This window comes from Macrotis lagotis, chromosome 7 (assembly GCF_037893015.1).
Source record: "Macrotis lagotis isolate mMagLag1 chromosome 7, bilby.v1.9.chrom.fasta, whole genome shotgun sequence".
NCBI lineage: Eukaryota > Metazoa > Chordata > Mammalia > Peramelemorphia > Peramelidae > Macrotis > Macrotis lagotis.
This window is the reverse complement of record NC_133664.1, coordinates 160,617,098-160,689,186: the sequence shown is the minus strand read 5'-3', so window position 1 is coordinate 160,689,186 and position 72,089 is coordinate 160,617,098.

Sequence of the window (72,089 nt, the reverse complement as noted above, 5' to 3'; positions counted from 1 at the left end):
CATTTCACATTTTCCTCTAATTTTTGGCTTTTTTGGAAGAGTTTTATTTCTTCCTGATTTCTCACAAAGTCATCAGCTTCCTTTTATTCTGTGCTACATTTGAAGGAGTTTTTTTCTTCAGAGAGCTTTTTTATCTCCTTTTCCAGTTGACCAATTCTGCTTTTTAAGACATTCTTCTCCTCATTTGCCTTTTGGATTGTTTTTTTCCATTTGTCCAAATCTGGTTTTTAACATATTATTTTCTTCAGTATTTTTTTTGTATTTCTTCTTTTTCTGTTTTTTTTTTTTTTTTTTTGCTCCTCAGCCTATGACTGATTTACCACACTTCCAATGCTTTGGGGAGTTTTGGGGACACCCCACAGGAACCTTAATTCCTCCAAGGTCTTATGAGAGGCTCTGACTGTTCTCTTACCTGTGCTCTGGTGTGTGGATGATCACAGGCCCTCCCCTCTGCCCTGGAGCTGTGAGGAGGGTCCCAGCTTAGCTATGGTAGTATGGGGACCAAAACTGCAACCTGGATCTGAGTGTAGGCAAACAGCAGAGTCCTGCCCCAGGGAGAGCAGAGAGACCTCTGCAGCCTCCCTGTATCCCTTCACATCTGTGGGCTGGGAGCTCTGGAACTGCTGGATGGCTTCATTTGCAGAATTCCACTGCAGATTCTTGCTGCAGGGCTGCTCTGAGGCTGGCACTCTGCACCACACTCACTCTGGTGTGGCAGAGTTCTCTCACCACCCCTTCTCTCACCACCCCTTCAAGCTGTCCCTGATGATCCCTGGGCCAAGAGGTCTAGAAACTGTCCCCTCTGCCATGGACCCAGGTATCTCCAGGAACCCAGGTGACTCATGGGCTGTTCTTGGAAGGCTGGAGCTGGTTTGCTCTGGTCCTACTGTGCTGCAGCTCCACATCCCTTTGTAATCCCCAGTCCCAGTGAAACAGGCCTTTCCTGTGGGACTTCTAAGTTGTCTTGGACTGGTAAATTTTATCACTAAGGCTTTCTGTGGGTTCTGCCCCTCTAAATTTTGGCTAAAGTTATAATTTGATGGCTTTTGGAGGTTTTTGGGGAACCAGTTTCCAGTAATTCCTGCCTTCATGCTGCCATCTTGACTCTGTCCCTCCCAAGAAAATAAAATCTTATTAAATTAGAATTGGATGAAAAGAAACTAATGACTCTGAGAGACACTTGAAATTCCATCAAAAGAAAGCAAAAGTCAGAAAAAAAATAGAAGAGAATGTAAAGTATCTCTTGGGAAAAATGAATGTTGCTTAGCTGTATGACCTTGGGCAAGTCATCTGACCTCATTGCATAGGAAAACACACACACACACACACACACACACACACACACACACACACACAAATAACAATGAGCAACCTGGAAAATAGATCCAAAAGAGATAATTTATGAATTATTGGTCCACCTGAAAGTAAGTCTCAATCAAAATAATATCCTGGAAAATATCATTTTTCCTGCCACAATATAGTAGCACAATAAGACAAAATAATTCCTTAAATAATACATTTATTATCTTCAGAAAGAGATCCCAGAATAAGAACTCCAAGAAGTATTGTAGTCAAATTTCAGAATTCTCAATTAAAGGAGAAAATGTTGCAAGCAGCTAAAAAAAGAAGTAATTTAAATACTAAGGAACCATAGTTAGGAGTCTGTAGGACTTACCAGCTTACAACATTAAAAGATCAGAGGGCCTAGAATATGATAGTCCAAGGGGTAAAGGACCTTGAATTGCCACCAAGAATCAACTACCTTGAAAAATTCAACATAATCTTTCAGGGGAAAACATGGGGTTTTAATTGAAATAGAGGAATTTTAAAAAAACCTTTCTGATCAAACAAATGAAACTGAATAAAAAATTTAATCTTCAAATTTTCAAATTCAAAAAGATGGAAGAGCTATGTAACAAAAGGTAAATAGAAAGGGGGAAATGCTAGTTTATATTATTAATCTGGATACATCTCTACAAAGGAAGACAATATTTGTAATTCTTGATAATGGCATTTATCAAGATAGCTAAAAGAAGCACATTTAGACAAAAGGAATAGGCATAGGTTGACAATGAAAATAAAGATGCTTTAGCTGATACTTTACCTCATGAGGGTTAAAAATAGTTGGAGGGAATGTCCTTAGGGTGTGGCTATAAATGGTCTAAGAAGTGACCTTATTTTGCTTGATATTTTAGCTCACAAGTCTGGAAGTACTACAGGACAAAGGGAAGTCATCTTCTTTGAGGGTTTGGACATAAATAGATCATGAAGGATTTTACTTTACTTGATACTTTAGCCATAATTAGAGGGATTGTACTTAGGTGGTGTGGGCATAAATTGATCATGGAGTGATTTTGCTTTACACTATATTTTAGGTCATGGGGATTGAATTTCTATAGAGTATACATAGAAAGAGATGTAGTATAAATTGATTATAATTTTATGTTATTTATGACCCTTGAGAAGTGTATTTTTAATGGGTCAGTTGAGAGGAGTATATAGGGACAGAAGCTGTGGGTACAAAGTGACCATGAAGTAATGCTGTTTATAAATAAACAGTATTCAATGAATCATTTAGTCAACATTTGAGACTTATACTTCTATCAGGATAGATAAAAGGAATTTATCTTGACTGAAGTTGTGAATACAAGGCAGGGTTAAAACAATCAAGTCATGGAAAGAAGGATTATACCAGGTGAAGAGACAAAGACATTGTAGTTAAGGGAAAAAATAGTGGGTGTGAGCACTATGTAAACCTGCTCTCAACAGATTTGATCCAAATAGGGAATAACATACATTTGTCAGATCTATGAAGATGGGATCATGACTAAACAAGAAATAGAAAAACCTTATAAATTGCAAAATAGATGATTTGTATATCTGGGGTGCCAAGCTGGAGTTCTTCTATCTTCCCATCAAGCACATGGCAAACTGTTCCACCAAGGCAATTTTCAAAAACATGTGGCATCATTTTTAGAGTGCAGTTACAAGCTGAACGCATGACAGATCATCAATTAATCCTCTTCCTGATCGACTGACTGACCAGCATTATTCAGCATTGTATATTAACAAGTTTGACAAATGATTATGAAAATTTGGATGCTATGGAGGCAGAGTCAGGAAGACAACTTGGAGGCAAGAATCACAGATGCTCTCTTCCAGAATCCTCTAAATGCCTTAAAATTATGACTCTAACCAAATTCTAGAGTAGTAGAACCAAGTGAAACAATTTTCCTGCCCAAGATAACTTGGGAGATATATGAGAAAGCTCTGTTCCACAGGGATTGGAAGGAGCTACAGTGCAGCCAGGGCCACGCTGTGCTAAAGTAAATAAGCCCTAGTCTTCCAGCAACAGCCTGCAGGGAACCTGGGTCGCTGAGAGTACCTGGGTTTCTGACAGTGGGAGCAGTTTATTGGCCTTCCAATCCAGGGATCTTCAAGGACAATTTGGAGGGTCAGTGGTAAAACTCTGCTAGATTGAACACAGAGCCCAGTACAGTTCAAGTCTCAGCACAGACTTGACCTCAGGAAAAGGAAGCAGGAATTACCCAGCAGGGAGCCACCAGGCTGCTGCTTCCAAAGTGCTTAGCCCAGAGATGGTAAGGGGGTAGGGAGAGATTGTAAAGATCTTTCCACTATCCATGGAGTACTCAGATCCTGGCTGCAGTCTGGGGCCCCCTATCACCATAGTGGAGCAGGGAGCTTCCTCATAGCTTCAGAGTAGAGGGGAATGCTGTGGTCATGCTGCCATCTTGGTTTAGACCAGACCACAGGCCAAGGGAGTGTTCAGAGTCTCTCATACAACCTTGAAGGAATTGAGGGCCTGTGGGACAGGGTCCCCTAATCACTCAAATGTGTGGGAAATATGTTAAAACCAGGGCATAGGCAGGGCAAATGAGGAAACAGAAAAAAAATGAATCTTACCATAGATAATGACTTTGATTCCATGGAAGATGAAAACACACATTCAGAAGATTTCAAAATTAAAACTTCTATATCCAAAACCACCAAGAAAAATAGAAATTGGTCTCAGGCTATGAAAGAGCTCAAAAAATATTTTGAAAACAAGTAAGAGAGGTAGAGGAACAATTGGGAAAAACATCAGAGTGATGCAGGAAAATCATGAAAGCCAAGGGATCATAAGGGCTTAGAATATGCACGTTCTCATTTATTAGAAATAATATAAACAAAGCACAGGAGGGAAATGAATATGAGAGTATAATATAAAGATGGTGTTACTAAGCCCAGTAAGCAAAGTGTCTAGGAATTTCAACACCAAATGTCTGTGAACTGACCCCTCCACCAACACAAGATCCTAGGAAAATGAAAAAAAGGCAAATGGAAAGAGGGGCCCATTGAAAGCCACAGTGAAGACAATGACCTTAACTCAGAGAGAGCTAGAATTTCTGAGGTGAATATAAATTGGTCTCCAGCCCAGAAAGGCATCATAGAAGAGATCAGGAAGGAGTTTAAAAATCAATTGCAAAAATAACCCCCCCCAAAAAATTGACATCTTGCAAGAGAAAATTAACACTCTTCAACAAGAAAATAAATACAATTGGACAAGTGAAAAAGAAAATAATACTCTCAAAAGCACAATTGGCAAATGGAAAACTCATTCAAAAAATAGAAATGACCAATTGGAAAAGGAGTTGCAAAAGGTAAATGGAGAATATTCTCCTCTAAAAAAAAAGAATGGAACATGTGAAAGTTAATGATTTCATGAGACAACAAGAATCTGTTAAACAAAACCAAAAAAATTTAAAAAAAGAAGAAAACATAAAGTATCTCATCGGCAAAACTACTGACCTAGAGAATAGATTCAGAGAGACAATGTAAGAAGCACTGGGTTTCCTGAGCACATATATATATATATGTATATATATATATATATATGTATATATATATATATATATTGAATATATTAATATATTGGATATATTCAAGGAACATTGCCCTCGTATAATAGAACCAGAAGGCAAAAAAATTATTGAAGGAATAATTCAAACCTTTCTTGAGAGAGATCACAAAATAAAAACACCAATGAATATTGTGACCAAATTCCAGAAGTATCAGATAAAACAGAAAATTTTGCAAGTAGCCAGAAAGAAACAATTTAGGTACCAAGGAGTCACAGAAACGATTACACAGGACCTGGCTACAACAACATTAAGGGATTGAAGGGCCTGGAATAGATATTCCAAAGAGCAAGGGAACTTGGAGTGGAGCCAAGAATTCACTCTCCAGCAACACTGAGCCTTCTCTTCCAGGTGAAAAGATGGACATTTAATTAAATAAGAGATTTCCAATTTTTTCTGATAAAAAAGACCAGATCTAAATAGAAAATTTGGACTTCAAACAGGAAACTTAATAGATACAAGAAAAGGTAAAAATGGCAATGAGTGAGCCCTCATTCTCATTGAAAATGACTCAGAGAAGGAGTGGCTAGGTGGTGCAGTGGATAGAGCTCTGGCCCTGGAGTCAGGGAGTACCTGAGTTCAAATCCAGCCTCAGACATTTAATAATTAACTAGCTGTATGGCCTTGGGCAAGCCACTTAATTCCATTGCCTTGCAAAAACATGAAAAAAAAAAAGATAATGACTCAGAGATGAAACAACATATATGCTCAATAGGGTATAGAAATCTTTTACATCCTAGAAGAAAAGGAGAGGAAGGGCAAGGGCAAAAGGGGGTAAGGGGAGGGGAGAAGGTTGTAGGTAATAGAAGCTAATCTAGACTGTGCTGCTCCACTACCACCACCCTGGCCTAGGGAGTGGGCCACACACTGAAGGAGGTAGTTTTCAGAAGTAAAATGCTGGAGAATATGGATAAAGTGAAAAAAGGGGGAAATACAAACAGAGGAAAGATAGCATGGAGGACAAAAAAGAGTTAGCAATTACAACTTTGAATGTGAATGAGAAGAACACTCCCATAAAATATAAACAAATAGCAGAATGGATTAAAAACAAAAATCCTACAACACACTGCTTACAAGAAACTCATTTGAAGCAGATATATATATATATATATATATGTATGTATATATACATATATATGAAAAGAGAGAGAGAGAGAGAGAGAAGGTAAAAGATTGGAGAAGACTATATTTTGCTTTAGCCAAATTGAAAAAGGCAGGAGTCGCAATCCTTATTTCAAACAAAGAAGCTGCAGAAATAGATCTCATTAAAAGAGATAAGGAAGGAAACTATATTCTCTTAAAAGGTACCATAGAAAATGAAGAAATTTCAATATAAAATATATATATATATATATATGTATATATATATATATATATATATATATATATATATATATATATCAAGTGGTATAGCTTTCAGATTCTGAGAGGAGAAGTTCAATGAGTTATAGGAAGACATAGACTGAAAAATTCTACTGGTAAAAGACCTTAACCTCCCTATCTCAGATTTAGAGAAATTTAACCACAAAATAAACAAGAAGGAAATTATAGACCTATCTCCCTGATGAATATAGATGCAAAAATCTTAAATAAAATCTTAGCAAAATGAATACAACAAGTTATCACTAGGATAATACATTATGACCAAGTAGCAGTTATCCCAGGTATGCAGGTTTGGTTCAAGATTAGGAAAATTGTTAGTAAAATTAATTATTTCAATGACAAACTTAGAAGAAACCATGTGATCATATAAATAGATGCTGAAAAAGTTTGACAAAATACAGCACCCATTCCTACTAAAAACACTACAGAGTGTAGGAATAAATGAATTGTTCCTCAGAATAATAAGCAGTATCTACCTGAAACCATCAACAAGCATTATATGCAATGGGAATAGGCTAGAGGAATTCCTAATAAGATCAGTGGTAAAACAAGGATGCCCATTATCACCACTGCTATTCAATATTGTATTAGAAATGTTAGCTTCAGCCATGAGATAAAAAAAAGAAATTGAAGGAATTAGAATTGGGAAGGAAGAAACAAAACTCTCACTCTTTGCAGATGACATGATAGTATACCCAGATAATCCTAAAAAATTATCTAAAAGAACTGCTAGAAACAATTAACAACTGTAGCAAAGTAGCTGAATATAAACCCTCATAAATCATATATATGTGTGTGTGTGTGTGTGTGTGTGTGTGTGTGTGTGTGTGTGTGTGTGTGTATGACTAGCAAGTTAAAGCAGGAAGAGCTAGAAAGAGAAATCCCATTCAAAGAAACCTCAGACACTATAAAATACCTGGGAGTCTACCGGCCAAGGTAGACTCAAAAACTTTTTGAAAACAATAAAACAATTACACAACATTTCTCACACAAATAAGATCAGATTTAAATAACTGGGCAACCATCAACTGCTCATGGATAGGTCGAGTTAATATAATAAAAATGACAATTCTACCAAAACTAAACTACTTGTTTAGTGCTCTACCAATCAAAATTCCAATAAATTACTTTAATGAGTTTAAAAGAGTTGTAAGTAAATTTATATGGAGAAATAAAGTCAAGAATTTCCAGGGATTCAATGGAAAAGAAAGTACAAAAGAAGGTGACTTAGCCTTACCAGATCTAAAATTAGATAATAAAGTATCAGTCATCAAAACTGTCTGGTATTGGCTAAGAAACAGAGTAGTGGATCAGTGGAATAGACTAGGTGCAATAGCAGGGAATGATTATAGTAATCAGCTGTTTGATAGACACAAGAAGTCCAGCCATTGGGATAAAAAGTCCCTCTTTGATAAAAACTGCTGGGATAATTGGAAGTTAGTATGGAAGAAACTTAGATTAGAACAACACCTCACACCCCATACCAAGACAAGATCAAAATGGATACAATATTTAGACATAAAAAAAACAATATTATAAGCAAGCTAGAAGATCAAGGAGGAGTTTACCTGTCAGATCTATGGAAAGGGAAGCAGTTTATTATCAAGGAAGAGATGGAGAACATCATTCAAAACAAGCTAGATGATTTTGATTACATTAAATTAAAAACCGTTTGCACATACAGAAAAAAAAAACACTGCAACCAAGATTAAAAGACATGTAGTAAATTGGGAAACAATTTTTACAGCTAGTATTTCTGACAAACTACTCATTTCTAAAATATACAGAGAAATGAGTCAAATTTTCAAAAAAAAGCCTTTTCCCAATTGACAAATGGTCAAAATATGCAAAGACAATTTACAGATGAAGAAATCAAAGTAATCCATAGTCATATAATGCTCTAAATCATTACTTGTTAGAGAAATGCAAATTAAAGCATCTCTGAGATATCATCTCATACCTCTCAGACTGGTCAATATGACCCAAAAGGGCAAAAATCAATGTAGGAAGGGAATATAGGAAATCTGGGACACTAATATATTGTTGGTGGAGCTGTAAACTCATCCAACCTTTCTAGAGAGCATTTTGGAGCTATGCACAAAGGGCAACAAAAATGTGCATACCCTTTGATCCAGCAATACCACTATTGGGTCTATAACCTGAAGAGATGATGAAACAGGGTTAAAACATCACCTGTACAAAAAATATTCGTAGCAGCCCTGTTTTGGGGGCAAAGAAATGGATATTAAGTGAATGTCCTTCAGTTGGGGATGGCTTAACAAACTGTGGTATATATATATGTCATGGAACACTATTGTTCTCTTAGAAATCAGGAGGATGGGAATTCAGGGAAGCCTGGAGGGATTTGCATGAACTGATGCTGAGTGAGATGAGCAGAACCAGAAAAACACTGTACACCCTAACAGCAACATGGTGGTGATGACCAATTTGATGGACTTGCTCATTCCATCGGTACAACAACCAGGGACAATTCTGGTCTATCTGCAATGTAGAATACCATCTGCATAGAGAGAAAGAATTGTGGACTTTGAACAAAGACCAAAGACTATTATCTTCAGTTTAGGAAAAAACACCAGTCATCTTATTTTGTAATTTTACTATCTCTCTTATATTTTATTTTTCTTCCTTGGGGATATGATTTCTCTCTCATCACATTAAACTGAGATCAATGTATAACTTGGAGTCAATGTAAAAACTAACAGAATGCCTTCTGTGGGGGGGTGGGGGAGGGAAGCAAGAATGGGGGGAAATTCTAAAACTCAAAATAAATAAAATCTTTCTTTAAAAAAGGATATAACATTACATAGGGAATGGAACATTTATAATGATTCCACAAAGGGAACTAATTAGATTTTATATAATAAATAGAGAGAAAATATTAACGAGCATTGTCATGAAAACCCAGAGAGGAAACCAGGAGGAAGGGGTGGTCAACAAGGTCAAAACTGCAGAGAAGTCAAGAAGGATGAGCACTGAATAAAAGGACTGTTTGAGTGTGAAAGAAATCCCAGGTGACATTTGTGTCAGTATAGCCAGTTGAGTGGTAGAAACAGGATTCAGATTTCAAAGGGTTGAGATACCTCTCAAAGAAAACAATATTGGCAACAAGAAAGGATCATGTCTTAGGCATTCTCTGATAAAACTCATAAACTAAGGACTCTAGCTAAATTTTCGAGAGACAGAACCCACAGAGGGACCCAGGGAGGCAGTTCTCCTACTCAAGGTAACCTGGAAAAGAGCAGAAAGGCTCTGCTCCCTGGGGTTGGAGGGGGCAGCCCACCAGAGAGGTAGCCCGCCAGAGCAAAAGAACTTCAGCTTCCCGGAGGCAGCACCAAGGAGCTGGGAGCGTGGCTCACAGCAGCAGGGGAGTCTCCTGAGCTACACCCCAGGGAGTACCAGGCACAAAGTGGAGGAACAGCAGGGGACCTCTTCTAGAGGGAGCAGTGGAGCCCAGCCCTCAGGGCACACAGAGAGCAGCATGGTCTTTCAGCAGCCCAGATTCAGGAAGAGAAGCAGGCAGAGCTGCTAAGCAGGAGCCCCCAGGGCATGAACCCAGTGAACCTAGGGATGCGAGTGGAGAGAAAGAGAGAGAGAGAGAGAGAGAGAAACTGCAGAGCTCTGTCCTCTGCCCCTGGAACAGGATTCTGGGGTTCTGACCACATTCAGATCATGATCACAGTCGAAGCGCCCCCCATAGAACAACAGGGTCCCCCCACTTCAGCCCCGTGGCAGAGGGGGGTGCACATGGTTACTCACAGACCAGGAGGGAGGACAGAGCCTCAAAAACTAAGATCCTTGTGGGAGTGTTCCAAAAGCTCAGGAAGCACCCCCAAAACAGGCTAAGGCTGGGAAAATGAGCAGGCAGAGAAAAAAAAGGAACACCATTGAGAAATATTTTGTATATGCCCAAGAAGGATCAAAATACTCAGTTTGAAGATGAGGAAGCACAAGCTCCTGCATCTAAAGACTCTAAGAAAAACAGAAATTGGGCTCAGGCTATGACAGAGCTCAAAAAAGACTTTGAAAATCAAATGAGGGAGTTAGAAGAAAAACTGGGAAAAGAAATGAGAGAGTTGCATGAAAAACATGAAAATGAAGTCAGCAGGCTAGTCAAGGAAATCCCCCAAAAAATGCTGAAGAAAATAGCATGCTAAAAACCAGCTTAGGTCAAATGGATAAAACAGTTCAAAAAGTTATTGAGGAGAAGAATGCTTTAAAAAGCAAAATTGGCCAGATGGAAAAAGAGATAAGAAAACTCTCTGAGGAGAACAAATCCTTCAGACAAAGAATAGAATTCAGGGAGATTGATGAATTTACCAGAAATCAGGAATCAATACTTCAAAACCAAAAAAAAAAGATGAAAAATTAGAGGAAAATGTGAAATATCTCATTGAAAAAACAACTGATATGGAAAACAGACTCCAGAAAGATAATTTCAAAATTATTGGAATACTTGAAAGTCATGATCAGGAAAAGAGCCTTGACATCATTTTCAAAGAATTACTACAGGAAAATTGCCCTGATATTCTAGAAGCAGAGGGCAAAAATAGAAATGGAGAGAATCCACCGATCCCCCCAAGAAAGAGATCCCAAAAAACCAACCCCTAGGAATATTATAGCCAAGTTCCAGAACTCCCAAGTCAAAGAGAAAATATTACAAGCAGCCAGAAGAACACAATTCAAATACCGTGGAGCTGCAGTCAGGATCACACAGGACTTAGCAGCAACTACATTGGAAGCTTGTAGGGCTTGGAATATAATATACCGAAAGGCAAAATAGCTTAGAATGCAGCCAAGAATCAACTACCCAGCAAGGCTGAATGTCCTCTTCCAGGGAAAAAGATGGACTTTCAATGAACCAGAGGAATTTTAAATGTTCCTGTTGGAATGGCTAGAGCTGAACAGAAGGTTTGATCTTCAGATACAGGACTCAGGTGAAGCATAGAGAGTGGAGGAGAAGGGGAAAATATGAGGGACTTAATGATGATGAACTGCATGTATTCTTGCATATAAAAATGACACTGATAATAATCATATGAACCTTCTCAGTTAATAGAGCAGGTAGAGGGAACTTTTATAGTTAGTTGAAGCACAGGAGAAAGCTGAATTCAAAGATAAAATATGGTGTAAAAATGGAGTCAATAGAAAAAAAGGGAAATTTAATGGGAGAAAGAAAAAGGAGAGGGGGAATAGGCCAAGATATTTCATATAATATTTTTCTTTATTACAATGAGCTATTGCAATGATATGGAAGGGGGGAAGGCAAGGGGGAATGAGGGAAACTTTGCTCTCATCAGAGTTGGTTAGGAGAGGAAACAGCACATATACTCAATGGGGTATAGGTATCTGTAGTAAGAAGGAGAGAGGGAGGACAGGGGCAAGGGGGTGATGTGAGTGATGGAGGAGAGGATGGACCAGGGCGGGGAGAGTGGTCAGATAATAACACATTTTCTTTTTTACTTCTTGCAAGGGGCTGGGATTGGATGGCCTGTCCAGGACCATAGGGCTAGGTGGATGCTGGGCCTAAGGGGGTGGTATGGGGGCTCAGGGCCTTTTGGCCCCAAAGCCGGGGATCTGTCTGCTGTGCCACTTAGCTACCCTGCAGCAGAGTCAGAATGAAAGAAGAGAGAAAATATAGTACATGGTAGTGGAGAAATACAAAAGGAGGGGGTTGCATTCAGCAATGGCAACGGTGGAAAAATATAGAAGTAACTTTTGCCTTGGACTTATCATAAAGAATGTGATCCACCCATGACAGAGGTGTTGGTTTTGGAACAAAGACTCAAGCATATTTATTATTATTATTATTTTGGGGGGGGTGCAGGGCAAATGGGGCTGGGTGGCCGGCCTGGGACCACATAGCAGGGTGATCGTTGGATGTCTGAGGCTGGATTTGGACCCAGGTGCTCCTGCAATTGACATGATGGTATACATAGAGAATCCTAGAAAATCATCTGAAAAACTACTTGAAACAATTAGCAACTTTAACAAAGTCACAGGATATAAAACAAATCCACATAAATCCTCAGCATTTCTCTATATTACTAGCAAGATACAGGAGCAAGATTTATAAAGAAAAATTCCATTTAACAAAACTTCAGACAATTTATAATACTTGAGAGTCTACCTGCCAAGGCATACTCAGAAACTCTATGAAAACAAGTATAAAAAACTTTTCATGCAAATGAAATCAGATTTAAATAACTGGGCAAATATCAACTGCTCATGGATAGGCTGAAATAATATAATATAAATGACAATTCTACCTAGATTACACTACTTATTTAGTGCCATACCAATCAAGCTTCCAAAAAATTACTTTAATGATCTAGGAAAAATGTAACTAAATTCATATTAAGAAACAAAAAGTCAAGAATATCCAGGGCTTTAATGAAAGAAGTGCAAAACTGTCTGGTATTAGCTAAGAAATAGAGTGGTGGACCAATGAAATAGACTAGGTACAAAAGAGACAGCAGGAAATGATTATAGTAATCTGCTGTCTAATAAACCCAAAGTCTACCACTGCTGGGATAAAAATTCTCTCTTTGATACAAACTGTTAGTAAAATTGGAAATTAGTATGGCAGAAACTTGGATTAGACAACATCTCACACCCTATACCAAGATAAGGTCAAAATGGGTACAGGATTTAGACATAAAAGACAATATTATAAGCAAACTAAGAGTTCAAGGAATAGTTTACCTGTCAGATCTATGAAAAGGAAAGCAGTTTATGACCAAGAAAGAGATGGAGAACATCTTTAAAAACAAACTAGATAATTTTGACTAAATTAAATTAAAAAGCTTTTGGACTGCCAAAACCACTGTAACCAAGATCAAAAGAAATATAGTAAATTGGGAAACAATTTTTACAACTAGTATTTCTGACAAAGACTCATTTCTAAAATATACAGAGAACTGATTCAAATTTTGAAAAAAATAAGGCATTTCCCCAACTGACAAATGGTTAAAGGATATGCAAAGGCAATCTGCAGCTAAGGAAATAAAAGTTATCAATAGTCATAAGAAAAATTGTTGTAAATGATTACTGATTAGAGAAATACAAATTAAAACATCTCTGAGGTACCATCTCACACTGCTCAGATTGTCCAATATGACCAGAAAGAACAATGTTCAGTGATGGAAGGGATTCGGGAAATCTGGGACAATAAAACATTGTTGGACCTGTGAACTCATCCAACCTTTCTGTAGTGTAATTTGGAATTATACCCAAAGAGCAATAAAAAATGTGCATACCTTTTGATCCAGTGATACCACTACTGGGTCTATCCCCCGAAGGGATTATGAAAAAGGGTAAAAACATCATATAAATGGCATATCTGTGATTTTTTTCTCTTCACATTAACCTATGACTAGTTACACTAAGTAATCATAATATAAATGTGAATAGGATGAATTCACCTAGCAGAAGGAAAAAGGAATATTGTTTACAATAAATTCTTTTTTAAAAAACATTTATTTTGAGTTTTACAATTTTCCCCCTAATGTTGCTTCCCTCTGCACCCCCCCCCCCAGAAGGCAGTCTGTTAGTCTATGGTATACATTGATTTAAGTTGAATGTGATGATAGAGAAATCATATCTACAAGAAATTCTTTAAGTAGAAAGACATACACAACTAAAATAAGGAACTGAAACAGAATCTATTATGGTTCAACTAACATTTTAAAAATGTCAGGAATATCAGTTATGATATTATATAAAGCAAAAGCTCTATATATACAAAAATACAAAATAAAAAAATAAAAAATATTCATAGCAACCCTATTTGTGGTAGCAAAGAATTGGAAATTGAATGAATGGCCACCAATTGGGGAATGGCTGAACAAATTGTGATATATGAATGTTATGGAACACCATTGTTCTAAGAGAAACCAAGAGGGATGGGATTTCAGAGAAGCCTGGAAAGACTTGCATGAACTGAGGCTGAGTGAGATGAGCAGAACCAGAAGAACATAACAGCATACTAACAGCAACATGGGGGTGATGATCAATCTTAATGCACTTACTCATTCTATCAATGCTATAATCAAGGACAATTTTAAAGTACCTGCAATGGAGAGTAGCATCTATATCCAGAGAAAGATCTGTGTAGTTTAAAAAAAAACAACAAAGTCTATTACCTTCAATTCTTTTTGAAAGTGCCTTATGTACTACATAATTTTGTAGTCTCTAATATTTTATTTTCTCCCCAAAGATATGATTTCTCTCTCAACACATTTGATTTCAATCAATGGAAGCAATGTAAAGATTATCAGACTGCCTTCTGGTGGAGGGGAGGCAAGAGGGGCGAATTGTAAAATTCAAAAACTTACAAAAATGATAGGTAGAAACTACCATTGCATATAATTGGAAAACAAATACAATATTAATAAAAATGGAAAAAGATTTTGTAGTAATGTGTAAATAAATAAATTTAGAAAAAAAAAGAATTTGGATGCTACACCATTTAGTACATAATATGTATAGTATTTATTGTTCTATTAGAAACCAGGAGGGATGGGAATTCAGGGAAGCCTGAAGGGCTTTGCATGAACTGATGCTGAGTGAGATGAACAGAACCAGAAAAACATTGTACACTCTAACAGCAACATGGAGGTGATGTTCAACCTTGATGGACTTGCTCGTTCCTTCAGAGCAACAACCGGAACAATTTTGAGCTGTCTGCAATGGAGAATACCATCTGTATCCAGATAAAGAGCCGTGGACTTTGAATAAAGTTCAAGGACTATTCCCTTTAATTTAGGAAAAAAACCCAGATATCTTATTGTCTGATCTTGTTATCTCTTATACTTTTTGTTTCTTCCTTAAGGGTGTGATTTCTCTCTCATCACACTCAATTTGGATCAATGTACAACATGGAAACAAAATAAAGAATGACAGATTGCTTTCCAGGGGCGGGGGGAAGTAAGATTGGGAGAAAAATTGTAAAACTCAAATAAAATCTTTAATAAAAGATGTATAGTATTGATATTGATTTGTTGTCTATGGTGTTTTTTTTAACAAGATGAGCTTTCCTAGATTATTTCTTTTTATTATTTTTGCTTTTGCTTTGTATAAGATCATAATTGATAACCCTGACTTTTTAAAATTTCAGCTGAAGCATAATAGATTCTGTTCCAGGTCCTTGTTTTAATTCTGTCTGTCTACTTACAAAATTTCTTGTAAACAATATACCTTTTTGTTGTATTCATTTATCTACTTCCTTTTTCTGAGTAAATTCATCCCATTTACATTTATGTTGTTATTGCTTTGTGTATCTAATCATAGGTTAATCTGAAGGGAAAAAATCACAGATGCCATTTAACAACAAAAAATATTAAAAATGATTGCTGCTTTAAAAAAGATAAGAATACAAAAAAGGAAAATAATCAATTAATCAGTATTAGAGAGAATGTGGGAAAATTGGGACACTAATGCACTATTGATGGAGTTGTCAACTGATCCAACCATTCTGGAGAGTCATATGGAATTATGTCCAAAGTACATTAAAACTAATCATACCCTTTGATGCAAAAATGACTTTTACTGGGTCCATGCTCCAAAGAAATAAAAAAAAATGGAAAACATCTCAAATGTTCAAAAATATTTATAGCAGATTTTCTTTATAGTGGCAAAGAATTGGAAATTGAGGGAATGTCTATCAATTGGGGAATGACTGAACAAATTATGATATATGAGTTTTCCGGAGTTCTATTATTCTGTTACAAATAATGAGTGACCAAACTTCAGAGAAATATAGAAAGATGTGCATGAGTTAATGCTGAGTGAAGAAGTGTACCAAAAAAAAAAAAACATTGTACACAATAAAAAACATATTTTGAGATGGTCAACAGTTCTATTCAGCAGTTCAGAAACCAAGGACAATTCTGAGAAACCTACTATAGACTATGCAATCCACTTCAGAGAAAAAATATGCAATCTGAATGCAGAACAAGAATACTATATTCACTTTTTTAAAACTTCTTTTAAATTTTTTCTTTTTTTCACATGTTTTATTTTCCTTTCTCCTTAGTTCTATTTTCTGTTTCATAATATGACTAATATGGAAATATGTAAAACACAATTGTAGTTGTGCAACTATTACCAGATTGTTTACTGCCCTGGGGAGAGGGAAGGTATAGGAAGGGGGAGCATAGAAAAATATGGAACTCCTAAATTTGCCAATGGATGAATGTTGAAAACTTCCTTTACATGTATTTGGAAAAATAAATAAAATTTCAGTTTAAAAAGCATAATATTACATACTTTTACAAGTGTATAACATTCAGGAGCTTTCATGTAATTATTTATGTAGGACTTTTTATATTAAATACTTTTAAGTATCGAATTTTAAATGCTTTTCTTATTTAATCTATCATTCTTTTTTGTATTATTAGATTATTTAATTCATTCTAATATATATTCTATTTATTTTCTTCCCTCTAATCAAAAACTTTTTACAAGTTATTATTTTTCTTCATCTGTAAATATGTTAGCTTTCTTCACTTAATTTAATTTTTTTGTAAGGTGACTCTTCTTGACATTTATTACCTATTTGCCTTTAGTATTTTATTTATGAATTAATTCCTCTCTTTTATTTTTATCTGGTTGTATATTTCTTTTAACTCTTATTTTTTTCTCAGTCAAGCAGATTTTCCTTCTCCCCTTCATTGAGTCCTATTCATTGTTTTTTATTTCATTTTTCTTCTCTTTCCAACCAGTAATTCTCTCCACCTTCTTCTTTATCTGTCTTCTCTTTCTTTTAGATCTAGACTCTTATTCTTTGAGTGATGATCTCCATAATCATCTGGTCTCTCTTTTCTCTGTATTCTTCATACAATGAGTTTCCAACCTCTAGGCCCTTTTTGCTATGGATTTTTAGGGTTTACCCCAGTAGATTCCCTTTTTTTCATTGTGATTCACTCTCAGAAATGTCACTCTAAGACACTGAACTGCCTCTTGTTGACCTTTTTTTGTCTACATTTCTGTAGAAATCTCCTTTCTTTTATGCTCTCCCACTCCTCCAGGTGCTTGTTGCCTGAGGGAGGAACAGCTACTCTACTTCCCAGTACAAACTGACTTTTCAGGCACAAAATCCCCTTGGCCTTTTCAACTGTAAATTTTCTCTTTGGCCATAGAAATATTAATCTTCTGTGTAGGCTTTTCTCTTTCTGAGACCACAGAGGTCATCCTCTCATTGCTGACCCTTGATTTGACCTAAGAAGTCATGTTCTTCAGAGAGATCTATTATGCTTAGGTTGTCTCTTTGCATCCTATCTTCAAAATTTGTATCTTTTGCTTGCATACTGAACATATCTTCTTTAAATTTTCCTTTCTTTCAGTTCTGTTCTTCTAGGTCATCTTTTACTTCTATAGATTTGGATTCCTAACCTATTGATCTCTTTCATTTATTTGGTGAGACATGCCTTTATAGATGTTTTTCTATTCTGCTCATTATTTTGGTGATGCAGGACTTATATTCTACTCTCAAAATAATTTTGTTTGTTGTGGTTTCATGCTCTCCTCAAATCCCCTTGGGTACTCTATCTCATCAAGTGTTAAAACATTTTCCTTCTTATTTCAACATTTATTCATAGATGTCTGAACTCCTTTACTAGCTCTAGAAACCATTTCCTTTTGTTGTTTTTTTCCTATAGGGTTATTTGTTTATATTCATCTTTAAGGTTTTATCTTCCTGAGGTCTTTGGTACTTTCCATCTACACAACCAATTCATTCCTTCCTTAATTTTTCCATCTGAATGTGACTTTCTTGGGGTCTGGACCTGAAAGCACCTTGGCTCCTTTGGAGCATTTCACTATTCACCAAAATAAATCTCTGCTCCAACTGACTTTTGGTGGACTGAACTGACCCTAGCTGGATGCTTTGTTTACAGTGTTCCAGTGTCCTTTCCTGGTGATCTTTTCCACTTCTTCTACTTCTTAGTTCTCTGACTCAAGAGCAGAAACTCAGAACCTTCTTTTCCAGAATGTACACTTCAGGGTTTTGCAGCACTGATGCTTCTGGTGCTGGCTCAACTTTATCTGCCTTTTGCTCCTGAAGTGTTTGTTAATCTCAGCTTAAGACCTAAACAAACTTCTTGGTCTGGAAATGAGATCTCTATGGTACTGGAAAGAAGAAATTATGGAACAGTTTTGGACTTTAATATAAGCCTATATAGTGTCCTTGATTCTACTAGAGTTATATCAGTACTGGTATTGTGGGAGATAGAGTAAGGGATGGTGCTGAATGAGTTAGGGTCAGTAAACATCATTTCTTTTTTTAAAAACCTTCCTTTGAATTCTCAGTGGAAACAGTTGAAGTTGATTTAGCTTTGATTTATAATTTCTATTTTGGAGATGTTTGATAGGTTATGGAGATCAGAGAAAATATTTAGTCTACCATCTTATTATTCATGTCACCTGGAAATCTCTGTATGCTGTTTTCTACTGCAACATACATATTCATGATCACACAGTAATCTGAAAAGATCAGAGGATACAAATCCCACTGTTTTAATGAAATGCCTTTTGCCTGTGAATCTTGGAGTAACAGGTTTTTTAAAAAACAACATTTTGCCCAATACAAAGGGCACTTGAGAGACATATTATGGCTGTAAATGAGCAACAGCATATTGTCAGTGAGGATTTATTTTTGAGTAGTTAGATCTCAGACATCATCATGTATATGTATATCCTTCGAAAAGGCAGGCAAGAAATAAGGAGAAAGAGGAGACAAAGCATTGCATTGGTGCCTCAAGAATGTAAAGATACCTGGAGATGCCTCTCCAGAAGGTTTGATGAACTACCTATGAGAATATGAAAAACAAAACAAACAAAAATATTATGTGGATAACTTTTCATCTTTCCTATTGGAGGGTGTACTTATAGTTGAGGAGATCACAAATCCATTGAAATGGAGAATGCTTTTAGTATTTGATCCCAGAAAATTTATTCTCTGAGGTCAGAAACCCTTTCTTATTTTATCAGCACATTATTTTAGAAGAAATTTGCATTTAGGAATTTTCAGCTTCAATAGAAGATGATTGACTGCTTTAAATTAAATAATAATATCATGAGGAGTTTCTAGATTGAATGGCCAACAAATTCCTTAAAGAAGGGTGATCCTGCCTGGGTGATACTTGACATATACAGGGCCTATCAGTAGTTCCGACATGTACTCCCAGCCTGGGTAGAATAAGGAGACACAATGAGAGAGAGAGAGAGAGAGAGAGAGAGAGAGAGAGAGAGAGAGAGAGACAGAGAGACAGAGAGACAGAGAGACAGAGAGACAAAGAAAGAGGAACAGACAGAAAAAGACAGAGAAAAGTAAAAGGAAGAATGGAATGAAGGAAAGAAGGAAGAAGAAAAATACTTTTATCATGTTTTTAGTAGACTACATCTTTCACCATTATGGAACACAAAGACTAAAATAAAGGTTTTATTTGTTTAAATATGCATTCAAGAAGTTAAAGCATATTTGGATTTTTATATTTTATCAAATAGTCTCACATCCAAGACTAAGCATACTATTTATTAACAGACACCAGTTTAGAGCAATTTTTTTCCTTTCTCAAATATGTGATACAGTGTTAACTGAACCTTGACAGATGGAACAGATGGAAGGACAAAGACAATAAGGAGACACATGATGAAAAGGCTATAAAGCCCTCTAGGCAAGCAAAGTATGTTGAGGATTATCTTTGGTCTTCAGTTTTTCCTTTTTTAAAATCCACTTATCAGATTTGCCCAGTGCACATTTGTCTGATTCTCAGTGGTGCTTGCAATTCTCTAATGTAATATCAATGAACCTAAAGAACTCAACTTTACCTTTTTTAGAGGAGGTCTAATTGTTTTAAATTTGAAGGTAGCGTGTGCTAAAGTACTAAAACTTTAAGGCCAGGGAGCGGCTAGGTGGTATAGTGGATGAAGCACTGGCCTTGGAGTCAGGAGTACTTTGGTTCAAATCCGGTCTCAGACACTTAATAATTACCTAGCTGTGTGGCCTTGGGCAAGCCACTTAACCCCATTTGCCTTGCAAAAAAAAGAAAAAAGAAAAAACTTTAAGGCCAGATTTTAGGAATCTGCATAAAATGGCATGTTCATTATTACTTGATGTATTCTAAAACCTGCCATCTGCTCTGATTTACAAATCTATATGTTCTAAAAAAACATATGGAGTACATTTCTTTTGGCATTGGTTCATCTTAGACATTTTCCCCAAAGGCTAAAAACTAATGTTTTCAAATTGGAGTAAAAGCTAAGTGTGGCTAACCCTTTAATCCTTATGATATTATTAGGCATTGTGGTATAAGAAAATCAATACCAGGTGTAAGAGACACCTGAAAGAAACACACTGGCAATTTACCAAAATCTGCACAATATTCTGGACTGAATCCTGTCCTGTTAATAATACAGGAAGAAAAATTTAAAAATTGTCAACAAATAATTTTGTAAATTCATATAAGCATTTCAAGTGAGGAAATAAAATAATATTTTGTTCTTAAAGTTACAAAGCTTTCAAACACACATATCCTTCTGTATTTCAGAGTCAGAAGAACTGGAAAAATTATAAAAGTAGTTTTATGAAGTAAAGCATTAAATTGACAACAGGAATCTTGGCTATTTTGTTGAGTTTTATGTGCTAAGCAGAACTGTGACAAGGTAGGTTTTTCAAACTTCCCCTTTTGTGTTTCATACAAATTTCCTGTGACTTAATAAAATTCTATCTATAATATATGTTGGGCAATTGAATAATATTAGTGAGAGTGTAGGATATATGTTAGGAGCTATGATGACAGTTTTAAGCTTTATGCTAATTTGCCAGAGAAAGTGAAGTCCTTAAAATGATAGTAGTATTCAGGGACCCAAACACCACTTAGCAATTCAAACCTTATTCGTGGTGTTATTAGCAATCTAAGTGTCCCACTGGATAGTTTGCTTGGCCTATCAAGAGAACAGGAGTTTGAATCTGGTCTCAGATATTTGATTCTAACTACCTGTCTGAGCTTGGGCAAGTCACTTCATCCTGACTGCCTTGCATCCAGGTCCCTCTCCAATCATCCTGATTCCTATCTGGCCACTGGACCCAGATGGCTCTGCGGGGAGAAAGTGAGACTGGTGACTTAGAACAGCACCCCCTCATTCAAATCCAGTTCACATATTTGTCATGACATCACCTTCCTGATGTGGACTTCTTCAAAAAGGCAGAACATTACTATTATTATTATTATTTGCTATATATGAAGCTTGATTTGAGGATTATGGAAATTTCCCCTTGACCAAAAACTATATATGAGTAGGCAGCTAGGTAATAGATCATTTGTGATTTATATATTGGATCATTGACCCTTACTATCACATACCTAAGAGCCAGACTATGAGAATATGGCAGGTACATTATAAAGAAGACAGCCAAAGGTCAGCTCTCTTCATTTAATTGACTATCAGAGTAATGACTGGACAATGAAAGTCTATTGCAAAAGGGCATTAAATACTTGGGTAGATTTTGATGAGATAAAATCAATGTCAGAGCCTAGAGATTCCAACTGTATAAACTTTACTTACGTTTGCTAGTACATACAGCTTTTAAATTGTTTTGTATTTACTTATCAATTTTCTTATTATATTCTCCCCAAAGAGTATACAATTCCTAGGCTAGAGACTGTTTTCTGTAGTGGTTTTCATTGTTTGGCAAAATAGAGTTGAATTGAATTGAAATGCAATACTTAGTATTTTCCCATGGAGCTTGGCCCTAATTCTTAGCACTGCTATAGATTTGATTTAGACTAATTCAGTATCTAATGGTTGTATGAGATTAATTTGAGAGTTCACATTTTTTGTGGTTATAAGCAAACAAATACTGTATTATAATATTGTTACATTCTCAGTTCCCAACAATCAAATAATACTAATTAGGCACCAACATGTAAATAGTTTTGTTCCTTGGGAAGAATGGTTTCATTTCCAGGATGGGAAATCTTCCACCTTCCACTGGAGAAATAATCACTGTATAGACAACAGTTGTTCTTTTGTTTGCTGTACAATGGTCTGTCTCAGGAACCTCACAGATTAAAAGCATTTCATTTGTAGGCATATTTCTCCAAGTACATTTTTCTTTCAGTGGACAATTACAAAAACTACCCTCCTATTTTCTGCAGCTCATTAGGTGTGGCTAATTTGCCATTCTGACTACTTTCATTTTCTAAGAACAAAAATAAATGTTTCCCAATAACGATTTAGAGCACTAGAGAAAAGCTTAGTTGGCAAAGGAACACTTCCCAAATTTTCCCCATATGCATACTTTAGACATTTAAAAATTAAGTTCTGCTGGACTAAATCACAGGAGGATGTTATTAAATACAAAAACAAGATTACAGTAACTGATAGAATGACATTTTAGTGGGGACAAAAATCATGGCATGTATCTGTTTTACTGTTACCACTATTTCAAGATTATTTTTCCCACTTGGGACACTCATTCAATTTTGACATATGTTTCTGATTTAGCCATATAACCACAGTGACCAAATTGATATCCTTTTCTATGATACCTAATTGGAGTACTAAAATCTAAACATTTCTACCCACAATTTAAAAAAAAGAATGAATGAATGAATGAATGAATGACAAAAATTCTATATATTTGTACCCAACTTTTGGGCAGATTTTGTAGATACCAAAATGTGGATCATATAAAACAGAAGTGGCTGTGTGATTTTCATGCTCATGATTAAATCAATTATAGATTAGTAATTTACAAGACTCATAGCTTTTGAATTACTTTCCCAATGCTAGAGATGGTATTCAGATGAGAGGTTTGGAAACATCAATAAAGCAACAGAAGCAAAAGAAGTGATCTTTCTCCAATCTATGATCACATTATAACTAAGACTCACATCTGTGTTTATTCATTTAAACAATAGGGAGGTGTGTGAAAAGTCAATACACTTGGAGTTCTGCAGCCTCTTAATATATCAGGAGATTTGGAAAGGAGGTCTCTATCAAGTAAAACTTACTGTGGATATCCTCCCCCCCCTTTTTCCTTTTCTTTTTCCTCTTCTAATCTTAATTGCATGTGATTTACTTTTACATTTTTTAAACTTTTATATAATTAAAATTATCTTCTTGTAAATACTATTTTCACACAAATAATCATCTTTAAAAGGTTTGGGTTCTTTTCCCCCTCTTGGAGTTTTTTAAATTTTCTTAAATAGAATCTGCATGAAACAAGGCTACATAGTTCCAGAGTGATTGTGAATATTAACTCATGCGGCCCTCAAAATGGACAAGGAAAAAACTTGAGAAAAGGATCAGAGTCAGTTTTTGTAAATGATGCTGTTCCATAGCACATACTTGTGACTTCTTTTTATGTCTTTAAAATGCATCCTCATAAACATTGTGAAGAGAGCCAGAAAAAAATAAAAACAGGAGAATCCCTTTTTTCTTCAATGAAGCTAATTTGGTTCATAATGAGATTCTGAACTCTTCCATTAAATTGTGTAATGATAAGGTCAACAATGGACAGGATCACTCACCTTCTTTTCTAATTTAAATAACAATTACCATGGACATCATCAAAGAAATCTGATAGCATTTTTCATTTCATTACCAGTATATTGTTCCTGGAGAGGATAGTCTCATGAAAAATAAAATATGTGTGGGCTGAGAAGTTCTTGTGCTAGTTTATGAGGATTATATAAGCTATTGTTGAAAAGCCTTTGAATCTATGAAACTACTAAAGAAAAGATGACATGTGTCTATAGTTAGAATAATGGAAAAACAAATACTTAAATTATTACCTGAAGTTCATTCTGCATCCATTTCTAGAAGAACATTGATAAATGGATAGAATTCCTTCAAGTTCATTTCCTTGAATAACCTAGGGCCTAAATGAATTGAGATATCATTCAGTTCAACATTTTCAATTTATAGATATGAAAACTGAGTTGCAAACTGATTGTCTTGCCTCCTCAGCCAGCTAAATGTTTACAGGGTGAGGTCCCTTAAACAAGCCTACTGACTCCTAAAACAATTTCAATTTCAAAATGGCATGATCAATTGTAATTTTTCCCCCACAGGATTTTTTAAAAAAATTAACATGAAGCAACAAAATCTTACAAATGTAAGTATATATTTACATACTATATATATATATGTATATATGCTCATATATATATAGACATATATATATATTTAGAGAGAGAGATTACTTCTCTTTAATGCCCCTTCTCTCTCAGTAAAAAAGGAAAAAATAAAAAATACCATTGTACTTCTGTGGTTATGGAAGGGCAAAGTATATAGTGCTCTGTAAAAGGTTACTGGTTGGATTTGGCATTAGAGGACCTAGGGATGAACTTTTTTTTTGTCAATTAGTCTACATAATCTTGGGCAACAATTTTGTGCCCAACTTAGTTTTCCTGTCTTTGTAATGAAGAGAAGAAAGTTCCCTTCCAGCCCCTACTATGTGATACAATATCTTATGTACATATGTTCCACCTATTTATTATTGGAAAATAACCTTCATTATCAAAGAGATTATATGATGATGTCTTTATCATCCTTTAAAAGATGATAATAAATTTATAAATATGTACTGGTACTTGTTAAGTCACTTGTAGTGGTCCAACTTTTTTTTTTAATGTTTTTGCAAGGCAAATAGGGTTAAATGGCTTGCCCAAGGCCACACAGCTAGGTAATTATTAAGTGTCTGAGGTCAGATCTAAACTCAGATACTCCTGACTCCAGAGCCAGTTCTCTATCCACTGTGTCACCTAGCTGCCTGTAGTGGTCCAACTTTTAGTGGTAGAGGAGCAAAGTGCCTCCAGCAGAACGTTGTGACTCAGGACAAGTCACTGAGCCCTGTTTGTCTCATTTTCCTCATCTGTAGAATGCCAAAATACTCTAATATCTTTGCCAACCCCAAATAGGGTTTAAGAAGAATCAGACACAACTGAACAACAAAAGTTATCCCAGAGGTGAGAATCTATATCCACTGTCTTTGTCAGAGACTCAGGTTCTTTTTAGCAACAAAAATATTTGATCACCACTCCCTTACAAGTCTATTGGCTTCATACCTTTTAAAGTCTTTTATTAGGTTAAACAATCTACTATGTACAAATAGGAATTATCTTGGAATGTACTTAGAATATAAAATTTCATTAATTTGTCTCAAATCAAATCTCATAGGTCTGGAAAAAATATCATTACCCTATGTAATTTATTCATGGTCATAGATCAATATTTAAATAATGTATTGCCCTGAAGAGTACTCCCTTTGCTTTGCAAAAATAGAAGAAAGAAGTAGTATACTATAATTCTCTCCCCAATTGCTTTAGCACTTCTCCAAAATACTGGATCCTCAGCCTAACAACTCAGTTCTTAGAAATGTTCCTCTTATGTATGTAAGGGATTCCATTGGCAGTTTGATGAAGCCTATGAACTCCTTTCCATAATAATGTTTTGGTGTGTAAATTCATACTTGAAAGAAATGCTAAGTTTAGTGTCAATAAAGATATATTTTCCCCCTCCAAGTTTACAGTTCCATTGAACTCTAAACATGAAGCCCTGCCCTAAGGTGTCTCACAGATAATTCCAAATATGATAATTAACTCTTCAAATTGCCCATAAACTTCTTCTTCTATGACATTTAACTGTACATAATTCTCATGGGTCCTTCAATGACAGTTAATTATCCATGTCTCTCAAAGATTCTCTCCAATGGTACTTAATTGTCCAAATATCCATCGGTAAAGATATGTTTGTTCCCTTTGAGTACTTCTCAGAGATTTCTCCTACCATGAGAGTTAAAAGATCATTCAAATATTTTTTCTGACTCATTTTTCTTTGGCAATTAATTACATAAGTTCCTTAGGAATGGAATTCTCTATTCTTCTTTGACTTACAGAAATTCTTTCAAAGATGACAGTAAACTATGGGAGCCAAGATTCTCTTTGTTTTCTTAAGAGAGCAGAAACTGTAACCAGTGTCTCTGTGAGAGGGGCTATTTAAACTGTGGCTAAACATATAAGAACATTTTTTAAAGATGGTTTAAAAGAATGGTTTTCCTCCATAAAATTAGATTATGTAAGTAAAACAATATTAATGACAGCATTTTCCCAATTCTTTAAGTTTCTCTAAGCATTTACTGAAAGTGTAATCTGTTCAAGATACTATGGTAAGTACAAGGGAAGCAAAAATTTTAGATAGCTGGCTAGCTAGCTTTTAAGAATCTAACATTCATAGGATTTGTGTGTTAGCATAATTTATATACACAAATAAATAAATTCAAATTATAAAAGAACTGATATGAAATAATCTAAAGATAAGAGTGCTAATAACAGGGACATTAGAAAGGAAGTTCCATGGTGGGGTGGAACCTAAGGTACACTTTTAAATGAATGCTAGGTATTATATAAATCAAAAGTAGAAAGATGTTATATTAGTTATGAGGGATCACTTGTACAAAAGTTTGGAATGAGAGATGGAGGATTGTGTACAGGGAACAATAATTATATCTAATATCTTATAATGGAGAGCACATCATAGCAAATAACATGAGCCAAGGAAGTTGGGAAATAGTTTGGGAAGGATTTTAATATTAGATTTAGGATTTTTCCCTATCAGAGCATCATTTTTTTAAAAGTAGGGATGTAAAATAATCTGAAACATGACAGTTTTCTATCTTCTTTCTTACCCATCATCTCTCTTATCAGTTGCTAATTCCTACCTATTCCTAAATCTTTCAACTTCCATTGCATCCACATTGTTACATGATCTCCCTGCACATACTGTCTCACTTTTCCTACATATTCTTCACTCTGTTGACTACCTAATCTTTCTGTTTCATAGGTCTTACTCTATCAAACTTCTCCACAAAATCCTGTAGCATTACCCTAACAAAATACTTAATAAAATCCAAGTTTTTTTTAATGTTGCTTATCTCCACAATTTTTTTTTACTTTCTATATTTCAGACACATTAGATTATTCACTGTTTTCTGATTTCATTTTATTCTTCTGAACTTTAGAGACAATTTTTACAAACCATCTCCTCTGTCTAAAAGTGGATTAATCACAGTTTGACATATTGTAGTGCTTCTCTTCCTACAAATTCAGTTCAGGTGTTATTCTCTTCAGTAAAATCGTTCTAGATCTTTCATTTAGAAGTTATCCTTCTTCCTTGTATCTCTTATGTAAATTTTTTCGATTCTTTCAGTGTATTCAATAAATTCGACCTTGTGTTTTTGTCATTGATTCATAAATCATAAAGATTAGGATAGCATGTGTAGATGGGAAAGTACTACTACTAGGCCTTTATTCTATATAAATGTCATCTTTAGATCTGGTTGATGCTGTTTCCCTCTTAGTGAGTGAGTTAATTAATTTTGATATTGTTAGAAAAAGAAGCATTCATAGATCATTCAATAGTTAACAGAAATTTTACTTATTTTTATTGGACAGAATATTTGACAAGGGTACACTCATAGTTTGGATAAACAGCCTTCCTTTTTCATCCCTGCCCCCCCACCTCAACTGGTCTACATAAGGAAATGCTGCTGGTCACTAAGGAGTGTGGTTAGTCTCAAGGTCTTAATGACAACTGTTAAGTCTGAAGGGACGCCAATAGAGTGGACTTTTTATGACTTTCATAACCAGAGGCCTCCAAGGAAGTTGCTGTAGAGACTTAGTGTGTTAGAGAAAGAACTGGAATAGTCTGTGGAAATTCAGAGAAGTTGAAATGGGAGGTGAGGAGGGTGGGGAAACCTGGGAGTGATCCTATCATCAGGAAAAAAAAAAGAAGTGCATTAAGTCCTTGTACCCTTCCCAGTGGCTTTAATATTCTGGCAATGATGACAGAAAATTTGCTCCATATAGGTCATATGTGACCTAAGTTGAGTTTGTGTGAAAAGGAGATTTTTCCAGGGTATATTGGCATATAAAATTATATAAAGCTTAGGGCATGAGAAAATTCAGAGGCTGACTATGAATGTGGATCTCTTGCCCTCAAGAAATTCATAATATGAACATGGGGGAGGAAGAAAAGGAAAAATATAAAGGTTAGGAGGGGGAGGAAGAGATGATCCTTAACCAATTGATTTTTTCTACTTGAAAGTACAATCACAGTTAAAAATGCTCTCTATAATCTAATCATATATTCTCATTACCACCACTTTCTAAGATTTATTCTCTCCACTCACACCCACACTATTGATTTCCACCCCCACAGTAATTCTTGATATTCTCCATCTCAAATACCTAGGGGCCACTTTCCTAATCTAGTCCATATATTTGATTTTCTGTGTTAGGACATAATCATTACTGATTTTTTTTCTTATGTTGGTGTGGTGGAAGGAGTAAATAGAAGAGAGGGAATAATTAACTAGTTGATTCTGACAGGGGTCTGGCCATTTCCCATTCAGTCTCTATTACAGCTAGTCACAGGTAGATTGTTTTTCATCTTTATATTCTTCTGTGCTTAGCATTGTATCTTATTCATAGTACAAAATAAATGATTGTCAAATTAAGTAACTTAAATTTCTAACTGAATCTCTTAAAAATTCAGATGAGGCTCAATATTAGAAGATAACTATTCCTCATTCATTAATTGGGGTTTCACTATAGTACAAATTCTAATGACACTTTTGATCATGGTGTCTAGAGAGAAAACAATATCATCAGTGAAAAAATAATGTGTCTTAGATTTTTAATATTTCTTAATAGACTTTTTTATTTATTTTTACATGATCAACTCTACCATAGAACTTTTAAATACTTGGAATGCTTAAAAGGACAGTTAGCTATTACATAGAATAGATGAAACTGAAATGAAACATATGTTTGAGTTAATTAGTTCTTTTTGTTCATTAAATGTTTTTCTTAACTCCTTTATGAAAGATTTTAGTCATACTCCTCCTTTTCTCCCCTGTAGATACAGCTGAACCAACATATTTTAATGAAATTCCACTTAGATGCAGACCATCATGCCATATTGCAAGGGTGACTTCAAAGATTCCTTCTCATAGAAATGAAAAATGTTTAAAAAACTACATCCATTAAGTTTTTGGGAAATGGAAACAACCAAGACAATTAACACTATTTCAACCTGACTAAAATAAAAGAAAACAAAACAAAACATGTATTTAAAATTTCCTTAGATAGTATCAATGCAAATTTGAATAAGAGAACAGTGTAATTCTAAAAAAATCATTTAGCAAATCAGGGCATGTTTTTCTTTTCAAGTTAGCAAACCCACCATTTGATGAGTTGATTTTTAAGAAATTCAGTAAGTGTTTTGGTGCCACATAGATACACCCTTTTGCTGTTAGAGAATCCCATCATTTAGAATTGTATGTATAACTAATAAAAGATTTGGAAAGTTCTAAGGTTAAAGAGAAGCAAAAAATAACCCATAATGTTCCATGGTGATAATATAAATAGATATGCCTCACTGATAAAAGTCTTAATAATTAATCAGTTAAGTAACAAATTTTTTTAAATGAATAAAGGAATAAACTAAGTGTTAGGCATAAACGATTAAAAAAACATATCTTGTCCTCAAGGAGCTTCCATTCTACTAGAGAATTATAAGTATATATAAATATAAAAGTATTTTTACAAAATAAATACAGAGCCATCTTTATGATGGTAGGAGGGATAAGAATAAAAATGGGGAATAAAAGACAAACTATAACTTTATTACATATTTAAAAGGAGCAGCAAGTTGTACTAATGATTATTTTATTTCTTAAGTTATTTTATTTCTTAAGTTCATAATAAAAGTTCATAATAAAAGAATTTAATTTAAAAATAAAATACAATACAATAAATAGAGTAAATGAAGCAGACAACACTAGTAGTATAGTGTCTAATGCAATATAATAACTGTTTTAGGTGTACTGTCTAGGGACTCTAGGAAATACAAGGATCCAGAGCAGATACATTAGAAATAAAATTGCTTGTTTTGCAGATAAAATATTTGAGAATCAAATAGATTAAGTGACTGAAGCAAAGTCACACAGTTATTGCCATCATCATCATCATCATCATCATCATCATCATCATCATCACATCATCATAAATAGCAGTAATAACACCATTATATGGATAACAATGAAACTGGCAATTCACATTATAAGGTATATTTCAGTTATATAATGTGTTACACATATTGTCTCACTGGATCTTCAAGCACTGAAGTGTAAGTAGTATAATTTATCAACCTCATTTTAGAGATAAAGAAAGAGTATTCAGAAGTGTTAAGTGCCTTACTCTTAATCTGATGTGGCTAAACTAATGAAGGAAATCCTAGAAGTAAAGTCAGGAAAATCTGAGTTTAAAATCTAGTTTCAGACTCTTGCTGGCAGAACATGACTAAGTGATGTAAACTTTTTAAGTCTCAATTTCTTTATCTGTGAGAGTAGTTATAGGTATTATTATTACTAATTATTATTATTACTAATATTTTTGGTATAATATGTAGTATTAATAATGAGACAGGTGGTACAGTAGAGTTAGGAAGACCAGAGTTCAAATATTGACTCAGACACTCGCTTTCTTTCTGATTCTGATTAAATCTGTTTACCTCAGTTTCTATACCTGTTGCATGAGGATCATAGTAACACCTGCCTCCCAGGGTTTTTGAAAGGCTCAAATCAAATGATAATTATATAACTCATAGCTCAGTGGTTGACACATAATAAGCACTATATAAATTTTAGTTATCATCATTATGATTAAGTAAAAGTAGCAATATTTATATTCTAATCAGATAATCTCATTGAGCAGTCTTATGAACAAAGTATTACATATTTCTGAAATTTTCATGAGTCATAAATTCTAGAAATGAGAGGCTTGGAAAGTCATTTTTTACAACCACTTCTTTTTGCAAATAAGGATACATAGACCTTTAAAAAAGCTGAAATGTGTTACATAAATGCACAGGTAATAAGTAACCAAGTAAGTATTGAGTTTTCTTGTGTATGATTGCACAGCCAATTTTCTTTCTCCCTGATTTATTGAATAATTTGCAATTAGTTTTGTTTTATTTTTCATTACTAGTTACAACTTCATTCCATGGCTAATAAAGGCAGCTAGGTGGTTCAGGGGGTAGATTCCTGGACTTGGAGTCAGGAAGACCTGAGTTTGTATCTTGCCTTAGATGCTTATGAGCTGAATTTCACTGGGCAAATCACTTAAACCCTTTAGTAGGTTTATTTTAGATAAAAAATATTCAGGATTGTGAGAATCAAACAAGTTAACACCAAAAAGTTCTTTGGAAACTAGGAAAAAACATGTAAGTGAGCTATTTATTATGATTATTATCACCATCAGACTTGATTTCTAATCTTTCACCTTTATTGCATTGATTTGTAACACAAAACTGTATATTAAGATATGAATTAATCTAATCTACCAGAACATCTCGTCATTTAACATATTCTCAGGTTGCCCAGATCTACATAAAAAAAGAACAAAATGATTGGTTTTGAATATTGATTGTTGAGAAATTTTTGAATATGTGAGAAAAGGATTAAAACATTAGCTGCTAATCTCAGTTGAAGCATTCACTGATTAATCAGGTGGCTTGGAACCAGTTACTTCAAGTCATTTGATTTCAGTTTATCCACATCTAAAAGCGACAAAATAGTCATTTTAGGTACCAGTAGATCTTGTGTTTACATTTTTATACGTGTATGTTGGTGTATAAATATATATATATATGTTTGAATGGATATTTATCTCTATATTTATAATTTAATATGTATATATCAATATATACACCCATATATAATATATACATTTATGTGTATATAAATACATTTGTGAATTAATTGAGAGGTGAGACAGGAATAGAATTAGTTGATATTTCTGATGGTAATTTTCTTTAAGAAACTTGCTAAATTGATTTTACACTGTTTTGCTGTTTATTATTTCGTTAATGAATTTGGGAATACTAGTTAGGAGTTTGACTACTACTACCTCAAGCTTCTAGAATGGGTCTAGTGATAAACTGTTTCTTTTAATTTGCAAGTGGCTTTCTTTCTGCTTAGTAGAGATAGTATCCATCTAGTCAAAAGTCAGGGTGCTTGAAGAATGTAAACCTTAGACTAAGTCCTCATGAATGCAACTTTGAAGTAATAGAAGGATGCATATTTATTTCTTGTTATCATTTTAATGTTAGGTTTTTTAAAATGGAGGGCACAGACAACACACACACTCACATATATATGATGTATGTATGTGAACGTGTATGAAATTCACTGAAATATTCCATTATACTATGGAGCCTACCCTATGGAATAACATTTTTACCAATATTTTCACTTTAAAATATTTCACACAAAAGAAATTGCAGTTGATTGCAAATAGAAAAGTCTGTTTTATTATTGAAGGAATTGACTCTTTCCTAGTTTATGAAGTCTAATGAAAGAATACTGTACAGAATTATAGAAACATAGAACAGAAGACCTCTAGAGATAATCAAATCCACTCATTTTAAAGCTGTGTTGCAAGGAACCCTTCTCTTAAGCTTTCTTTAATATTTAGAATCATAGCTTTATTTTTATTGTTACTTTTTGTGTTTTATTTGTTTTTGATCCCTAATCTCCAGAATACCAGGATGCCAAAAAAGCTGTTAAACTGTGAAAAAACTAATAACAACAGCTATTATTGGATAGTTATATATAAATATTGAACTATAATAAGTCAAAGTACACACAGTATTAATTGCTTGAGAATTAGTGTTGAGGTCAAAAAGAAGGAGTACACATCCCAATCTTGGCACATATTAACTTTGTGACTCTGGTTAAGTCACAATCACTCTGGATTCAAGGCATCATTCCAGAAATCTAAGTTGTAGAGAAGGTGACTTCCTGCATTAAAAACAGTTCCAATGAGATAAAAGATCTACTCCCTATTGCTAAAATTTTTACTTTTTACCTAATGTTTTTAGTTTGTGGAGTACTTTGCATACATTCACAGCAACCCAAAGATAGAATGTTAGCGTTTGAAGGGTAAGGAAACCTATATATTTAAGTGCTTTGCCCAGAGTCACATTGTCAATGTCTGAGGCAAGATTCAAACCCAGGTTTTCTTAACTCAAAATCCAGTATTCTATGTCTCCTAACTTAGAAAGAAAAAAAAATTCCAATAATTGATAAATAGGATATACCAAAAGTCTCAGTGCTGGTTTAAGCTTAAATTACTTAAAACTGGGTATGTGAAAGTATATTTAAAAGGATAGACACCTTCATTCTTTCTCTTCTTCCTCTCTTCTGAATGTGTGGCATAGGACTCCCCAGCTTTTCCTTAGAATTCCTGTGGGAAAGTAGAGGAATTTATTCTACCATATATATAATAGCATCTTAAGTTGCAACTCATAAATGACTATAAGACTGTGTGTTTACTTGGGTGTGTCCAAACCTGGATCTCAATGTCCTAACAGACTTTTCTGTCTTTTATGCATTTTCTTAGTATAAGTTCCTAAGTAGTAATCACAAAAGGTAGCCTTTTCAAGCCTAGTGGTGGAGTTTTTATTCATTATGACCTTGTTGCCCTGTCAAAGGTTCTTCCCATTGCTATTCTACAATTTCTTGGATGATATGACAACTGTCAATTAGAAAATAAGCCACTGGATGAACAATAGATGAACTCTGAGTGAGATGACCCTAGTTTCAAAGCACAATTTCAGAAGAGAGGAAGAAAATAAGAGCAAGATCTATCCCTCCTTTGAAGGTCTACTGAGTGAGCAGATCTTACTGTTTATTAAATATTACCTTTAATTCTATCCCTCATCATGGGGAGGAGTGATATGAAGATATAAGGGGACCAGAAACCTTGGATCACGTACATGTGTTTATTCAGTGACCAAAGCATTTATCTCTTTCAGTTTCCAGGGCAACAAGCTCAACACTATGAACATTCTGTAACAGTATCCACAAATTAATCCCCTGTTCCATGATGTCGATGACAATCCAAAATGTTGCCAAAGATTGCTGATTTCAATTTTGCACATCTCTCAAATATTCTCCCCTTCTCTCCTCTGATATTGTCCTCACTCTGGGGTAAACCTTCATCACTTTTCACATGTACTATTGCAATAATCTGCTGATGGATCTTCCTGCTACAAGTCTCTCCTAATTCCAGTTCATTTTATATTTAGCAATTTTTTTACAGACTGATCTAACTAAAGTTAACTAAAGCATATGTCACTCCCATATTCCATAAACTTCAGTGGTTCCCTATCTCCCATTGAATGAAATACAAAATTAAAAGCCCTTCAAAATGTGTTTCCTCCTCCACACACATCATTTTAGTCTTCTTAAATTATATACACTCCATATATTCTTTAATCCATTGACATTGGCTTCTTTGCAGTTTTATGAATAAGCTGTCTTGGTTCCACTAATTTTCTCTTGCTGAATCTCAGACCTGAAATATTTTTCCTTCTCATCTCTGCCTTCTGGTTTTCCTGGCTACCTTCAAGTCTTAGCTAAAATTCCACCCCCGAAAGCACCAGATAAAGCTCAGGAAATCATTTGGTTTGGTTCTTATATGACAACCACAGGCAGGATTCGAAATTCAATAAATCTAGGATCTTTTTAGAAGTGAATTAATTAAATATTGGCCAAATATAGCACACAAATTTTAAGTTGATAATTTTCTATGACTCTTCAATGATATAAATATCCAAATGGCCCTACCTCTGTTCTAAATGAAGCTTTCCCCAGTCCTTCTTAATTTTTCTGTCATCCCTCTGTTAATTATTTTTATTCTATATATAGCTTGTTTTACTTATTAGTTTACTTATTTTCTATTGTATTAAATTGTTAGATTCTTGAGAATAGGAATTGTTTTTTGCCTGCTTTAGCACATTTTCTAGCACATACTTATTGACTAAGCAGTCAGTCCACACTGAAGTCGTATGCATTTCTCTATTAGTTAATCGGATAAAATTAGAATTATTCCAGGGGAATAATATGATGATGAGAGTTAAGATATATAAAGTATTTATGTTTGCAGAGTGCTTCACATATCTTGTCTCCTTTGATGCAGATAGACTAAGTAAGATGATATTCAGGCTGAAATTTAGTCACTTAATGTTTAAGGCCACTGAAAAGATAATGAAAAGGGCTTGGTAGGAAAAAAAAAGGTTACAACATATTAACTATTGAGAATAGTATGAGAGAACCAACATAAAAATGTCATCAATAACTGATAAGAAAAGAAAGTGGGCTGTTAATGAAACAGGAAGGACAGATAACCAATACATAGCCTTCATTCCCAATCGGTATCTATGCAATGTCAAGAGACAAGGAAGGCCTCAGAATACTGAATGAACCACTAATGGAGGATTTGTAGGAAGATGGGAATAAGAAACACACAGAGTGGGTAGGCATGAGCGGGTTAGGAATCCATGAGTAGGAAGAGAACATCATCAGCCAGATTGTATATCCATCAAATTTGATGCCCTGTCTAAGACCACTTATTTGTTATCACCTAACGCCTGAGGATTATTAGTGTATAGAGTGCTAGGCCTGGAGTCAGGAAGTCTCAAATACTTAATAGCTATGTGATGCTGGACAAGTCATTTCCTCATTTGTAAAATGATCTAGAAAAATAAATGGTAAATATCTCTAGTATCTCTGCTAAGAAAATCCCAAATGGAGTCATGAAGAGTAGGGCATGTCTGAAAATGAGTGAAGAACAACTACTACTGAAGTAATGAGTAATAAATTGCTAATTATAAGTGTTATTAATCATATATAGCTCTCAACTTGACCTTTATCAGCATTTATTAAGACCGGAACTCAAAGTGCAGGCTTTAGAAAAATATCATTTACTTGGTTGTAAGTATTATTAGTTGAATAAATTAGCTCTTATGTAACATGAGAATTGCCTTTTATAGATGAATTTCTAGAGTACTGGATTAGATTTCTTTCAAATATATTAGAAAGGAAATTTATTTATTCACAAATTTGAAAGAATATTATGTTTATGTCACTTATTCTGAATAACACCTATTATATCAGATTTCCCAAACAAATGGAATCAGTTTTTCACCATGGAAACCCTACTGATTAGAGAAGTACAGATAATATTAGCAGACTGTCAGACACCTATTAGATATTTAATCGCATTACTGGATGATGCTTTATTGTTTTCTTATATATATATATAATTTATGAAGAACTTCCTTATCACATTCTACATTAATTTTTTACTTGACAAGTTATCAATTCTGCCTAGAATTTTCCTTAAATTGATAATATTTGAGTAGATTGAATTTTATCTTCAGCAAGCAATGCTGATTCCATTGAAGTGAAAAAAAGGTACTTAAAGTAATATTTTTTATTCATACAAACAGTGGGAGAGAAATTGATTTATAAAATTGATCCTTGACTCTCCCCTATCCATCCCATGGTTGAAAAGAGATAAGAATTGCCTTTTTCAAAAAAAAAGCAACTCTATTATTACAAGCTGGTAGATATCTCCATATGAGGGCAAAGGAAGTGAAATATACTTCCCCAACTTCTTAGTATGTTTTCCATTTTTTTCTGTGATAGTTTTATTAGGGATTTGTTGCAATCTTTTATAATTCAAAAGAAGCTCATTTGCTAACATAAAACCTTAAGTTGTATTAGAAATATTACAAGGAAATGCTGTTTTCCCCATATAACAAATAAGCTCTAATTGAATAGTAACCATTTGTACTTTATAAGGATACATGAAATATGCTTTGTCTTCTAATCATCCTTTAAAATCAAATTGTTTAGAAGTTATATCTGAATTCCATAAATCCAAAGATCATATCTTCAATTCCTTGTTCACATTATAGCACATTCATCTCTGTTTTATATTAGTTATTAGTTTGTGAGCATCATAATTATTGTGCCTCGTCTTGTGTGTAGAACAATACAAATAGAGCTAATAGACAAGGGATGGACAATCTTTCATTTTAGGATAACCTTAAAATAAGATTCTTTAGTTTGAGAGGTGAAGGACAAGAAGAAAGGAAGTGGTTACATTTATAAAATGATTAAGGATAAGTAACAAAGGACAAAATGTTGTTTATAAAATCCTAAAATATATGTCTTTTTAAAAATTTATTAATTAATTTTAAATTTTATTTTCCAATTACAAGCAAAGGTAGTTTTCAAAATTCATCCTTTCACATGCTTGTGAATTCCACATTTTTCAGCCACCCTCCCTCTCTCTCTCTCCCCTCCCTATGGCGGCAAATGATTTTTTTATAGGTTGCACATTTACAATCACTTGTTACATATTTCCATACCAGACTTGTGGTGAAAAAAAGAATTAGAAGGGGTGGAAAAAAATCCAGATAAGGAAAGAAATATCATGAAAGAAGTTTTAAATAGTGGACATAGTATGTTTTGCTCTGCATTTCAGAATAGTTTCTTCTTTGGATGTGGATGGCATTTTCCTTAACATATTTCTCAGAATTGTCCTTGATCACTGAACTGCTGAGAGAAATTGCTTCCATCGTAGTTGATCATCTCACAATTTGCTGTTAATGTGTTCAATGGTCTCCTGATTTTGCTGACTTCACTAAACATACCACATGCAAGTCTTTCTGTGCTTTTCTGTAGTCAGGCCATTCATGATTTCATACAAAATAATAGTACTCTGTAACATTCATATACCATAGCTTCTTCAGTCATTCCCCAATTGATGGGCATTATAAGGAATTTTTGCTAAATTTCACAAATACATCTATTAGTTAGCCTAAGCTTTGCAATGTCTTTCTACTTCCTTATCCCTTTAATGAAATCTTTTATTTTTGCTTTCTCTCAGATCAGAATTGCTACCCCCTGTTTTTGTTTTAACTTCAACTGAAGCATGATATATTCTGCTCCAGTTTTTTACTTTTATCCTACATTTATCTCTCTGCTTCAAAAGTGTTTCTTACAAACAAAATATTCTAGGATTATGTTTTTTATTTCACTCTTCCATCTTGTTTTTTTGGGGAAAATTCATCTTATTCACATTCACAGTTAAGACACCTAACTCTTGATTTCCCTCTATCTCATCTTCACTCCTAATGTACTCCTCTCTCTCTCTCTTTTCTCCTTATCTCTCCTCACCAATGCCTTGCTTTTAACTGCTGAATCTCTCAATCTGCATTCCCTTCTATCAGTACCAACAGAAGTCAATCTATTTCTGCCTTTCCTCTTTTACTTTCTTTTTTTTTACTTTAACTTTAATTTTAATTTTACTTTTACTTAGCCTTTCCCTTCTATCAACCTCACCTTCTCCTTTCTTTCTGCCCCCCCCCCATTCCCTGTAGGGTAGAATGAATTTTTTTTTGCAAGACAATGGGTTTAAGTGGCTTGCCTAAGGCCACACATCTAGGTAATTATTAAGTATCTGAGGCAGGATTTGAACTAAGATACTCTTGACTCCAGAGCCAGTGCTCTATCCACTGTGCCACCTAGCCACCCCCATAGAATGAATTTCTAAACCTATTTGGGAATGTATGTTATTCCTTCTTTGAGCCAAATATGTTGAAAATAGTATTTACTCAGTGCTCACACACTTTCCCTTTTTTCCCTCTGCTATAATAGGTCCTTTGTCCATCATCATGTGGGATTGTTTATTCTCTAATGCCTTCTTCTCCCAATATAATCCGCTTTTTCATATCTTGTTTTATTACCTACCTTGCACCCACACCATCTGTCAAAGTATACACAGTTCAAATCAATTTAATCTTAACACCCTCTTTTCAAAAAGAATCACTACAACTGTCCCAATATAAATACAACTCTAAAGAGCTAAGAGTTTGGTCACTCAGTCAATACCCCCTTTTCAAATACTCTCACTTCCACTAACTAAATAAGACTAAAACCCTCAAATCTAAAGGTTTAATCACATCATAGTCAATTTACATCCTCTATCTAAGCATCCTCCTTTCAAGTGTCCTAAGAGAAATTCTCTCAAGTTAATGGAATTTCTGGTGTTTCCAGTTTGCTCCCTATGCTAGCATAGCCCAACACCACACCAGTTTCCCAGAGCTCAAAACTTTGCTTTCCAAGTTGGGGTTGAGACCCTCATTGCTGGTAGAGCTGCTCCAGAACCGTAGCTGGATTGAGGCTAAAAGTCTCTTGCTGGCTGCCCAGCTTTTATCTATAGTATTCTTTTATGCTTGACAGATCTTTCTTCTGAAATTCCTCCAAGATATATTGTTGAAAAGTTATTTCACTATTTTGTTTTGTTTTTGTTTTGGTGAGTTCTGTCATTTTAGGATCTGTTAGGCTTCATTCAAATTTATTTTGGGAAAAGCTCTAAGAGGTTCCTAGTTGAGATATCATCTTTGCTCCACCCTAGGAGTGTCCCTGTTTGAGTGTGTGTGTGTATGTGTGTTTGTATGTATGTATGTTTACATTAAAAGAGGTAATTATAGTAAGTGTTATCTTATTGTAATGAAAAAAAGTGGAATTAATTTTCCAAGAATAAATAAAAACTGAATACATCAATGAATTCAATAAGGCTTTGCATGCAGTCAACATGAATCCATGAAGATTGTTAGGATCCAACCTTTGGAGAACATAGGATCAGTTCTAGATTTCAAAGGTTACTTGTGTCTTTGGAATCACCATCCATCTACTTTTTAAATTTTTGTTTTATTTATTTAAGGCAATGGGGTTAAATGACTTGCCCCAGATCACACAACTAGGCAATTATTAAGTGTCTAAGGTTATATTTGAACTCAGATCCTCTGACTCCAAGTCCTGTGCTCTATCCACTATGCTGCTGTCCCCATCCATCTACTTTTGTACTTGATGTCATTTCCTCATAGCTCTTCTAGAAATTTGTCCCTTAACTATCTCTAATCATTCGATATTTTTTCAAACTCCTTGTTCTTTAGCTCTTTCCCCATTGCTTACAAATTTGCCTATATGTCCCCTATATTTATGTACACATACTTTTTTATTTGATCCTTCCCTTTTTCAAACTCTCATATTGTCTCACCCTTTTGGTCCTTGTTTTGTTTTTTAACTAAATCTTAAAGCCCCCTTGAGGAAAGTATGTTAAGGAGGCAAGGAGGTTTGGGGATAAAATATTGTTTATTTATATCGGTCTGATCAGCCACAATTGGCACAGTTTAACATTATAATATAGTAAAACCATTTTGGTCCCCTTCATGAATGAACACCAACAAACTCTACCTAAAACCATGTTAACTACTAGCAGAAAATTATTAACATCATATATATATGTATATATGTTATATACATATATATATTAAAATCCCCCTGCAAAGGGATTAGAGATTATTATAAAAACACTGCATGTGTAAGTAATCCTAATATATTTTATACTTTACTAAGACTGGGAGTCAAGATTTTTCAACTTAAAGAAAGATCTACCTATAACATACTTTAGAGTCCACTCTAAATAATTAAATAGATAAATAAGTAATAATTAAATGGAGGGAACTCCCCTCCCCTGTGTTTTAGAACCTGTTTCAGTCTTTAGTCCTTTATAGATAGTGTTTCATTGTTCTGGGTTTATTTAATTTTTGTATTGGAATTTATTTATTTTATGAAACTTGCTTAAGATTTGAGTTCCCCTTGATTTTATTATTTATTTATTTAGGGTTTTTTTTTTTTTTTTGCAAGGCAATGGGGTTAAGTGGCTTGCCCAAGGCCACACAGCTAGGTAATAATAAAGTGTCTGAGGCCAGATTTGAACTCAGGTACTCCTAGACTGCAGGGCCAGTGCTCTATCCACTGTGACACCTAGCCACCCCTCCCATTGATTTTGAATCTAATGCAAATCCTTCAATCTATTGGTAAACCTAGCATTATATTTCTTTATGTTAAGTGAGCATATTTATTATATGAAATTGTAGGACTGAGAAAGGACAAAGATCTTTAAAACTGTCTAGGTTGGGACCTCCATAATTTTACAATTCAAGAAATTAAATTTGAAAGCGGTTAGGTGACCTCTTCAACGTCACACTGGAAGTAAACAGAAGAACTGAGATTTAAAGTTGGGTCCTCTGAAATAAAAAATCAAACACCTTTCTGTTTTACCCTCATTATCATATATCTTCATTAATCAACTGGTTTTATGTTTTACTGTTTAAAAATATATTTTTGAACAGTGAAATGATTCAGATTTAGAAAATTATTGCTTTTTTCTGATTATGACTATCTGTAAAAGGAATTTTTTGTCTTGACATATATAATCATTGTGTTTTATTTAATCATTCTATAGTAGATTGAGAAAAGAAACATTTGGCAGATTATTATTTCTGGGTAAAATTTATGATTTTTTAATTACCTATTTTCTTTCTATGTCTTTAATTTAGTTGCCAGAAATTTTAAAAGACAGAAAACAATTCTGGGGTATATTATTTTTAAAAAGTAACTTTAAAAATGTTTGCTTAGTCTTCCTATGGACAGTTGAAAGCTATACATAGATTAATCATGAGATATATGTGTATACACATATTTTAACATGTCTATATACTTTCATATTTAAACTCTGGATTATATTAAAACTTTTCAGCATGCTATTTCTTTCTCCACCTTGTCCCTCATTTAAACATTTATTAAGTGATCATAATGTGCAAAGTACTGTCCTAAGTTTCAGCAATAGAGAGACAAAACTCTAGCACTTGACCTCAAGGAGTTTCCTATGGGGAAAGAGATAGTGATATGAAAATGGAACATATTTATATATGTGTGTGTATAGTTATATAGTTATATATAATTTGAGGAGAGATAGAGTCCTAATATAAGAAGACCATGGAACATATTTCAACTTCCCCTTCTTGGTGTATTCTTTGATTGTTTCTGGTCTATCACATAGAAGTTTGTGCAGAACCTTGCACTGTGTTATGATAAAGAGTTCCTTAATTAACTTCTGGGTCAGAAAACTGAAGACTAAAGGTTTTGCAGTGTGAGATGAGGAAGAGTTCCCTAGTTGAGTAGTGAGTCAGAAGCCAGTAGATATAAAATAAAGGTGACTCAGACCATCATCTCTTTCTCTTTGTTTTTTTAAAGGTTATTATGAGCTCCATCAAGATAGTGTTGTGAAAGAATGGTGGCTTTCCCACTACCCACTAGCCCCACATTACTGAGCACATGTATAGCCTAGTAAGCCTAAGCTTTTGTTTTTGTTATTTCTTATATGTTTCCTTCTATAAGCAGAGCACACAGTCTCTAGCAATCACAACACCAGCATGCTATTAATCAAGGTTTGGAAAATCCTGGCGTCTAGGAAGTGTAGAAAGTATTCAAGATTATGCTATCCCTGCCAGAAGAGGTGTCTTTGGAAAGTCAGTGGTTGTTAACATAGAAAGCATCTTTATTGGGGGCAGAAAAAACATACCAAAGACTGATGGAAAAAATTGTGCAACAAGCTTTAAACAATATAATCCCCTTATATCTGACAGGAAGGACAACTAAGGACAACTATGGAGCTAGTAGTTCTAGAAAGAACTTTCAGTAAACATCTATGTGTATAATTTGTACTTAGTGCTTGTAATTCTTTACTGCTGATTGACACATGTTTTTCTTTCTATAATTTGTTACTAGCATGCCAATCTGCTGGCAAAACACTACTTCAAGGGATACATCCCCCTGCTTCTCAGTATATATCTTACATATCATGCTATGGGAAATCATTCTACATTCTCTATATTTGTTATAAGCAAGTAACAAACCCATAGGTGGAAAAAAAAACACTCTATGATCAAACAGATTTACATATTGGAACTTTTATAGAACACTTTGCTAAACTTACATGGAAATCCCAAGTTCAGTTGCCCATATTTGTGAATACGATTGTGAGCTGGGAAAGCAGCCTAAGAGCCTTTGCTACACCAGCAACTAGAGAGTCAGGAAAAAGTTCCTGAACTTAATGGTACTTAAATTGACCTTCGAAAGAATCTAAAAACATTGTTCAGAGATGAAAATGAGACTGTTGTAATAGCTATGGGCCCCTTTTATTCAACTTCTTTATATATCCTTATTTAGTCTGATATTCTTAAAGCTCAAGTCTGACCACAAGATTGCCTTAATTCAAAACATCTCTGTTTTATGTATTACCTTTAGGGTAAAATATAAACTCATATGTTTGACAATTGAAATTTTTCAGTTTGGCCAAAGTCTATTTTTCTAGACTTATTATTTATTGTTCCCCCCCAAAAACATTCTTTAAGCCAGTCAAATTGCCTTAACATGGCATCCCCAAAATATGACATCATGTTCCATTTCTATACCTTTGAACATGAAACTAGGGGCATGCCTAATGGGTACAAGACATATGCATAGTGATGCTGCTAGAGGTGAACTACCCACACCTTGCTCATTTTCCTGTTTTTTCCCCTTTCCTTTTTTTAATGCTCTTGAAGAAGCACAACAGGCTGTCATATATTTAATTAACCAGCTGGGGGCATAAAGTATATAGAGTGTACAACAGATGGTATTATAACTATATGCAATTAACTTTGTATTTCAACTCACTTTCTCTTTGTTTGAAGCCCAAAGTGTGTACAACTGGCCCAAGATACCATAAAAATAGTTTTGATCTAGCATATACCCAAGAGAACAAATTAGAAAATCTCTCATCTCTCCTCTTTAACATGTTTAAACTTTTCTCTTCAAGATCTTCCATCCATATAATCTGACATCTCATCATTTATAGCCATGTACTTTATTGAAATATTGTAAGGCACAGGGGAAAAAAAAACCACTTAGTAGCAAGTTAAAGATTTTGCTCCAGTGATAAAGCTCTAGCTCAAATACCAGCACTACCAATTTAAAGAATATCACCTATCAACAATATTATTATTTAATTAGTTGCTTCCTTTCATTTTATATAGACCAGAAAACCAATATTCAGGTCCCTAATTTTCAGAAATTAAGTTTTAAACTAGTTGTATAAAACAATTCATTTTTGTTGGTTCAGTGAATAAAATTCTTGAGTCTAGAAGGTCTCATTTGCCACTAGTTATTCTGCTTGTTTTCAATTCAATTCCAAAATCCTCATCCTTTCCTTTCTCCTCCCTTCAGATAAACTCAACACTAGAATGCTCATCAGTCTAGAGATTGTTTCAGATTTGTTTCTCACAACTCTTCAGTACCCTAAGTTCCTTCTACTTTTCTGATTGGAGGGCTTGTGAATGGAGCACAACACACTTCTGATAGCCTCCTTATAGAGAACATATAATTCCAACTACCTCTTAATTTGTCACTAGTTGTTCTACTTGCTTTTAATTTTCACCATCATTATAATGCCCCATTGCCCATTCCTATCTGGTATTCCTGACCTCCAACCTTGTCAACTTTCAACTTTTGCATATTATCTTTCCTCATTAGACTGTAAAATCCATGAAGGTAGGGACTATTCCTTTTTTCCTTTTTCCTAGTATTTAACACAATGCCTGTGTCTAATAGGCAGGTTTTAAACATTTATTGGATTCTATCATATCCTAAGACTTGAATACAAATGTAGTTTCAGTTACTAAGGCCTAAGGAAGATCACTTTAACCTATGTTTGCCTCAGTTTACTAAATTGTAAAATTTAGATAATAACAGTAATTATCTCACAGGGTTGTTGTGAAAATCAAATGAGATAATGTTTGTAAAGTCTGGCACATAGCAAGAATTAAACATTTTTTTTTATTGCTCTTCCCTTAGTCAGGGAGTTCATTGTCTGTGTGACACTTATTTGCCTCTCTTTAGTCTTTGGGATATTTTATTGCCTGCTAATAATTTACTAAAAAAAAAAAATTAGAAGGGAAAGAACAATCAACATGTTTACCATTACTCTGAAGATGTAATGCATATACATAAACTCTCATAGAAAGATCCCTGAATTTATCTCTATAAGTCTCTACTTTTTCCACTGCTTCTTTTCAATGGTCTAACAAAGAGTTACAGAAAGAAAACATGACTTTCAGTTTGTTGTCACCCGACATTAGAATGTTCTCCACTTGAGAATTCATAGATGTATAGGGCAAACTCCTGAACCTTAAGGGGCTTTAGAACTTAACAAGAAAGAGAAGTCTTGTGCACCCATGATTTTAAATGCAGAATGGAATATATTAAGTGGTATAAAATACTATGAGAATTTTGAGAAAGAAATATTAGTTTTTCATTCCCATGCATAACCTCTAAATAGCAACAAAAGCACCCCATCACATAAAAGAACAAATAAACAAAAAAGAAAAGAGAAGACCAGGAAGAATTGGAATAAAAGAGAAAGCAAAAAGATAAGGTGGGGCAAAATGCAGGATTCGTTTCGTTAATTTTTTCTTAATGATTTTTCTTTATTATAGGAAAGTTCAAAAAATGATTATTGTGGTTATAGAAATGCCTATGGCATAAAAATAATTTTTCTATTGACATGTTTTAAAATTAACTAAAATTTAAATATTCTAAATGATCTAATAACAGCTAGATTTCTAGTGGGAAAATGGTGGTTGGTGTAAAACTCCCCCCTAGTATGAAGGAAAACTAAGCAAAAGAATTGAAAGAAGAAATAATGAGGAACATTAGATTCCACAAAAAAATTTTTTGAAAAAAAATATAGCCAAATAAAAAGAAAACAAACTTGGAAGGACATGTTAGGTTTCTGCAAGCTAAAATAATGGAGGTAGAATACTGATCCTTATTAGCAATAAGAATTGAAAGTTGGAACATGATAAACCAAAAAGGCAAAGAAAAATGGTTTGCAGTCAAGGATAACAATACTTCAAAACTGAGTGCAATCTTATAGAGTGAAACTGATTTTTAACAGAACAGAGAAAACTTCTCAGCATGCCTTTTCAAGCATCCAACAATTGATTTTAAAAGCTTTTTAAAATTCAAATGAATTATGTTAAAGAAACCTAAGTTAATTCAGTATACAAAAGAAACTTCAGAAAATTAAATAAACATAGATAAAAGCTTATATACAAATAAAGAGTCAAAACTATCTTTCTTCTTGGAATTCCACATTTTGAAAGGTCATTTAAAGAGAAAATTGATGCTCAAAAAGTACTTTAGGATCTTTAGATGGAGGATGCTGAGAGCTGAAGTCTAAGCCTGGCCCAGGCTTTAGTCCTCATTGAACTAACTCAGAGAGTGGAATGATTTAGCAACCCAGGCCAATTTTCTGTGTATCCCATACTCCTCTGTCTCTAGTCACCGTTTCATCAAAGCTGCTAATTCAGATGTTGACAGTGTTTTTATAAATGTTAGAGTCTAATAGCCAAGAAATAATTGTGGAATTGTAAGAGGGGGGGAGGCACTTGTCTTTCCACAGAGAAGGTGGGGGTGTTGCTCTTGTATTTGGACTCTAAAATCTATGGGCTAAGACCAGAGGCCCAGGCTGCCCCAGGAGCATTAATGACCTCAACACTTTTAATTCCATTCTTTCTTGACTATATCCAAACATTTACAACTGATCTGATCTTAGGACAGCAACATCCTTACCACCATCTTTATGGAATCCGTTCCCAAGCTTCCTCCTGGAATCTTGTGTGCCTCCCCTTCCTATTTCTTATGTAAGGGAAGAATATGTATATTGCCACATTGGAAATAACCATTCTTAGAGTATTGTTACTTTTAACACTCGCAAACTAGAGTGCTGATGCTCCCCTAATATTTCATCCAAGCCATTTTATTCAGCATCTATTATCTCTCTTCCTCTGGGTTCACAGTGTGGACCTGACAGTTTTTACTGGTCTGGTTTGGAATGACTTCTCTGGACCCCATTTTGTTTTCCCAGACATGGGCTTATGGGCTTCACCCCTTGATCAGTTTTGGGGGGCTCATCCATTTCCCATACCCAACAAGATTCATTTTTTTCCTTCCCTTAACCTCAACCCTGGATCTGTGACCCATGAAAAAGCACAAGGTCTCCGCCCCTTGCTGCCGTTACATGATCCTTTTTGTGTTACACGGACTTTGCTCCCTACTCTTCACCCAGCATTGGAAATGCCCACCCAGCACAGCTCTTGGAAAGTCTGGATGATGGAGAGTGCTCAGTAGTGCTCAGCTGTCACAGGACAGGAATTAGAACTTCAATTAGAACTGGCTTCATGATTCCTCCCAGCCATTCCCCCAGACTGGGAGCCAGGCTGGCCCAAGAGGCTGAAGCATCTCTTGGCACCATGCTTCAAGGTGGCTTTCTGTACCATCCAAAACAGATTGGATCACAATCTGGAGCCAGATGTCTGAATGGAAAATGGGAGATTGAATTTTCAATGGACATTGTTTTGTGGGGGAGTTTGGGGTGTGCTTCCTTGGTTTGAGTTTAGCTGAATCTGGCTAATTTTTTTTTAAGGAAAATGATGTATGTTACACCTTTTAAATGTAAATTTTTAAAAATAGGCATTTATGTGTTTCCACAACTGACATCAACGCAGACCTCATTCTCTCCCCTTCCACGACCTTCCTCCTTTTTTCCCTCTTTTCATACTCTTGTATTGGTTCTAATAAATGGTTGCTTTTCAAAAAAAAAAATAAAGAGAAAATTGAGACTGTGTGAACTTAAATATTTAAAAAAATTAAAAAAATAAAACCAGAGAAAGAGAAAAGGAAGAGGCAGAGCCATTTCTCAAAATTAGATAGACATTGAATTAGAATGTCTGAGTTGAAGGTCCAAAGGATTAAAAACAAATGGAAGGCTAGTGGGTGGGTCAAATTATTCACATTCATAGTTAAACTAGAGAAGAGATGTATTAAAAAAAATAAAAGTAGTATAAATTGAACAAGAGGCTAGACTTGGCAGAGATAGGACAAGAAAAAGTAGTCTATGAGTCTAAGGTCCACCTTGGAGGGGAATAGTGTCAAGTATAGTATGGACTATCAAAAACAAACAAAAACTCAACCTAATATAAATAGAAAAATGGAGGATGAACCAATAGTTAATGTCTGAAAAGGGAGAGAAGGGAGAAGAAAAGGGCATTATAGTATAATAGAAATTTGTAAGTTGTGAGTATTCTGTATGGCTGGGAAAATTTCCTTAGGTTTCAGGTTCCTCATATTAAAAGGGGATTATATAATATTTACCTCTAAAGTCCCTTCAAAGCTCTAAAGATGTATTTCTAATATAGCAAGACATAGCATTGTAGCCCTTGGCAACTTGGGTTCAGTTCAGCCTATGAGGAATCATTATTCAAACTCAGGAAAGCATGGATGGAAATGAAACAAAAATTTATGAAAAAGGTTACAAGACATAAGAAGGGCTAGGAAGAGAGGGAGAGAGAGGGGGGGAGAGAGAGAGAGAGAGAGAGAGAGAGAGAGAGAGAGAGAGAGAGAGAGAGAGAGAGAGAGAGAACAGTCAAGCAGTTTGAGGCTATTGTCAGAGAAGACTGAAGTGTCCCTGAACTGGAGTCTAGCTCAGGTTTTTATGTCTTGCTTCTCATCCTGATGGCAAAAGTTGGACTCCCTTTCTCTTAATAGATCCAGAATTTGGTAGAGATCAGGATACAAATTTTACATTAAACAATGAATCATTGATAGAAGTATCAATGGGGAGGGTCTCTATCCAAGATTACAATTGTTTCTGTTACAGTCATAATTCTCTAGGTCAAGTCAGTTTATATCTCAAGAGTCAATTTATATCTCCACACAAATTCTTTCTGTTACATTCACTTATCTTCATCTTCCCCTACAACATTCCTCCCTCAAATTATTTCAGGACCAGATTCTTCTGGGTCTTTCAAAGTCCATTTGGAGATGAATATATTACAGCAAGGACTTCATTGAGGCAGGGTCCAAAAGGGCTGGCACATCTGGTTGTAGAGCCTGGTCTTGGAGCTATACAACTAAGAGAAACAAAACTCAAGGGAAAAAAATTGAGCAAGCAAAAACCAGAGATATTGTAACAGAAAACACTATTTAACAGAGATCTAATAATTTAGGGAAAAAAATTAAAAGGTCTATAAGGGGCAAGATTATACTTTATAATCCTAAACCAGTATCAAAACACCTTTTTATAAGTACATAGGTTCCAATATAAAACAGATTTGTTGATAAGTTGCAAACAAAAGCTCAAATAGTATAAACAAATGTACTGAAAAAGCATTTTAAAACTGCACCCGGAAATTTGCAACCAATATTTGGCCATGTTTAAAATGAACAAAAATTCTAGTTGAAGAATGGATCTCTCCTTTAAAAGCCATCAAATATGCCAATAGGAATTATCCTGATCTACTGGCTTACTCTCAAACTTAATTATTATGCACCTGGAATGATCATGGAGAGGGACACAAGGACATGTTCCCTTACACAGACAATATTTTTCAATGGTCCAGGTGAGGGAACTTTTAAAAGAATCCTACCTGAGGCCACTTACTCCATCTGCAGTATTTAACAAACCCTATAGGGCTCAAGTTTCATTGGCATATTGTCTTTCTATTTTATCATACTCGATGTCAGGCAGATCAATATGTTGTAATATAGCAATTACTTATAACAAGAGCTTCAGGTGGCTTGAGCACTAAGGAGAACTAAGAGTGTGCCAGGCTGTAACTTGGTATAATAGATTCAGGAAGAAAAAAATCATAATTCAATTGCTCATGTACCTAAGGGCAGTGCTGTAAATGAAATGCAAGAAACATATTTTGAAATGTAAAAACAATCCTAATTCATACATATATATATATATTTTTTTTTAATAAAATCAGCTTTTTGCAATGAACCCATTTAGTTATTAACTGTTTAAAATAACTAAACTTCTCCTTCTGGCCAGGAGGTTGTCTATCATCTCCATACTTCTCACATAACAATTGGCTAGAGATTGTCACAGAGAAATCTCAAATCATCATGATTATAGGTGTTTTTCCCTCAAAGCAAATAACCACAGTTCAGTCCCAGTTTACATATGTAGCTAGAAACTTCTATACATAAACCAAACTACTAGCCATCTTCAGAATGCAAATTATTACTTTCAGAATTCTTTAAATCCATTAGAACATCTTAAGTAACTTTAAATTTCTAACATGTGTTATTTCTAACATGTGTTATTGATTCCAATGCAGTTAAACAATAGTAAAAACAGCCAGGTATTCAAATCAATTAACAACATGAGTTATTATGCATGAATCCAGAGATTTATCCTTGAAGGAGGTCATAGTTTATTTCACTTACCATCCCTTCAAAACAATCACATGTTAATTCCAGGCTTTAACATTACAGTATTCAAATAGTTTATATGTTCACAAGAGAACCAAACACTGTTAGTATTTCTTTGAAGTTACAAGAGAATATCACATAATTGATAAATACATATACATATATTTCCCTTCCATAAATATGATAGATGATGAGACTAAGATTACAAACTTTCTTCCTTAAATAAAAGACTTTGTGAGATTGTTGACAGTTATCAATATTGATTTAATATATCAAAACAAAATCAGATTACAAAATTTAATAAAATATCTCTTTCCCAAAAGAAATCAGTAAATATATCATATATGGTTAATTTCTTGATGTACAATTTATCCCAATTATATTTTCCTTCTTAATAACACGTGCAAATTCTCAAGACTTGTTACAAAACTTAGGTGACTAAATTACTCTCAGATAGTTTCTTTTTTCTTTAAACACAAGGTGGTGATCTTTTCCTATCAAAGGCCTACCTGCCCTCTTTTCAAAGCTTCTTGAGGGCAGGGAGTCTGAATTTCCTAAACCATAAGGTCTCCATTACAGCCTTCAGTCAATATTAGCTCACACCTAAAATCATTTCAAACTTTGCCACTTACAAACTTTCAAATGATATAAGCAGATAGGCTCAGATTCTGACTTCATTAATTACTTAATTTTAATTCAATTCTTTTTAAGCAATTAAATTAAAAACCCAAACTAAAAGGAGTAACATTTAACTCGGGTAGCTGTAACTATTTCAGATCTGAATTACACACACACACACACACACACACACACACACAGGTACAAACAACAGAAACAATTTTTTTGTATCAAATTTACCAAAATATAGAAACATTTTCCCACATCTCCAGTCCAGTAGAAAGATGTCAAAACATCCCATTGATGTTTAAATACACGTACACACACATATACACACATGTTTTATATATATTTTTGAATGAACCAATTAAGACCAGTCAAAAAAACACTTTTTTATAATCAATCAATTTCTTGAGTAACCTTTTATATATTAAGATTTTGAAATAGCCAACCAATAGTTAAAATTGAATACATTCTTAAGTAATTTGATAAAGTTCAAACACAATTGCTCTTACAGAAATATTATTTATTAGCACAGGCTTAATTAAAAGATGAAATCTGAATTTCCTAGTCAAAGAAAAAGTTATCTTTCCCTTTTCTTTAACTGAGCATGAGGCTTGTCAACAAAACTACCATTTCCCCTCCCCCTCCCAAGGGTGGAACTTTCTCAGTCCAGGTAAATGGGGTATAGGAAGAAGGTATAGGAGTCCCCTATTTTAAAAAAATGGGGCCAAAACAGGTTTTGGCAGGGGGGAGTTTTACCCTTCCTGCAGTGAAGCATGCATTCCATCTGAGACATAGGTTTGAGTTTCGAAGTTCTAAAAATGAAGATTTCCCTTTTCCCTCGCCCCCACCCTCTGCAGAGGTGGGGGCAGAGAATGAAAGAGAGTATTTCAAAGAGAAAAAGAGAAAGATTACCACCCAAGGATCATTTCCAGGAGCTCAGATGCTTAGCTTTTGAAAATCTAATTCCTTCCAAGGAGCAAGCACACAGCTGAGGGAGTTGTATTGGTGCCAGATTTCCCCCCATATTTTAATTCTCTATCAATTTAAAGGTAGGCAATATGTCAATTGGATAAACAAACACATACCATTACTCTGGTCAATCTGAACAGGGCAGGCTCACACCAGGGCTACTGCCAAACAACACATGGTTCAGCTTAGCTGACAATCCACAATACAACCTTTTTCCATTTTCTGGAAAAAAGGAAACACAGAAGGAGGGACTAGAGGTTCAATAATTTTCCTGCTTTTCTGAAATTCTAGGATTTAAAAAAAAGGAGATGTTGCTTCTCACCTATGGAGTTTGATCCAATTTCCCAGTCTGGGCAGTGTATCCTGGCTGGCTTGCCATAATATGTAGCCACTGGCTACTTTGGCTGAGCCATTGTCAGAGAAGACTGAGTCCAGGGCAGGTTTTTATGTCTTGCTTTTCATCCAGAGGGCAAAAGGTAAACTCCCATTCTCTTACTAGACCCAGAATTATGTAGAGGGTAAAACCAAAGGAGATCTGGATACATATTTTACATTAAGCAATGAATCAATGGTACTTTAAAAATGGGGAGAGTCTCCACCCAGGATTACAATTGTTTCAGTTACTATCATAATTCTCTTCTTCAAGTCAATTTACATCTCCACCCATATTCTTTCTGCTACATTCAATTCTCTTTATTTTACCCTGCATCAGGATTGGATTGTTCCATGAAAAACAATAGGGGTAGATATTTTTGTTTTCAATTTTAAAGAGATAAATTAAGCTTTTATGGACAGAAAAACAAATTTAACAATAATGTTCATTTTTAAATAAGACAGATTCATCAACAAGATAAAAGAAGATGACTGCATGAGATAGAAAACAAACCCAATTGGGGGGGAAGGGTTGCATGCAAGAAACACAGTTAAAACATAAAGCTTCACATTGAAATAAAATGGAGAGCAGTAGTAGGATAAATGCTTAAGTTGAATCTAAATAAATGAAAGTGGCAATTATTTCAGAAAAGGCAGCAATACAAACAATTTGCAGTCAAGGAAAAATATAAAAATCATATATATATATATATATATATATATATATATATACACAAATATATATATGTATACCCAAAAAGCATCATTATATAATTAAATAAATTTCAAAATTAAATGTAGATATAAATTATAATGCCATAACAACTAAATGTATAAAGAAAAAGCTAAATGAATTTCAAATAGTAAGATTCAAGATAATAGCTGTAGATGACATTGATGTATCTTTGACAAATAAAACTAACAGAAAAATAAACAAGAAAAATTATGGGACTCAACAGAATTGGAGAGCATTTAGTAAGACTTTACCATAATGCTAAACACTGCTGTAAATTTTGGAGATTCAAAGGCAAGCAAGTAGGATTGACCCCATAATAAAAGTTCTTCCATGTCAATGTGGGCAGACAGCAGTAAAAGGGAAGTTGTAATGTGAGGGTGGAAAACATATAGAGAGCAGTCAGAGAAGGAGGACTTTGAGTAAATTAGAGAATGAGGTGAAAAGTTGTGAGCAACATTTTTAGTCATTCTATAAGCATTTAACATGCTTGGGGCTTCTTGTGATATGGCAACTTAGAAAAGAATTCACTAATTATTAACCCATGATGACTGTTGAATGAGAAACTCAAAACAAGTATCTGCTTTTTACTTCTCACAGCAATTTTACCAAAAATGATTACTTCCTATGCCTTAGGAGAAAACATGAATGCCACCAGGCATTCAAGTTAAACTTATCCTTTAGAGACTATAGCCTACATTCTCAAAGTTGTATTCAATAAGCAAAATAGCAGAAAATTAAGCTTAGATGTAGACTAAATATTACCTTACATAAAGCAAAAATCAAATAATAAATCATTAAAAGAATAAAATATGTTGAAAATTAGAACAAGGAGATAACATACTAAAATTTAGGAGATATAGTTATAGCAGTGTTAGGAGAATAATTTATATATCTTTGAATACATGTAACAAAAGAAAGAATAGTAAACTGAATATGCAAATAAAAAAATTCGAAAATAATCAGCTTAATAAGCTAAAAGTAAATACAAAAAATACAAATTTACTAATTCAAATAAATCATAAACTGAAAAAGAATATAAAGTTGACATGAAATATAGGTGCTTACAAATCTAATAATGGTATTATAAAGTTTTACCTAACTGTTTTGAGAGATTGTACTTTATATGAAGTACTTTAAAGAGATTTTTTGGGGGAAATGTGGCACAAATCTATGCATTATTTTAAAAAATTGATTGTGTTCTATGCATAGTTATGTAACCTAGAACACTGTTGCTTAATTTTTCAGCACTTTCATTTTTCATATTGAAATTTTTATATTGTTCTTTTTTTAACCTAACTTTTCAAAAAGTTGATTTTGTTGTTTTAATCCAATTATTAGCAATACAGATGTCTAAGGTTATGACTGCTAATTTGTTTTTCATGAAACTTGTCCTGACATATATTTCAGACCACAGCATATCTTAGAAAATCAACACCAGTCATTCTTTTTTTCAGAGTTGGTTTAAAGTAGATTAACTTTTGGTTCACTGTTCAGTTCAGATTTCATGAATATACTGCCATGAAACACAAGCATATATGAATGGGTAGTACTCACTGAAAAAAGTTAGCTATTCCAATTTACAGATGTCTCTACATTTAGCTGAGATTGTATAGCACAGTAGAACTAGAGCTGGAGTTGGGAAGTCCTGTTTTAAAGTCCTGACTGACCCATACTTGCTCTTGAGTCGCAGCCAAGAATCCTAATTTCTCAATGCTCTAAATACCTCTCTCCAAGATTTAGTTCAAGATAATTGTGAATATGCATGCATTGAGAGAATTTATTTACTGGAAAGTTTCCAGCATAAATGAAATCATAGATCCTGATCTTCATTCCCATCCAAGAAAAAGAATTAAAGCAAATAATTTCCTATATGATGCAGATAAGACAAATTGATGCTCTTAGGTGTTCAAGATTAATAAATTCAATTTACTCATGCTTAAAAGAAAGTAAGCTAAAATTAAAAGACTGTAGTATTAATAATAGCAAGACATTAAATCTTGAGTGTCTAATTTTAGATCATTTTTAAATGCATTATCTTACTCATCTTTATAAGATCCCTGGGATAGGTAATTATTAATATCCATTTTAGAGATATAACACCAAGTCATGATAACTTAGATTAAGAAAGATTTGTAGGTGACTTTCCTAAATTTAACATGGTAATGTAAATATAATACGACTAAAACCCAGGTTGTTTGCCTTCTTGCTCAGCATTCTTTTCCCTGTTCTTCATTGAAGTTGTATTCATCATTTTATTATGAAACACAGTCATTCATTATGCTAATCTATCTCTTAATTCCCACATACCATGATGGGAAAATAATGAATTTATTCTGCAACTATTAAAAGTGAACTATATTATACTCTCCCAATATCTGTGATATTTAAATACAATATGGCATTTGTATGTAAACACTGACAGTTCTAGAGGACTACAATGAAGGTTAAAATTTTTAAGTCATATAGCCTATTAATGAGATTTAGCTAAAGTATTATCAGGTCTCTGATTTATGACTTTACAAATTGGTTTTCCTTATTGTAAACACCAGCCTGGGCAAAATAAATATAAGATCAGATAGAAATTTTTGACTAACAGAGAACAAATTGAAATGAAATTTCCCCTCATATTATTAAGTTATCAAAAAAGATAGAACAAGTAGTAATGGATCAAGAAAGCTGTAAGTCATATCCATAGCCTCTGAGAATAGGCATATATGACTAGTATATATAGGTGACTGCTAAATGTTTGTTGAATTTTAAAACTATGCAGAAACAATAATATAACATTGTCTTTTCTGTATCTTCTATCAAAAGTCTGTATCCATATTCATCAATACCTCCCCTTTCTGCTTCAAAGTTTATTTTAGCATATGGTAAATTTTACAGAAAACAACTATTCAGCAAAAGAAACTTTTTTTTTCTACTCATATCTAAACAGGAACTTACATTCACTTAAGAAAGTTCAAAATACTGATTGAATCATTTGAATGCTGTATAGACAATAAATATAATTACTGATTTTTACTTGGAAGAAAAGCTAAAATTCCATGCTTACAGGAGATGACCATCATATCTTTCCTCAATGATATTGTATGTCCCAAAAAAGCATGCCCCTTATCTTCTAATCTGTTTGTTTAATAAAATTATTTCAATCTTTGTTCATTCATAAAAATTGTAGTGAATTTAAAGTGAACATATTTTATATTTAAGATGAATAATATTCCTAAAAGTTTTAAATGAAGATTCATTTTTAAAATTCTCTTGTAAATGAGGAAGGTATAGTATTAATTAACAAGGAAATATAATATAAAAACAGTTTAAGGTTGTTTTTTCTTTAAGCAGAACAGCTCAAAGAATAACAAGTTTTGAAAGGCTGATAATTTATGATTCTTCAAGTTGTATTATTATACTTTTCATTCTTATTATGTATGTCTGGAATAAATATCAACCCTTCCAAAAGGAAACATTTGAAAATTGGAAGCATGTAACCTCGACTGACTAGATCTCTTTTAAGAAGTGTTAAGGAAAATTGCTTCACTGAAATCATTATCTGAAGCTTTCACAAGTCTTATCTCTGGCCAGAATGATTGAGCACCAAGTAACTTTGAAATAATTTGACTCCTTGTCTTCTGTTTTCTTTTCTGTGTTGTTGCTTTCCTTAATGTCATTTAATGGTGACAATGAAGATATGATTATGATGGCAAATGGGAAATCAGGGGAAAAGGAATGCAATTTTTGCTCATATTTCATGTGCCATAGTCAGTAATGGAATAATGAAGCAACTTAGTCACAGCTTATTGTTATTTTTCACAAAATGATTTCCTGAACTGCAACTTTCTTTGGAGCAGATCACCTCAAAGCCTACCCTTTAAACAATTATAAATATCTTAAAACAATAATAATAACAATGAATATCTACGTAATGCTTTACGTACATAACTCATCAGCTCATTTTCATCAATAGTTTTGATTGGTTCATTTTACATCAAATTAATTCAAATCAACCAAAAATATTTTTGAGTAATTTAAAAATTAGTTAAAAATTAACTAATTAATAAACACTATTAAATGCTTTTTCTAGGCAGGGCATTGTGTTAACTCCTGAGGAGAAGAATATAAGATTTACTGCTTCAAAGAGTTAGTGTTCTGATGTGGGAGAATAAGTACACATGAGAATATATACTGAATAAACAATTAACACAAAGTCATTTTGCAAGGTGAAATTTTTCTCTTACTCCTCCTTCAACTCCCCTTGCCCTTCCCCCCCCTTCTGCTTCCATTATCTGTATTCATACTGAAAATTAAGATCCAATGAGCTTTCGCTTTTCTGGTAGTTTTCTGCATTTCCTGAGCTTGTCTAAGGACAACTGTCTTATGGTTGGAAAGCTATGCCACTGGAGTCAAACAACCCAGCTGAAGCTGTGCTCAGACCCAGAGGGACCATGAAAAAAATTCATGAAGGACAGTGTCATTTGATTTCAGTATTAAAGAAAAACCAACATTTCAAAAGGCAGAGATGAAGAGAGAACATGATGCAGTCATGAGTGACAACTAGTGAATAGATATTGAGATATCCTGAATGCATAAAATTCAAAGTTCAAAGGATTAATGTGTAAGAAGACTGGACAAATAGTTGTAAAGGTTAAGTGCCAAATAAAGAAATTTATATTTGATTCTAGTGGGAAAGAGGAGCCCAGGAGGGGAAGCACTCAAAAATGAATTCATAGGACAAATAAGGAAAAAAGACTTATTAAAAGAGAAGGAACAAAATGAATTAGATTATATATCTATCTATATAGATAGATATATACAGAAGATGGAGGATAAATAATAAATTGAATTTTAGAGTCATATCATCCTGGAAAAATGGTATCTGGAATACTAAAGTTCAGAAAGAACTAAGAGTGGTTGAGGAAAACTCATTCTGGTTCAATTGTTTCTCAGTTGTATTCAACTCTTCATGACCCCATTTGTAATTTTCTTATTAAAGAGAATGTTAATTGTAGTTTTCTTAACTTTTGCAAATAATTTGATTCAATATATAATTCTATTCTTGTGATGAAGGCAGAAAGATGAGGGCCAAATGATCTTATAAATGAATGGATTTGGCAGTGCTTGAATGGTCAGACTTAAAATTCATTAATATTGAGTCATAGATATTTGGAAGGAGGTTTCCATTGGAGTACTTGAGAAATTGTGATGGTCTCAGTGCTATTGAACATTTTTATGAGAGACTTTGGGAAAGGCATAGAGTGATTTGCCATTTCACAGATGGGAAAACTGATTTGCACAGTATTACATGGCTAGTGTTTGATGCTAGATATGAAATGAGAGATATTAGTCTTCTCTATTATGCCACCTAACTGCCCTGCTGAGAAAAAATAACATCAATAAAACAAAAACTCTTTTTATTTATGCTTGTTTAAAAGGACAGTATGATCAAAGAGAAGAAATGAACCCTCTTTGGAATATATTGATTTTGATAGAGAGAAGGCAGTATTATTTATAAAACCATAGATTGAGAACTGGAAAGGACCACAGAAGTCATCAAGTTCAATCTTTTCATTTTGCGTAGGAGCAAACTGAAGGAGAGAAAGGTGACTTGCCAGAATCAAATAGTTTGTTTTAGCTAACAATTATGCAGGACTTTAAGGTTTGCAAAGTATCTTACCTGATTTTCCCAACAATAATTTTGGGAATAAAGCTCTTAGGAGTAGAGATGGGAATGAGACTTGTGATTACATTGACTTGATTAACTTTGTTTCTGAGGGAAGATCTTGGTTTGTCTCTACCATCTTCCTTTGATTAACTTGCCACAGGGACCTCCCAGGGAGGAACTCCTAACATTGCAAGTGAGCTCCTTGAAAATTTAAATTCTGTAACTTTAAGAGAGAGTGTTACTTGTTCAAAGTGACATAACCTCTATGTATGAGAAGCCAGACTCCAATCAAGGTCCTCTAGCTCTAAGATTATCCTTTCCTCCACTGTTTCACATTGCCTCTCTAGATACTGTATTATCCATTTTTCTACTTGCTTTTGTTTTTATAACAGTTGAGTAATCTTTTTATAAGAAAATTAAGTTGTTTCTGCTTGCATTGATTATCTGCCTGTGAGAAATCACAATTCAGAGATCCCGGAATGCAGGTATGCAATAGAGATTTATTAAAAGAAGTTACAACAGAAACGAAAGGGATGGGAAAGTTAAGTAGAGATTAAAGAAAAAGGCCATGTGGATTGCTAAATTGAATTTGGCACATCTGCTGTGAACAGGAGTCTTGAAAAGGAGTCTGAAAAGGTAAAAGGGGAGAGAGTCTTTCTCCAGATCTCCTTAAATTCTCCTTCAGAGGCCATGGGAGGGGTGGTGCCCTGGGAGTGACTTAAGTCAGGCATTGGAAATTTTGCCTTTTGGGGAGGGATCTCTTATGGGTGGTTTTAGATGTGTTTCCAGTCCTGTGGTCCAGCTGCCCACACCAAAAGAGAATGCAATCCAGATCAGATTGAAGGTCAGGCCCTCAGGCCTTGGCCCAAATTAGACAATAAAGGAGGAAAGAGGATTCCCTTAACAATGCAAACAAAAGATTTACAAAATTTGACTCCAAATGCCCATAGTTCACTTCATCAAAGTGACTTGTTTATTATTGCAATTAGTTTCTACACCTGCATTTGAACCCAGATCTTCCTAAATCTGAGTCCATTGCCCTATCCACTAAACCAAGCTTCCTTTTGTTTTTTTATTTTGCTTCTATTTTTCTATTCCAAGGAAACTGACCTCTCTCTAGAAATGAAACACTCACACAAAAATGCTTAATGGAGAGTTGATAGCCAAGATTAGTGAGATAAGACAATAGCACCTAATAGGACTGGAATTCAAATCACCTGGTTCAGACACACTATAGGTTTGACAACTGAAAGAACTTGTGGTTGTGATTGATTGCTATGCCACTCAGTGGTATTTGAAAAATTGTGGAAAAAAGCAGAGTTAGCAAGGGACTGGAGAAACACAAATCTTGTTATTATTTTCCAAAAAAGGGGAAAAGATTAGAGTTTGCAATGCATAGATAAGTAAGTTCATTCATTTCTGAGAAAATTCTGTACAGGTTTATTGATGAGATATACATTTTGGCTGCAGTGATTATAAACAAGTCATATCAGATAGAAAAAGAGAATGTAATTTGTAATTTTCTTAAACTTTTGCAGATTATTTGATTAAATATATAATTCTGTTCTTGTGATAAAAGAGGAAAGATGAGGGCCAGATGATATTATAAATGAATGATTTGGCAGTGCTTGAATGATCAGACTTAAAATTTATTGCTATTGAGTCATAGATACTTGGAAAGAAGTTTTCATTGGAGTATTTGAGAAATTTGTGATTGGCTCAGTGCTATTGAACATTTTTATAAGACTTCATTAAAGGCAAAGATGTCAGCTTTAGCAAATTTATATGTGGCACAAAACTGGGAAGGATGGTAAAAATATTGCATTAAAATTTGGATCTAAAAAATATCTTTGCAAGGTAAGAGTTCTGTGTTAAATCTAATGAGATGAAATTCAATAGAAATTTATACTGAGGCCAAAAGAATTTATAAACATAAGGTAGAGGAGAGGAAGAATGTTGAAGTTTAGAAAAAAGTCCCAGGGATTTTGGTATATGGAAACTCATTATGAGTCATCATGTAATATGGCAGCCAAAAGCTGTAATGTTATCTTACATCACATTGATTCCAAGAATAAGTTGGGGACCAGTCACTAGTATTCTGTTTTGTTCAGACTTCATCTCAAATTTTTGCCTTCAGTTTTTGGTGACATATTTTATAAAGAACTTTTTGATATGGGGAATCAAAGAGAAGCATATCTAGCTTACTGAAGGGCCTTGGTGTCCATGTTAAAGGAAGATTAGCTGAAGCAACTGAGTTTGTTCTTGAAAAAGAAATATAGTAATATAGGAAGATCAATATAAAATACATGTTTGAGGGTAATTTTATTGAAGAAGGATTAATATACTTCTTTTTGGTTATAGAGGGGAAAACTTGTAGTGATGAGGGGAAGTTGCAGGTAAGTCAATGTAAGCTTGATTCCAGGAAAAAAACTCCCTAAAACAATCAATTAATAGAATGTGCTACCTCAGGAAGTAGGGGGAGATCTTCTACTTGAGACTGAATGAATACTTGCTAACATATGTAATTGTGGGGATTACATTTTGAGTACAGGTTCGATTAGATAATGTTCAAGTTCACTTCCAATTTTATTTTAAAGTCCCATGATTTGATGGTTACTTGTTTCTGTTTCAGAACCAGACCTATATCTTCTGGTTTGGGGTATGGTTGCTACAAAAAAGAAGAAAGCTAAAACTAACAGGTAGGTGGACCCTAACTAATTGCTTTCTCTCTTTTTTTTTCAGTAGTCAACCAGCTCCTTCTATATTCTATTAACTTAATACCTGTCACTGATCTCTACCTTGGCAGCCATTAAATAAGTTAAATGTTTATTAAGCACTTTCTCTGCACCATATACTCTAAGGATAAAAGGAAAGGCAAAATGAGTCCCTGCCTTCAAAGAGGTTAAGGAATGAGATGTTACATAAACAATTGTAAACAGGATAACTTGGAGATCTCCAAGGACTCCATTTATTCACCAAAACAACAGTGCCTAAATACCTTTCCAGTCTCTAATCCACTCCCACTGCTATGGCACTTAGTAAGATAAGATTCTGGTGTTCTAGGATACCAGAATTCACAATACTCCCACACCCAATGGTTCCCAACATATCCTCCTTCTTGTTTTTGAAACAAAATTATTGCATAATGAATGCCATATAAGTTGTAAACAAAAGTTCAAAAACAGTATACACAAATGTCAATTTAACAAAACCAATATTTCCAAATTCCTTGAAATACATTTTATCCCCATCTTACAAAGATTACAAAGTTTTTCTTTTGCCAACAAAAAAAAAACCTTTCAAAGCAATCAAATTCAAATTTCAAACCAAAAGGAGTAACATTCAACTTTACCCAACTATTTCAGAGTTTAGACACAACACACTCTCAACACAGAAAAAAAAACAAACTTGTATTTCAAACTTATTAAAGTGAGATTGTTGGATTCCCTGTCCAGCACCAAAATCTCAGAATACAGAAAAATTCTCTCACTTCTCTAGGCTAGTGGAGAGATGTAAAATGTCCTGTAGATGTTCAAATACACATATATGCACATAAACAATCAAGACTGGTCAACAGAAATACAAGACATAGGCATAGACTATGGCTTGTATAAGACAAAATCCAAATTTCCGAATCCCAGAAAAAAATCTTCTCCCCCCCCTTTTTTAAACTAATTTAACCACAAAGCTTCCCAATCAATAACTTATTGAAAAATATAGTCATTGCCTAATGCCCACCCCTACCTCCTTCCCAAACCAGGAAGAAGTCATGGGGGTCCCTTGATTTCTAAAATAAATTTTTGTAGCCATGGGCTTGAATTTTGAAATTCCAAAAAGGAAGATTTCCCTTCTCTCTCCCTTCCCTCTGCAGAGGGTGGGAAGGGTAGTGAATGAGAGAGCATTTGCAATCATCTAAGGAGTTAACACCAATACCACCTGGAGTCACAGCACGTTGTGAACAGTAGCCATCACCATCACAAAATGAACAACTGCCTGTGACATCTCTCTCAGCACAGGAAACCATTTAATTCACAACCCTCTGCTGCTGGAGCAAGGATCTCGATCTCGAAGCTTGGGGCTGTAGGCTGAAAAGTAAAACTCGCTGTATTCATCTTCAGTATTAGGGTCTGCATCAGTGAAGAGAGGTTTCTGCAACCGGTTGCAGGTCCAGGGCCCAGGTTGTGCTCAGAGCATACAGTGTGATCACTTAGGCATTCATAGCCAAAAAGAACAGCAAGCAGATCCTCTGCATCCCATTCAAGGTGCTGGTACAGACTCCTGCTGAGCAAGAAGTTTCATCTCCTGGGCCACTGCCTCAGAGACTCTACTTTCTGCAGACTGCGTAATGTTAGCTACTTAATTGTTTTCTCACTTTTACTGGTTCCTTTTTGTTTAAAATCAGCCCCCAAGTAACAAATCAACTTGTTACTTTCCCCAGAGTCCTGGCTCTGGGATGTCGCCTGGTCTTGCTAGTATCTGCTATGTCCTTCTTCTGGACTTTCCTCAGATAATGTGCATTTGAGCCATATGTTTAGTCCCTGTTGGATGCGATATGTAGAGTCCCACTTCTGGACCACTCAATTTTCCCCTAGTCAAGCATTGAAGGAGTAGGAAAGAAGGAGTACAAAGGAGACAATTGCTCCCAGTGCTCCATTTATTCACCAAAACACCAGTGCCTAAATACCTTTCTAGTCTCTAATCCACTATCACTTCCATGACACTTAGTAAGATAAGATTCTGTTCAAGGACACCAGGTGAAGATAATTCACAATACTCCCCCTACACAATGGTTCCCAACAATTAAGATAAGAAGAATACAAATTAAAATAACTGAGATTTCACCTCAATTTCACCTCAAACCCCTTTACCCTAAAAATGCAGGGTAAGGATGCTAAAATATGAAAATAATAGAAATTGAATGACGCTGTGGGAAGTCAGGAATCATAATCAATATATTGTTGCTGAAGCCATTATATGGCTAGTCTAAAGGGGAAAAAAGGAATTATGAAAGAAAAGTTGCCAAACTTTTTAACATTCTTTATAATCTTATCAAGGCCTGTGTCAGACTCTTTGCAAGCCCATTTGGGGTTTTCTTGGCAAAGATACTTGGGGTATATTTCCATTTCATTATTCAGGTTTTTTTTTTTAACAACTGAGGAGACTGAGATAAATATCTTTAATCCCTTGTCCAGGGTCACATAGTTAGTAAGCTTCTGAGACCAGATCTGAACTCTTTAAAAAGTCTTCCTGATTTGGGACCCAGAATTTCATCCATTATGTCACCTCATTAAATGAAAATGGAAGTAAACAAACAAACAAACACACAAACAAGAAAAATAACTTTAAAAAGTTATTGTAAGATGGGAAAAATTCTGCTATCTCTAAAATTAGCAGTCATCCCTTAACTATTTAATCTGATTTTTGATGTTTGTTTTTCAATCCTCATTTAATCTCTGTTGTTTCTAAAGCTTTTCTACAAAGACTATTTCATCCTTGGACTTCTATGACTCTGCTCTCTCTTGGTTATTCTTAAGAGTCATGAAATATAAATATATCTAAATATTTCCCTATGTCTATGTCCTGAGTACCCTTGTCTCTGGATATTTTATTCCTTTGTTATCTCATCAGCAACCAGAGTTTTAATTGCTAACTCTATATTATGAAATCCACAAATCTAAATATACTATTCTAAATTTCCTGCAGAACTTTAGTTCCACATCAGTCTTATAGCCATCTCAAACTTAACAATTCTAAAACAAAACTTTTCTCTTCCCTCTCACACTTACCTTCCTCTCCTCTAAATTAAATCATTCTATTTGGGAACTCTATTGTCTTAATCACTCACATTTGTAAATTCACTCATCACTGACTATTCTATCTATTCAGTCTTTATATCAATTGACAAGTATTGTGGATTTTATCTGGAGAGCAGGCTTTGCATCCCTCCTCTTTGTTTAAATAATTGCTATTCTAATTCTAATCCAACTCAACCTTTCCCAGGTTTTATTTGCTCTGTCTGCTTCTATTCTCCAAATTTCCTTTCAATTGACTGTGTAATCTTCCTAAATTACAGAATTGCACTATGACCCTTCCAGACTCAGAAACTTCAACAACTCCTCCATTTGTCCTTTGGGCTAAAATGCAAAGAGGTAACTTGGTATAGTTTCTTAGTAGGTAACCATTTAAGTGCTTACTAGACCCCAGGAACTGTGCTTAGAAATGGAAAAACAAAGGAAGGCAAAAAACAGTACCTAACTTCAAGGAGTTCAAATTTTATAAAGGCGATAGCATGCAAACATATCCATACAAGTTACATGTAGAATCAATAGACAATAGTTAGTAGAGGGAAGGAATTAGACTTAAGAATTAGGGAAGATCTCCCTTAGAATGTGTGCATGTGAGCTAATTGGGATTTAAAGGAAGTCAGAAAATGAGAGAGAGAGAGACAGAGAGAGAGGCAGAGAGAGAGAGAGACTGGAGGAAGGGAGAGATAGAGGGTTGAAGGTGAGAAGGGGAACAAAATAGTCAATGTATATGCTGGAATGAGAAATTGGGTAGATTCAAAGCTGAGTTCATATGTTCAAATGACTATCAACCTGTGCATACCCTTTGGTCCATCAATAGCACAACTTGATATGTATTCCAAAGGGATCATAAAAGAAGGGAAAAGGACCTACATGTGCAAAAAATATTTATAGCAGCCCTTTTTTGTGGTGACAAAAATAGTGGAAATTAAGGGTATGCCCATCAATGGGGGAAATGGTTGAACAAGCTATGGTATATGATTGCAATGAAATACTATTGTGCAATTAGAAATGAAAAACAGGCAAATTTCAGAAAAACCTGTAAAGATTTGCATGAAATGAAGAAGAGTGAAATGAACAGAACCAGTAAAACACTGTACATAATATCAGAAACATTAAGTGATGATAAACTATGAATGACTCAGCAACACAATGATCTAAGAGACATCTAAAGGACTCACCAAGGAAAATGCCATCCACATTCGAATAAGGAACTGATGGACTTTGAATGAAGATTGAAGCAATTTTTTTCCACTTGCTTTAGTCTTTTTTTCATGCTTTTCTCTTTTATTCTTTCACAACTATGACTTAGAGGGAAATTTATTTAATATGATAGTATATGTATAATTATCATTTTTGGAAGAGGGAAGAGGAGGGAAGGAGATAGAAAAATTTGGAACTCAAAATCTTGTAAAAATGAATACTAAAATTGTGTTGAGATGTAATTTTAAAAAATAAAATACTATTAATATGAATTAAAAAAAAGAAAGCCGGTTCATAGTCAGCAGGATCTAGGTGTAATTCTGCCTTTGACATTTACTGATTAAAAGACATTAAAACTCTCAATAACCCAGTCAAATTCTTAAGATTAAAGGTTGCAGAACAGATTCAGATTATATTCCTGTAGAGAAAGTTCTTACTGGGGAACTCACTTTGGTAATGAAAGAACACATTTGGTATACACACACACACACACATACACACAAACACATAGACATGCAACATTTTAGTTCTAAGCAATCTTTCTAGCCTTATTTCATATTCTTCTTCACATTCTTCTGTATTCATATACTATATATTTTTATGTTACAGTCATCCTGGACTGACAAATAGCTAGTACTATTTCTTTTATTGCCTCTGTGCCTTTGCATAGGATGGAATGAATCCCATTCTATACCTTAATTACTAAAAATGTTTATCTTATTTAAGAATCAGTTCAAGGGGCTGATAAGTGGGGAAGTGGATAAAGCACAGGCCCTGGAGTCAGGAGTACCTGGATTTAAATTCAGTCTCAGACACTTAATAATTACTTAGCTGTGTGGCCTTGGGCAAGCCACTTAACCCCATTTGCCTTGCAAAAATAAAAACCTTAAAAAAATCAGTTCATGGGTCATCTCTTTTCTTGTTCCTGTCCTTGTATTTCATTATTTGTGTGCATATTAAAGGGAATAATTGCTTAGTGGGAGGGGGACAAGTGTAATATATTCCCTTTATTATTTCTTTGCAACAGTTCACTTCAATAAACATAATAATTGTACATATTTGTATAAAATGTAGAAAATAATTCCTGATTTATCAAGTATGCCATCTTCAGATTGGGGAGTATAGCTCCAAAATGATTACCAGAGTGCTGAACTGAAAGTAATAGAGATTGGAAGTGAGTGATCTCAAGTCACCAAGAAATATTTTACTATATTTGGAACACTTCCCTGGACACTGGAAGAACTGGCAGATGTATTTGATGAACCAGTGTCAGAGATCTTTGTAAAAATATAGAGAATAGAGCTGTGACTCAGAACCTGGAGATGAGCAACTGTTCCAGTTTCTGAAAAAAGAAAAGATGAAATATTTAAGCTGTAGTTCTGTGAATTTTCCTTTTATTTCTGTCAGTATTCTTGAAAATATTTGATAAATGTTATTTTATATAGTAGTGATTCAGAAAAATGATATCACTGATAAAAGCTCATAATAGAATGTTATTTTTAAAAAATATCTTTTTTTTTTAAATGGCACATCAAGGGAGTGCTACATATATTGTATTTCAGGAAAGCATTTGGCAAGTTTATCATGTTATCCCATGAGCAAAATGATGAGTTGATGGTACAGCTCTTGGATTTAGGACTGGTTGAATGACTATAAAGAATTGTCATCAATAAGCCAAATGCTTTCTTCTACAGAGGTTTCTGTGCTTGAAAGCATAGATCATATGCTCATAAAAACTGAAAATGACATTAATCTGAGAGGAGTACCTAAGAAACTGTTAGGTTCAAGATCCCCAAAATATCTCAACAGATTCAAAGGATATACTGAATCTAATAAGATGACTTTAATAAGTAAAACAAAAGTCTGACATGAATTCAGAAATCTATTTTTCTAATTATAAATGGGTGAAGCAAGATTAAATACAATTTTATGTAAAGAAAAATCTTGGAAGAGTTCTGGTAACATGACTGAAGAAGTTGTTTGTTTACATCCAATTTATTTTTCTAATCTCAAAAGAGCAAGATTGAGAACAGTAAGGTAACATACCAACAAGGAAAAAATTTCAACAGAAAAATATGGCAGAAAAAAGTACTGATTAAATGAATAAAAAATAAAATATGGCCACAAGAAGTAATAAAGTAAAAGATTACAAATGACAATCACCAGAAATAGAAATTAATTCTATAATATTTATATTCAGATCCCTCAAAACAAACTTGAAACAATTTTTAAAAGCCACATAGTGATGGAAAAATTTAATAATGTTTTAAAGGAAAAAAGGAGTAAAATTTTTTTAAAAATTTGAAAATAAAATTGATGTTTAGAAATAAGAGAATTTTTTAATGAGTAGAAAAAATAATAGGGACAGTATTCAATCCTGTAGGGATATAATCAATATTCTTAAAATGAAAAAATGAAATTATATTTTATTATTATTGTTATTGAATTATTATATTATACATGGATTAGTTAATACCAAATATTGTACATTTAATTAAATACAGAATGTGCAGAGTGGGAAGGAATACTGACTGTGTAAAAATGACTGTGTAAGACTATTTATAATTAATCTACACATTTTAATATATATCACTTTAGAAGTCATGGGTATGTATGACTCCAGAGGGAGAGAGTAACCTTCATTGTCCTGTACTTTGCTGTAGCTAAATGACAAGGAGTGGTAGCATGCTAATAATCAGATCTTGGTGTATAGTTAGAGATTGTGATGAATGATTCATCCATAAAGAGACCTTAAGGAGTGATAGAAGTATAAGAAATTCCAAGTAAGATAATATTCTAGTAAGGAGATTTAGTCAAGGGAGCTTTCAGTACACCTTAAGTTATAACCCATGGTCAGCTGCCTACTACTCTGACTAAATAGAAGACTAACCTTTTGTTCTGTATTTGTTATTTTATCTATGTCTACATCTCCTGGTAAGGAAAATCACTTCCCCCATATGGATCACTGGCTCATCTGTGGCATATTTCCTCTCTCTATGTTCTCTTAATTAGTTATTATAAGCTGCCATTATTTTAGTTAACATCTCTATGAGGATACCTTTCTAAGGATGTTTCTATAATGAATCTCCTAAACTCCCATATGAACTCACATATCATCTATTGTCTCTTGAACATCACTTGGTTGTCCAGCAAATATCTTAAACTCAACATATATATAAAACAGGATTCCCTGCCCCCCCAAATCCATCCTTCATCCTTCCTCAAAAATACTTTTTTTTTATGCTGAGGGCATTACCATCCTTTTAAGTTCCCAGGTCAAATATTTTAGAAGCATCCTTGATTCATTCTCTCTCTCTCTCTCTCTCTCTCTCTCTCTCTCTCTCTCTCTCTCTCTCTCTCTCATAAACATATAGACACACATACACAGCCTCTTCCCTTATTCTTCTCTTTCTTTAAGATGATTCAATTGTCTCATAATTCTTCTTAGATCCATTCTTTCTCTTTCTAATCCACACACACTCCACATTGTTACTAAATAAATAATCCTATAACCTACTTTTGGTCATATTTCAAAAATCTTTAGTTGTTTCCTAATGTTTCTAGTGTAAAATAAAAGAAAACAAGAAAAAAATACAATTCTCAGCTTGGAATTCAAAGACCACTCTAGTCTGGTCCCCACATAGCTTTTTAGTTTGATCCTGTTTTTCTCCCTTTCACATGTTTTTTATATTTGTCTAATTGTTTGCATGTGACAGTCAATGCCCCACCTAAGTGTCTTAATTCATGTCTATAATGCACAGCAGCCTTCACCACATTGAAGTCTTAGCTACCTTCAGATCACAATCTAAGTGTCATCTTCAATATAAAATCTTTTCCTGATCCATGACCTCAGACATTAATTTTCTTCCTCTTGAAAATTATATGTATATATGTATATGTTGTGTTTAATTATCTGTGTTTATATTTTATTGCTTTAATAGTTTTTATTCCTTGAGAATAAGGACCAGGATTTTGTTTTTCTATTTTTAACACTCAGAATAGTTGTTCTATGAACATAGTAGGCACTTTAAAAAAAGGTTATGAAAGTATTGTTTTACTTCCTGAAACAAATGTCAATTGCTTTGCTATGTGGTTTCATCACTGTGATTTATAATGTGGATTACTACCTACCCATACTTTCTTAACTGTATCCTTCTTATGAGGATGCATCTAACATTTAGCATCTAACCTTCCCTACAGTCTACAGATAGTGGGTGACTGCTCCTTTCCTAGCTATCCATCTCTTCAATGATACCCTTATAGAATTTTTTCCCAGGAACCAGTAAGGGTCAGAGGCCTGGGAATTTTTCATTCCCTGCTTACTCTTCTCCTTTAGCTCAATGCAAACTGTACTGAATTCAGTGAATGAAGAATATCATAGAATTATATGTTACTAGGAAACTTGAGCTACCAGTAAAGTATATGGTTAAACCATTGAGCTGGCAGCCCAGGGGAAAAGGTTTTTTTTTTTTTTAATTATGTATTTACCTTTGTACAATAGATTTCAAAAGATTATTATATCTCAAAAGGAGATTGAATTTCAGTGGAAACTTTGCTCACACAAAGGAAGGAAGAATTAATCCTCAGATCCCAGCAGTCAGGGTCATGAACTTACAGGAGGGTGACAGTATTTGATTATCCCATTCCCTGTTGCTACCTGCTGATTTACCTTAGATTCTTTTGCTGGTAATATATTTCATTCTCGTAATATCCACTATGTACTTTTCTATTGTCTTTTGCATCACTCAAGACTTTAATTCTTTAGAGACTGGTGTTCCATGTATGAAGAGTGTGATATGGGGAATAATGTAGAATAAGACTAGAAAATTGAATGGAAACCAAATTGTAGAGAGCTTTGAATTCTGAGTGAGGGATTTAAAAAAAATAGCTTAAAAACAATCAGGCAAATTTCTGATGTAGAAACTACCTCTATCAATGCAAATAATCAACTTATCTGAACCATTATTGTCCTAGAGAATAGCCTGGTATCATGAGAACTTAAATTATTGTCCAAAGTCACAGAACTTGTCTGGATCATGGGTAAGAACTGAACCAAAGTCTTTCTGACTTTTTAGGCTTGCTATTCATCTATTACTTCACATTGCCTCTCAGAGAAAATTATCTTTCTCTCAGATACCTTGTCTAGTCATAGAAGTAGCTCTGAGATATTCAAAGGCAATCAATTAGAGATATTTGATATAGAGCAGTGACTAATTTTGTGCTTAATATCTGCAGATCCAAACCCCTGTATTTCAAGAAGTTCATCACCATTTTGTCCAGAGATTGATGAAGTTAGGGGCTACAACAACTCTCAACAACCATCTTCCAATTTTCAGAGGATTTAGATCACTATCAATGGAGGGAATGCTAAACTAAGAGCACAGTGTTAAAATATGAGAAAAACTAGAGGAATGAACATAATTCATATGTATTAAATTAAATATGAGCATAAATGTCACATTCAGTAAAAATAAATCCCAAAAGGCATATTTTTTCTGAAATTAATTTGCAGCCCTTATTCTTTAGTTACATCCAACCTCATCAACCTGCACCAAAACCTGTTTTTTAAAAATATTTGGACTTCAGAATTTAAATAGAAATAGTCTATATTTTCAAAGATTGTATAATGAAATCAAAAGATAATTTACATCATTATGTGACCATTCTGTAATGTCCGTTATTCATTTGCAGAACTGAGAAGCATTCCATTTTTCGAAATCAGGATATCCCAGAGGAGCATTTGGGTTGATGAGTCCCATGTAACAGTGCAACAAAAAGGGGAGGAGCACAAGACACCACTTTATTTATCCTTGCTGAAGACCATGATTTTTGCTTCTCTTCTCTTCAGTGATCATACTACCTCACTGCAAAGACTTGATTAAACATCCTTGTTCATTTTTACATATTAGTCATTAGGATCAATTTCTGCATTTTGGTTTAATAAGAAAAAATCTATGAATGTTAATTGTCACCAAATGCATCTGCTGGTTGGCATTTATAAAGTTCATCAGGAGCACTTACACTTTACATGCCAGTTGGGAACATACTACATTAATATTGATTTACAAATATCATTTATCAAGGACAACACCTGCTGCAGCAAAAATATCACAAGTCAATTTTTCATTTAATATATCTGTAGCAAAATCCATCCATTATCTTTAGTTTTGTATTTCCTTTCATATTTCTGAAAAAGCTGACATTCTTATTATTCAATTCACCTGCACTGGATTTGATGCTACATTTTCAGAATTGTTAAAGCATACATCTTTTGGCTTCGTAGATTTTCCTCACTTGGTTAAGT